Here is a 60,948-nt window from a genome sequence, read left to right on the forward strand (position 1 = left end):
CTTCCAGTAAATGTATAAATAGAGCCAGAGGCATTGATCAAATTCACTCTGGTCACTGTACTCCACAGGCAGGGCTGAGACTTATGACTGCATCACCAACAGATGCTCTGAAGACTGAGTGTCTCTGCTTTTCAAAGTTAACGATTGATGCAATAAAAATTTGTATTCTGAGGCAAACCAAGGATAATTTAAACATAAAAATTTTCTGTGCCCTTTGGCTTCCTCTTTCCCCTCTACTGTGCATTGTATATCTGCATTATGCATCCACCAAAACTCCCCATTGGCAGAAATACCTGCTCAACCATAAAGAGCAACATTCTCCTAGCACCAACAAGAAAACTCCTTAAAAGATAACATGCCTTCTTGATCTTGTAAGGTGTCACGATGACCCACCACTTTGTACTTACAGATCTGGATTGTGCAAACCATCTATGGCATTTAAAGTACAGCCCTCTGTCTATATAATTATAAACCTATATAACTGCTTTGACCTTTAACGACCAGAACAGTTCTTGGAGCTTTCTGAGAGGGTGTTCCCGGATTATAATCCTACTTGGCTTGAATAAAATTTTCCATTTCTTTCTTAGATAGGCCGATTAAATTTTCTTGGACACTTCACACAGTGGGTCCAAAGGTTATTAGGGTTTTTTCATCCAATGTCATTTTTCCCCCACTGGATTTTTATCTGTTGTGTTAGCTGTCCCTTGCAGTTATTTGGCTGAAGCAATTGGTTGGTGATCATTGATTAAATTCATTACTTTATGCGCTGTAGACCAGTCCCTATTCTACCTAATTCTTATCAGGAATTCTGCATATATAAAGAAGAAACTTTCCTAATTTTCTATTTGTTTACCCTAAAGTGCAGTCTGTACAGCAAAGTTAGGAAAATGCTTGATGCCTTCGCTTTCATTAGCCATTCTCAAAATGTCCCTTAGACGTTTTGTACGCAATTTCCCAGAGCATCCTCGCAGTGGATCTTGGCCTTTTCTCCTGGAAATGGGAACTACATGACCCAGAATGCTTTGCGTTGAAGGCAGAGTCCCTGAGCCAATAAAGGCTCAGGAAAAAGGAGTTTCTGTTTGGGCACAAAGGGTCGGGCGGGACTTCCTGTCTCCTCCTCCAGGCGGCCATTTTAATTGCCCTTGGTCTGTTTCAGCTCCGCAACGCTGGGTAGGGACGGAGGTGACGGAACTGAAGAGGTGCGAGAGGAGGGGCTGTCCCTGCGGCATAGAGGCGGGCCTGAGGTTCGGCGACGCCGCTCGGGGTGCCCAGCTTCAGGCCCGGCAGAGGGACCGCCGTGTCCGCGTCCGGCCGCCTCTCCCGCCGCTACCGGCCCCGCCCCGCCCACAGAGTCCGATGGCTGCGGCGGCGCTGAGGGACCCGCCTGAGGTAAACGCTCGTCCTCCGGCCCCTCACCGTCCTCACCCCACCAGACACTAAAGCTCCGAGTGCGGGGCGCCTGCTCACGTACCCGCAGCCCAGGCCTCGGTGTCCTGGACGGTGAGGCGGCCGTGGGTGGGGCCCTGTTTCAGACAGGGTGATGGCGCGTGGGAGAGGTTTCAGGTGGAGGGACCGCAGGTGCAAAGGCTTGGAGGTCGGATTGAGGCGGAAGGATTCGGGAAACCTGGGAACCATGTTCTGTCTGCAGGGAACAAACAACGTGAGGCGAAGGCTGGAATAGCAGGATGAGGATTCTTCATGGTAGAACTCTAGAAGTCATGGGGAGTTTTAAGAAAAAAAATACAGGATCTACGTCAGAGGTTAAAAATTTCCCAAAAGCTAGCTGTTCAAAGGAAAAACAGAGAGGCGTTGAGGACATTGAGGTACTGGGAGGTTGAATCTTTGTTCAGGTCCACGCAGCTGGTAAGGACACTGATCATTGAGATTAGACCATCAGCCTGAGGTCACCTGGCTCCAGGGTCAGGGAAGGGTACAGGGAGGCGATCAGCACATGGGACCCCACCACGGATCCCTTCCTCCGAGGCCTGCCTCTTTGCACAGGTTCCCATGGCTGCAGAAGTGCTTGTGGAATTCGCACAGGTAGGTGGAGCGTGTCCCAGTCCCTCAGGGCCACAAACCCCACTCCTGTGTTCTCTGAATTGTGGTTTCCTGGGACTCTTAATGCTATCCCTCCAATTCTTGAGTCTGGGAACTCTGGAGAAACTCCAAACCCATAGCCCTGAATCCATGTGAGGCTTTATATAGAGGTATTCTCATGATTGACAACCAGTGTAAACAGGCGTGGAGGGTTCTTCCAGGAGCTGGTTCCAAGATTTCCAGATGTTTAGAGGTAAAACTGAGCAGGGATTGTTCAGGAAACCACAGGTCTCCTTTCTTTTAGGTGAGAACAAAGAGCAGGGACAGGAGTCAGTATAGAAATGATTCCCTGAAAAGATGGATGTCTATTCTAGAGGTGAAGGGAGATTTGGATCAGAGGAGGGAGGTGTTCTTACCAGTGTCTATAAACAGGCTCCACTGGGCTGTAAAGTGGAGAACAGACTGAAGTTGAGGGAGGAGGAGGGGAAAATCAGGGTAGAGGCTCCTATCATAGTCCAGGTGAGGGTTAATGGACCATAATGGTGGCTTAGGAAAAGTGGTTGGATTCTGGATGCATGTTTTAAAAAGGGACAACTAGATTTTTTTCTAATGTGAACAGTGAGGGAGTAAAACACAGGAGTCACAGATTACCCCAGGGTTTCCAGCCTTAGCAGCTGTAGGGATGCAAACTCCATCATCTGGGATGAGAAAGACTGTAGTAAGTAATAGTCACTGGGGGTAACAAGAGCTTTGTTTTAGCCATGTTTAAAGTCTGAGGTGTATCAGAGATCACTGAGTGGAGGCGTGAAAGGAACACCTGAACACATAGGTGTGGAAATGTGCGGAGGGGTTCAGGATGGAGACATCCAAAATGTGGTCGGTACTCTGTAGACCATGATGAGTAAGCTTTGGTGACATTAAGGAGGGGCAGTCTTCAGGTTACTGTGTAAAGCTATTAGGCGCCCAGGAAAGGGAGGGTGGGGCTGTGGACTCAATATCTGGCTTGAGTACTTGGGTCATGGTATTGGGCTTCACAAACAAAAGTGAGGAAGGTAAGTGGCCATAAAGGGAGGTTGTGTTGGGGACAACATAGTGTGGCGGATGACTAGACATTCTAAGTGGCCAATGGAAATAAGATGGATGCAGAGGCCTAGAAGTAATTGAGGCAAGATGACAGTCAGGCTGGAGCTGGTGCTTACTTCCCTATGGATGCTCCAGGATTTTTTGATGACTTTGGTATGCTCTGACATGTTTCATTCAGCCTGGAGGATAAGATCGGGGGGAAATGTGGTCATATGTGAGCATCAGTAGGCCTGGGGTGGGCCACCAATGGGCTAGGCTTTGAATGAGGGTTAAGTGGACGGAGGAAAGTTGTGACTGGTAAGGAAACAGCAAGTACAGCATAGAAGTGGAATAGGGCCATGGGTGTCTGAAATGAACAGTCGATTCTGTGTGGCTAAGTCTGAGGTAAGGAATGGAGCCTGTCAGGGCGGCCATTATGGAAGATTTTGGCACTGCCACTGCTAGTGGGAGCCATGGAGGTCTAGAGAATTACTGGATCCTTTATGAATTTGCCAAGCATACTCTGGATGCTGTCAGCTAAGTTGTGGTGTCAGGTCTAAAATTAACTCCCAGTATTATATGCTTCCTTGACATGTGTTGAAACTGGCAGGACCTCAAATGGCCTGAGCAGCAGTTCCCCACCTTGCTCTGCTCCAGTGGATAAGGTCTCCTAACCAAACAACCCTTTTTATAAAGGGGACCAGGTATAATTCCTGCTTATCCCTTTGTAGTGAGTTTCAATTCCCTGTCAGCCCTTTGGAGTTATTCAGAAAAGGAAATTGCATCCTTCCATGGAAACCAGGGGCACCTTACCCTCTTGATACTACAAAGCTTGCATACCACAGCTCTTGGTTGTTCACTGTTTTCCAGAGTGTAACTCCATGTAGCCCTGTGTGGAATGTAGTGTCCTCCTATTCCAGGCTGTGGATATATATGATTAATAAGATGCTGCTGATAACATCTGTCCAGTGTCAGGTGCCCTAACCCTAGGCAGAAATGCCACCCTCACCAGTGGAGGGAAAAGGAGGTGATCAGGGCTTCCCTGGTGGCGCAGTAGTTAAGAATCCGCCTGCCAATGCAGGGGACATGGGTTCGAGCCCTGGTCTGGGAAGATCCCACATGCCACGGAGCAACTAAGCCCGCGAGCCACAACCACTGAGCCCTTGTGCCACAACTAGTGAAGCCCGCGTGCCTAGAGCCCGTGCTCAATAAGAGAAGCCACTGCAATGAGAAGCCTGTGCACCGCAACAAAGAGTAGCCCCCGCTCGCCTCAACCAGAGAAAAGCCTGCGCGCAGCAACAAAGATCCAACACAGCCAAAAATAAAAAGTAAATAAAAATTTAAAAAAAAAACTTTATAAAAAAAAGGAGGTGATAAAAATACTTCAACGTGTGGGGAGGTCAGGGAGATGCTTATAGAGTGGGATGGTGAGGTGGTGGTGGCCATGGGCATGTCTAGATATGAGGGATGTGCAGTCTCGAGAGTGATATGTACATGGAGAGGGAGTATGTCTGATGGTCCCAGGTCCCTGGTATTGGGACTTACATGACCTTGATCACACCAGGGGTATTGCCTGGCAGGAGGGTTGGATGCCTCTATGTCAGGCCCACAGTTTAAATATCTGTTTGTGCACCTGTCTCTTGTTGCTGACGGCTGGACCCAGTAGTCGTTGGGCCCATAGGGAGACAATAGCACCAATGGCGCCAGGGCCTAGTTTCTCCTCTGACTGGGGAGATTGGGAGGAGGATAGACATAGAATAGATAAATAGGGGAATTGATTGTAGGTCCTCTTGAGAGAGGCTTGTTTGTGATTTCATCTGTCCCAATCAAGACAGGGCAGTGTGACTTTTGAAGATGTGGCCGTGAACTTTTCCTTGGAGGAATGGGGTCTCCCTGATGAAGCTCAGAGATGCCTGTACCATGATGTGATGCTGGAGAACTTGGCACTTACAACCTCCCTGGGTAAGGCCCTCAAACCCACCCCTGTGCCCTGAGCTAGTCTCTGCCCTTTCTTTTTATCCATTGGCAAGTCTCCCCTTCTCACATCAGGACCCTGGGCGCTGCTTTCTTCCCCAGTTCCCGGAGTAGGTGTTGTGGTTGGTAGGGCTGAGGTGTAAGCACTGCTGTCTCTTCTCTTTGACAGATCCAGCACCTGCTACCCCTTGCCTTGCAGGGATGGATCCAGAGTCAGGAGTCTTGTAGGCATGAATCCCACTTTGTTTACCCTCTCCATAACCAGGTGAATTTTCCAGATCCAAGGCACCTGTGTACCCCAGGTTCTACTTCCTTCACCTAGCTAACATTTCCTCATTCTTGCTTGTGCCAGAAATTGCTGTTACTGACCTGGTCACTGTTATTATATGGACCATGGGCTATTCTTGCAAGATATTCCTCTGAAGTTCTTTTTGTAAGATTTAATTTTATTTCTTGTGCTCTATCTTTTTGGCCAGTGCTAGCTGCTTATCTGTCCTGTCTTTACTTTAGTACTTGAATCATCCAGGTTCTGCGTAGCTGCTCATCAAGGGGGTGATGTGGAGAGGTTCACAGAATAGAAAGGACTCCAGCTACAGCAAGGACTCACACATAGTCTGGCCCTGATAAGTGGCACCTGGGGGAGGGCGTGATGTCAGGGCCGTATACAAATCATGCCAGAAAGCTATTCTCTGACTAGCCTTTTGGTGCCAATCACATTGGCGGCCACACCTCATTTCTGCCTGTACTTCCCCATTCTTCAGTTAGCCACCTTCTCAACTCTACTACTTGTCACTTTTTATTTCCAACATAGGGCTAATTCTCACCTCCCTGGACTCCATCTCTCAATGCTTTTTCACACTGGTCCATCTGCAGTGCTGTCCAACATGGGCCTATACCATTTATGTCATGAGGTGTGCACATTCTTAATCCTTGAACACCAGCTGCTCTGTTGCAGTTGGATTTTCCTGAGCCTGGATACAGCCTACTACATAGTACTCATGTGTCACCACCAAACAAGGTCTTGCTGAAAGTTGTTTTCAGAATGAGTTGTAGACCCTGCCTCTTCTCTTTGTGTCACTCCACATGGTCATGTCCCTCACCTTGTGAGGCCTCCCCCATTCTGTAATCTTTAAAGGCCCAGTGCTGCTAAGCAGCTGCATCCTCAACTTGAACCCAACCACCTTGTCTTGCAAGCAATCCCATGGACTCATCCTTGGATTTGTGAGACACAGATTTGTATTGGGGATTTCTCCTTGCACAGAGTCAACGTGTACGTCTCCAGCATTTCTCTGCTTTCAGGTTCTTGGCATGGAGGAGAGGATGAGGAGGCACTTTCTGAGCAGAGTATCTCTGATCAAGGAAGCTCACAGATCAGAATTGTTAAGGCAGGTCTGTCTCCCCAGAAGGCCAACCTCTATGAGATGTGTGGCCCAATCTTGAGTGACATTTTTCACTTGGCTGAGTACCAGGTAGCATGCTGTGGGCAGAAACTACACGTGTGGGGCGTGTGAGAAACCATTTTATTTCAGAGCAAACCTCCATCACCAAAAGCAGCACACTGGAGAGAAACCATTGAGAAGCGATGTGAGGAGAACATTGTTTGTGAACAGCTGCAAATTCTGTTTATCAAGGAAGCCCTTTACCTTTGGGGATGTTGGGAAGGACTTCCTGGGCAACTCAGGATTTCTTCACCAACAGGCCACATGCACCTGGGAGAAGTCAAATAGTGGAACTGAGCGTGAGACTCCCTTTCCAAGGGGAAAAAATCATTATAAGTGGGGAGACTGCCCAGAAACTTTCAGTGGCAAACACACTTGTTCAGCACCAGAGAGTCCTCACTAGAGGAAGATGTTACACATGCAGTGAATGTGGGGAATCATTTAGCAAAAGCTCCCATCTCATTAGACATGAGAGAGTTCACACTGGAGAAAGGCCTTATGAGTGCAGTGAATGTGGGAAATCCTTTAGCCAAAGCTCTAACCTCATCACACACCAGAGAGTTCACAGTGAGAAAAGGCCTTACAATTTGGGGAATATGCTGAATTCTTTACCTACAGCTCTAGTCTCTTAAAACAGTAGACTGTTTACACTGGACCTTGTTAATGCAATGAATACGATAAGGCCATTAGCCCAAGGTTTTGACTCTGGAACCACAGGTTTTAGAAGGAAAAAACATCTTACATGTGCAGGGATGTACAATTTCCTTTTTCAGTCTGTCAACACTTGAGATCCCTCCTCGTGGTACCATCTGAATTGAACCTCATACATCCAAACATCTGCAAACATCCCAGGTATGTGGGAGCTGCATTGTACTTTTTAGCCTGCCCAGGTCCCTTGCCAGATTTCTGTCATTGACAGTTTCTGTGGCCAAAGCCATTTCGCCTCTCCCACCTGGCAGGTACTCACAGTGTACAGCATTCACCCACCCCAGTGTGTGCAGGGAAGGAAACCTTGGTTTTTCCCATTCACAGGAGGGATTGTGAGAAGCCTGAGCACTCACTCCTTTCTCATTTCTTTGATGAGTTAAGTCACTGACATGACCCATTTTTGGCCCAAAGGACTCTGCTTGTGACTTGCAAAAATGGACGACCTTATTCAGGGGTATTGTTGGCCTCACATAACTCCTATGATAGGATTTCCTAGCCATCAAGTCACCAATCCAGGAGTAGCTTCCCTCCCATTGCTCTGGTTTGTGCAATTATAAAGGTCTCACTGTTTAAGCCACATTTAATCTTGAGGTTCCATTCACTGTAGGGGATGATTTGAAAACACTTGGGTTCTGCTAACATAAAGGAGTGATCAGCTTTTGTTGGGAATCCCACGCTTTGTGTGCCTTAAACTTAAGGGCACAGTATGATAGCAGATATACCTCTCTCCATTTTGGCCTTGTTTGCATTATTGCCCAAGGCTTCCAAGGAAAGACTACAGAGCTTTCTGGTTCTAATTTGTGGCCTGAGTGCCATATTTTCTTGGTTCAGAGGTCAGCCTGGGGAAGAAGCAATTGTTGTGACAACCGTCCTTGCTTCTGAGAGTAACATGAAATTGTTGTCTTGTTCACAGGGGATATTGCCTTGAGCTCAGCATTAGTGAGGAAAATATTCTCCCAGGTCCTGCAGTAGAGCCGTGTGCCCTTATGTGCAGAATTCTGTAGCGTAGCATCACTGATTGTAAGATTATAGGGGGAATGATAATTGTTACAGAAAACATTGGATTAATAGTGGGAGGAGGACACTATTACAAGCTAGTTGGAATGTGTCTCATTTAAAGGGGCATCCAGGGCTTCCCTGGTGGGGTGTCTCATTTAAAGGGGCATCCAGGGCTTCCCTGGTGGGGCAGTGGTTGAGAGTCTGCCTGCCAATGCAGGGGACACGGGTTCGGGCCCTGGTCTGGGAGGATCCCGCATGCCACGGAGCAACTAGGCCCGTGAGCCACAACTACTGAGCCTGCGCGTCTGGAGCCTGTGTTCCACAACAAGAGAGGCCACGATAGTGAGAGGCCCGCGCACCGCGATGAAGAGTGGCCCCCGCTTGCCGCAACTGGAGAAGGCCCTCGCACAGAAACGAAGACCCAACACAGCCAAAAATAAATAAATTAATTAATTAATTAAAATATTTAAAAAAATAAAAAAGTAAAGGGGCATCCACAATGACAGTGTTCCAGTCACTGTGCCTGTGAAGGATGAGCATGTACAGAAATTCTCAGATCTCCTGAATTATGAAGCTTGTATAGCAGAGGGCATTACAAGAGAAAATAATCTGAAGGTTTTGTGGATTTCTGTAGCCTCTGTGGGCTATCCTCCTCAAGGCCATTTCTGTGCAGACAGAAAAATGAGAATAGAGAGAAGGGATATCTTTTCATCGAGTAATGGACTTTGTGACCCAGACAGTATTCCTGTGGAATCAAGTGGGAATAGTCTTCATTGCTTACTTGTATTTTTGACCACTGAGGCAAGGTGACCCTCCCAAGGCGTGAGGCAGAAAGTGGTGAAGTCAATATAGGGGATTTTACAAAAAGAGTAAGAAATCCAGATTTTTATTTTGGATAATATTTTAAAGCTTTAATAAGGTATAAATACATGCAATAAAATGCACATGGTTGATAAGTTTTGACATTTATATAAATCCATGGAACCACCATCACATACATAATAAACCTATCTACCTTCATATTTACCTTGTTTCCTTTATTGATGTTACTCTTACTTCTAGTCAATCATTGATTTATTATTCTTTACAGTAGATAAGTTTGCATTGTCGAGAATTTTATATGATTAAAGTCATAAAGTGTTTATTCTTTTCCCCTCAGGTGCCCTCATGTGACATATTTATTTTGAGAGTCATCAGTGAGTAGTTCATTCTTTTTATATTGATGAGAAGTATGATGTTCTGAGGATATACCACTATTTGTTTATTCATCTGTTTATCCGTATTTGAGTTGTTTGCAGTTTTTGACTGTTGGAAGTAAAATTGCTGCAGACTTTTGAATATAATTCTATACATGGTTATGTTTCACTTTTCCTGTATTAATACTTTGGGGTGCAGTGCCTGAGTTACAGAGTTAGTGAATGGATGATTTTTAAAGAATTACCTATAGTGTGATCTGAAATGGTTGTTTCCTTTTGTATTCCTACCAGAAGAGTTTGGGACTTCCAGTTATTCCATATCATTGCCAATATGTTTAGACTTTTTAAACTTTTTTTTCTTTTTAATTTGGCTGCCTCGGGTCTTAGTTTGTGGCACATGGGATCTTCATTACGGCATGCGGGATCTTTTGTTGTGGTGTGTGGGCTCTTCGTTGCGGCGTGCGGGCTTCTCTCTAGTTGTGGTGCACAGGCTCCAGAGAGCGTGGGCTCAGCAGTGGTGGCGCCCTGGCACTCTAGTTGTGTCGTGTGGGTGCTCTAGTTGTGGCATGTGGGCTTAGTTGCCCCACAGCACGTGGGATCTTAGTTCCCCAACCAGGGGTCGAACCCATGTCCCCTGCATTGGAAGGCACATTGTTAACCACTGGACTGCCAGGGAAGTCCCAAGTCTTTTAATAGGACTTTTTGACCCTTTTAATAAGTGTGTAGCAGTATCTCACTGTGGTTTTAGTTGCATTTATCAGATGTTTTATGACGTGGAGGATTTTTTTCATTTTTAAAATTTTCCACTTGCGTGTCCTCTTTTCGTAAAATGTCTTTCCATAGCTTTTGTCCATTTTAAAATAATTAATTTTGACTATTTCTCTCTTCATTAATAAATAAGATAATGAAACAGTGAAGACTTGAAACTTCATTCTTTAGTGATGTGCCTCCTAGCCATAAGAAATAATTATTTTTGAATTCTCAAATACTATTTCCTAAATTTTTTTCTGCTGTACACAGTGCAGTGGCCACATACAGCATATACTTTTTAAAGGTTAATCAGCATTACTAACATATTCTCCATAATCAAGCCAAGATTTGTGTTGTTTGCAGTTTCCCTAGTGTGAATATTCCTACTTTCGTCGATTTAAAACTTCCAATGTGATATCACTGAACATGGAGTTTGAAAGTTGACAGTAGCACACCAATATATTCTATTTCCACTGTAGTGATACAGTAGCCACAAGCTTCAAGAACATAGAAGAAAAATGTAATGAAGTGACTAAGAAGTTAGAAGTTTTTATATATATATATATATTTTTTAACACACACACACTGTATTTTATTTTTACAAGAGATAAATAGACTGACACCAAGCATTGTACATGGATGACCACAACAAAAGCAACAATGATTGCAATTACCCAACATGAAACACACTCATACTATGTCATAATATTGACATTCAGTCCAGTAATCCTCCACTGTAACAGCTCCTTTACTTTGCAGTGAAAATTGATTTGTATATTCTTTGCCTTTGAGTCCTTGTGGGATTTTTTTTTTTTAATTCAGACAGAAAGTCACAAAAATTATACTCATCCTCATCAGTTCACTCAGTCCCATGTAATTAATTTTTTTTTCATCTTGACTTTTGTTAGCACTTTTATGAGTTCATCAGTTTTTCATTAGAGTTCTGAAAATGCTTATTCATTCAGTTCAGCAGTACAGTCAGTTACCAGAAACCTGTACTTGTCAGAGTCTTTTCCATGAATTTCTTGAAGATGAAACCCTTTTATAGGAACATATTTGCAAAATCATCAGAGTACATCCAGAACTGTCTGTAAATGACAAAAGACTTAAAAATGACCACGGTTAAAGATTTGATGAAAGTTCATAATAATGCAGTTGACAAGAAAATTAGTTATTTCTGAGATATACATTTTAAAATAATAACTAGGATTATTACTTATAACATACCAGAACATATAAGATTTTTAGAAATTTCATGTAATGTCTGAAACATTTATATTAACATATTTCCATACAAATACAAATATAAGATTTTTAGAAATTTCATGTAATGTCTGAAACATTTATATTAACATATTTCCATACAAATAACCCAATGAAAGTTTAGTATTAGTTGTTTTGTTTGTTTTTTTATACTGCAGGTTCTTATTAGGCATCAATTTTATACACATCACTGTATACATGTCAATCCCAATCGCCCAATTCAGCACACCACCATCCCCACCCCACCGCAGTTTTCCCCCCTTGGTGTCCATATGTCCATTCTCTACATCTGTGTCTCAACTTCTGCCCTGCACACCGGCTCATCTATACCATTTTTCTAGGTTCCACATACATGCATTAATATACGGTATTTGTTTTTCTCTTTCTGACTTACTTCACTCTGTATGACAGTCTCTAGATCCATCCACGTCTCAACAAATGACTCAATTTCGTTCCTTTTTATGGCTGAGTAATATTCCATTGTATATATGTACCACATCTTCTTTATCCATTCGTCTGTTGATGGGCATTTAGGTTGCTTCCATGACCTGGCTATTGTAAATAGTGCTGCAACGAACATTCGGGTGCATGTGTCTTTTTGAATTACGGTTTTCTCTGGGTATATGCCCAGTAGTGGGATTGCTGGGTCATATGGTAATTCTATTTTTAGTTTTTTAAGGAACCTCCATATTGTTCTCCATAGTGGCTGTATCAATTTACATTCCCACCAACAGTGCAAGAGGGTTCCCTTTTCTCCACACCCTCTCCAGCATTTGTTGTTTGTAGATTTTCTGATGATGCCCATTCTAACAGGAGTGAGGTGATACCTCATTGTAGTTTTGATTTGCATTTCTCTGATAATTAGTGATGTTGAGCATCTTTTCATGTGCTTCGTGGCCGTCTGTATGTCTTCTTTGGAGAAATGTCTATTTAGGTCTTCTGCCCATTTTTGGATTGGGGTGTTTGTTTCTTTAATATTGAGCTGAATGAGCTGTTTATATATTTTGGAGATTAATCCTTTGTCCGTTGATTCATTTGCAAATATTTTCTCCCATTCTGAGGGTTGTCTTTTCGTCTTGTTTATGGTTTCCTTTGCTGTGCAAAAGCTTTGAAGTTTCATTAGGTCCCACTTGTTTATTTTTGTTTTTATTTCCATTACTCTAGGAGGTGGATCAAAAAAGATCTTGCTGTGATTTATGTCAAAGAGTGTTCTTCCTATGTTTTCCTCTAAGAGTTTTATAGTGTCCAGTCTTATATTTAGGTCTCTAATCCATTTTGAGTTTATTTTTGTGTATGGTGTTAGGGAGTATTCTAATTTCATTCTTTTACATGTAGCTGTCCAGTTTTCCCAGCACCACTTATTGAAGAGACTGTCTTTTCTCCATTGTATATCTTTGCCTCCTTTGTCATAGATTAGTTGACCATAGGTGCGTGGGTTAATCTCTGGGCTTTCTATCTTGTTCCATTGATCTGTGTTTCTGTTTTTGTGCCAGTACCATATTGTCTTGATTACTGTAGCTTTGTAGTATAGTCTGAAGTCAGGGAGTCTGATTCCTCCAGCTCCATTTTTTTCTCTCAAGACTGCTTTGGCTATTCGGGGTCTTTTGTGTCTCCATACAAATTTTAAGATGATTTGTTCTAGCTCCGTAAAAAATGCCATTGGTAATTTGATAGGGATTGCATTGAATCTGTAGATTGCTTTGGGTAGTATACTCATTTTCACAATGTTGATTCTTCCAATCCAAGAACATGGTATATCTCTCCATCTGTTGCTATCATCTGTAATTTCTTTCATCAGTGTCTTATAGTTTTCTGCATACAGGTCTTTTGTCTCCATAGGTAGGTTTATTCCTAGGTATTTTATTCTTTTTGTTGCAATGGTAAATGGGAGTGTTTCCATAATTTCTCTTTCAGATTTTTCATCATTAGTGTATAGGAATGCAAGAGATTTCTGTGCATTAATTTTGTATCCTGCAACTTTACCATATTCATTAATTAGCTCTAGCAGTTTTCTGGTGGCAGTTTTAGGATTCTCTATGTATAGTATCATGTCATCCGCAAACAGTGACAGTTTTACTTCTTTTCCAATTTGTATTCCTTTTCTTTCTTTTTCTTCTCTGATTGCCGTGGCTAGGACTTCCAGAACTATGTTGAATAATAGTGGTGAGAGTGGACATCTTTGTCTCGTTCCTGATCTTAGAGGAAATGCTTTCAGTTTTTCACCATTGAGAATGATGTTTGCTGTGGGTTTGTCATATATGGCCTTTATTATGTTGAGGTAGGTTCCCTCTATGCCCACTTTCTGGAGAGTTTTTATCAGAAATGGGTGTTGAATTTTGTCAAAAGCTTTTTCTGCATCTATTGAGATGATCATATGGTTTTTATTCTTCAGTTTGTTAATATGGTGTATCACATTGATTGATTTGCGTATATTGAAGAACCCTTGCATCCCTGGGATAAATCCCACTTGATCGTGGTGTATGATCCTTTTAATGTGTTGTTGGATTCTGTTTGCTAGTATTTTGTTGAGGATTTTTGCATCTATATTCATCAGTGATATTGGTCTGTAATTTTCTTTTTTTGTAGTGTCTTTGTCTGGTTTTGGTATCAGGGTGATGGTGGCCTCATAGAATGAGTTTGGGAGTGTTCCTTCCTCTGCAATTTTTTGGAAGAGTTTGAGAAGGATAGGTGTTAGCTCTTCTCTAAATGTTTGATAGAATTCACCTGTGAAGCCATCTGGTCCTGGACTTTTGTTTGTTGGAAGATTTTTAATCACAGTTTCAATTTCATTACTTGTGATTGGTCTGTTCATATTTTCTGTTTCTTCCTGGTTCAGTCTTGGAAGGTTATACCTTTCTAAGAATTTGTGCATTTCTTCCAGGTTGTCCATTTTATTGGCATAAAGTTGCTTGTAGTAGTCTCTTAGGATGCTTTGTATTTCTGCGGTGTCTGTTGTAACTTCTCCTTTTTCATTTCTGATTTTATTGATTTGAGTCCTCTCCCTCTTTTTCTTGATGAGTCTGGCTAATGGCTTATCAATTTTGTTTATCTTCTCAAAGAACCAACTTTTAGTTTTATTGATCTTTGCTATTGTTTTCTTTGTTTCTATTTCATTTATTTCTGCTCTGATCTTTATGATTTCTTTCCTTCTGCTAACTTTGGGTTTTGTTTGTTCTTCTTTCTCTAGTTTCTTTAGGTGTAAGGTTAGATTGTTTACTTGAGATTTTTCTTGTTTCTTGAGGTAGGCTTGTATAGCTATAAACTTCCCTCTTAGAACTGCTTTTGCTGCATCCCATAGGTTTTGGGTCGTCGTGTTTTCATTGTCATTTGTCTCTAGGTATTTTTTGATTTCCTCTTTGATTTCTTCAGTGATCTCTTGGTTATTTAGTAACGTATTGTTTAGCCTCCATGTGTTTGTCTTTTTTACGTTTTTTTCCCTGTAATTCATTTCTAATCTCATAGCGTTGTGGTCAGAAAAGATGCTTGATATGATTTCAATTTTCTTAAATTTACTGAGGCTTGATTTGTGACCCAAGATGTGATCTATCCTGGAGAATGTTCCGTGCGCACTTGAGAAGAACGTGTAATCTGCTGTTTTTGGATGGAATGTCCTATATACATCAATTAAATCTATCTGGTCTATTGTGTCATTTAAAGCTTCTGTTTCCTTATTTATTTTCATTTTGGATGATCTGTCCATTGGTGTAAGTGAGGTGTTAAAGTCCCCCACTATTATTGTGTTACTGTCGATTTCCTCTTTTATAGCTGTTAGCAGTTGCCTTATGTATTGAGGTGCTCCTATGTTGGGTGCATATATATTTATAATTGTTATGTCTTCTTCTTGGATTGATCCCTTGATCATTATGTAGTGTCCTTCCTTGTCTCTTGTAACATTCTTTATTTTAAAGTCTATTTTATCTGATATGAGTATAGCTACTCCAGCTTTCTTTTGATTTCCATTTGCATGGAATATCTTTTTCCATCCCCTCACTTTCAGTCTGTATGTGTCCCTAGGTCTAAAGTGGGTCTCTTGTAGACAGCATATATATGGGTCTTGTTTTTGTATCCATTCAGCCAGTCTGTGTCTTTTGGTTGGGGCATTTAATCCATTCACGTTTAAGGTAATTATCGATATGTATGTTCCTATGACCATTTTCTTAATTGTTTTGGGTTTGTTTTTGTAGGTCCTTTTCTTCTCTTGTGTTTCCCACTTAGAGAAGTTCCTTTAGCATTTGTCGTAGAGCTGGTTTGGTGGTGCTGAATTCTCTTAGCTTTTGCTTGTCTGTAAAGCTTTTGATTTCTCCATCAAATCTAAATGAGATCCTTGCCGGGTAGAGTAATCTTGGTTGTAGGTTCTTCCCTTTCATCACTTTAAGTATATCATGCCACTCCCTTCTGGCTTGCAGAGTTTCTGCTGAGAAATCAGCTGTTAACCTTATGGGAGTTCCCTTGTATGTTATTTGTCGTTTTTCCCTTGCTGCTTTCAATAATTTTTCTTTGTCTTTAATTTTTGCCACTTTGATTACTATGTGTCTCGGCGTGTTTCTCCTTGGGTTTATTCTGTATGGGACTCTCTGTGTTTCCTGGATTTGGGTGGCTATTTCCTTTCCCATGTTAGGGAAGTTTTCGACTATAATCTCTTCAAATATTTTCTCTGGTCCTTTCTCTCTCTCTTCCCCTTTCTCTCTCTCTTCCCCTTCTGGGACCCCTATAATGCGAATGTTGTTGCGTTTAATGTTGTCCCAGAGGTCTCTTAGGCTGTCTTCATTTCTTTTCATTCTTTTTTCTTTAGTCTGTTCCGCAGCAGTGAATTCCACCATTCTGTCTTCCAGGTCACTTATCCGTTCTTCTGCCTCAGTTATTCTGCTATTGATTCCTTCTAGTGTAGTTTTCATTTCAGTTATTGTATTGGTCATCTCTGTTTGTTTGTTCTTTAATTCTTCTAGGTCTTTGTTAATCATTTCTTGCATCTTCTCAATCTTTGCCTCCATTCTTTTTCCGAGGTCCTGGATCATCTTCACTATCATTATTCTGAATTCTTTTTCTGGAAGGTTGCCTATCTCCACTTCATTTAGTTGTTTTTCTGGGGTTTTTTCTTGTTCCTTCATCTGGTACATAGCCCTCTGCCTTTTCATCTTGTCTGTCTTTCTGTAACTGTGGCTTTTGGTCCACAGGCTGCAGGATTGTAGTTTTTCTTGCTTCTGCTGTCTGCCCTCTGGTGGTTGAGGCTATCTAAGAGGCTTGATGGGAGGCTCTGGTGGTGGGTAGAGCTGACTGTTGCTGTGGCGGTCAGAGCTCAGTAAAACCTTAATCCACTTGACTGTTGATGGGTGGGGCTGGGTTCCCTCCCTGTTGGTTGTTTTGCCTGAGGCAACCCAACACTGGAGCCTACCTGGGCTCTTTGGTGGGGTTAATGGCAGACTCTGGGAGGGCTCACGCCAAGGAGCACTTCCCAGAACCTCGGCTGCCAGTGTCCTTGTCCCCACGGTGAAACAGAGCCACACCCCGCCTCTGCAGGAGACCCCCCAACACCAGCAGGTAGGTCTGGTTCAGTCTCCCCCAGGGTCACTGCTCCTTCCCCTGGGTCCCGATGCGCACACTACTTTGTGTGTGCCCTCCAAGGGTGGGGTCTCTGTTTCCCCCAGTCCTGTCAAAGTCCTACAATCAATTCTCACTAGGCTTCAAAGTCTGATTCTCTAGGAATTCCTCCTCCCGTTGCCGGACCCCCAGGTTGGGAAGCCTGACGTGGGGCTCAGAACCTTCACTCCAGTGGGTGGACTTCTGTGGTATAAGTGTTCGCCAGTCTGTGAGTCACCCACCCAGCAGTTATGGGATTTGATTTTACTCTGATTGCGCCCCTCATACCGTCTCACTGTGGCTTCTCCTCTGTCCTTGGACGTGGGGTATCCTCCTTGGTGAAGTCCAGGGTCTTCCTGTCAATGATTGTACAGCAGCCAGTTGTGATTCTGGTGCTCTCACAAGAGGGAGTGAGAGCACATCCTTCTACTCCGCCATCTTGGTTAATCCTCTAGAAGTTTTTTTATATTTTTAAACAGTTCAATTGTGGTAAAATTACATAAAGTAAACTGCACATATTTTTAATGTACATTTTAATGGTTTGACACGTGCTTACAACTGAAACCAAAATTTTCCTGCTACCCATTTTAACTCAGCCTTCTCCACATATAAAATTACTGATACAATGACATATCATTTGTTATTTCTAATATACACAAAAATGGAAAAGATTGTATTAGGAAGCTGGATGAACCCCTTTCCAATCTGCCACCATTATTTATCATTTCTTGGCCATTGTTTCATTCATCCTCGTATATGCTAGTGGATTATTCTACTTTTAATCCCAGACATAACATGATGCACAACCTCTTCAGGATGCATTTTTAGAAATTGAGTGCTCCTTCATAACTCTAATAACTATCACATAAAATGAAAACACTTAAGAATTTGGAAGTATGCTCAGTTTTCTCAACTGTCTCAAAAATGTATTTAAGGCAGATTAATTACGGTCAGGATCCAAAATGTATTCTTAGGGTTTTTGGTAGCTGTGTCGCACTAAGTCTCTTAACCTTTAAGTCTCAGTTGCCATTTTTATTCTTATTTGTTGATCAGAATTAGGCAGATTATAGATGTGGTTTATTGAATCTCTGATACTGTTTAACTGATCACCCTTTCCCCATAATCCTGTGCAGTAGATATTAATGAGGTAGGTGATTGAAGTTTGGTCCCAGCAAAGTGTGTGATGGTGACTATTGGGTAAATAAAAATAAAATCTCTGGACTCAGAAATCCTCTCCTCAAAGGTGGTAGTGACAGAAAACACTTTTATTTTTGAGTAAGCATTAAACCAGAGTTTGATGTGTATCACAGGTCATATGCTAAGAAATTGCAAAGGCTGAAAAAAAACTCCACCTTATGTAGCTAAGCAGATACAACTCATTACATACATGTTTTGACGATAATAACTAGTCACCTAGCTCTAGTACCTGTGCCATGCTCAGTCACTGGCTGAGAACAGCTTGCTGAGAATGGCTTTTGGAATGCTGTGGTGGCTTCCATGGCAGCACAGCTGGCGGCTGTTGGCCAGCTACACTCCTCAGAGCAGGATACATTGTAAAGGAAGAACTGAGCAGCGTACTCTCATGGCTGCCCAGAACTGAAACTATATGGATAATATTTGATTAATTTTAAATATGGTTTGGTCAGAGCAAAGAGGCAACAGAATAATCCTTTGGCAGGTCTCTCTCAAATTCTTAAACTTCCATCTGATTCCTTATCTTAAAACCATCAAAGTAGGTCTACTCTAAAAGTAAGAAATAGGCCCAGAAAACAAACAAAAAAGTAGTCAAGAGAATTTGACAGTACCACTCGTCACACATGGTTCTTCTTCTAAATTTATCTGGCAATTGGGGTGACTATTGTGAAAGGAAAGTAAAAATGGAGTCGATATTGCTCAGGGCTGTCTAAAATGGAGCCGGGAATCTATTAAGGAAGTGTGACTTATGCACCTCTCAGCCTGGATGGAGTCTGATCTTTTGACTACTTATTGTCCTAATGAGGCCATCCAGAACATCTGCCAGAACGTCAAGATTCTTATCAAACCCTCATCCTCAAATAACTCATGACAGCCTGTCTACTTATCAGACCCAAACCGTAAAATAACTCCTGATTGCTTAAGGACAAATAGTTCCTAAATTGCATCAGACTCAATCACAATTCTCAAGAGGCAGCTTTAACAAACTCAGAGCTCTTTGTCTTTGTAAGCCCCTTACTCTCTTCTCCTGGAACATCTTTTGGGGTTACCTGAATCTGTGTCTCCTGAATTGCAGACTCCAAATAAACTCTTTTCTTTTTTTAATAACGGGTTTTTTTGTTTGTTTGGTTTGGGTTTTTTTGGCCATGTTGGGTTTTCATTGCTGCGCGCAGGCTTTCTCTGGTTGTGGCAAGTGGGGGCTATTCTTCACTGCGGTGTGTGGGCTTCTCGTAGTAGCTTGTCTTGTTGCAGAGCATGGGCTGTAGGCACGCGGACTTCAGTAGCTGTGGCTTGCAGGCTCTAGAGTGCAGGCTCAGTAGTTGTGGCGCATGGACTTAGTTGCTTCGTGGCTTGTGGGATCTTCCCGGACCAGGGCTTGAACCCACGTCCCCTGCATTGGCAGGTGGATTCTTAACCACTGCGCCACCAGGGAGGTCCCTAAACTCTTCTTATTTGCAGCCTCCTATATTGTTTTTTGGTTGGCATTACATGGTGTCAGAAGTGGGATACAGAGCGACCTGCAAAAGCCCTCACCAACTCTTATCTAACACTGCCTTGGATTCAGTTAAGGTGCCTGCAAGAGCCTGTTATGCTTTATCATCTCCTTGGTGATCCCAGATCGTGGTGGTGAGTCCTCCTGTACCTAAGCCACCCATGTTGGTAGAAGTTCTAGTTTATTTGGGTGTCCTCTGTTGCTGGCTTCTGTCCTCTAGGATTTTGTTTCCTGTTTTGAGTGGCCTCCAGCATTTTGCTTCCTGTTTGTTTTTTGGGTTTTTTTTATTTTATTGAAATATAGTTGATTTACAGTGTTGTGTTAATTTCTTCTGTGCAGCAAAGTGACTCAGTTATATATGTATATGTATAATCTTATTCATATTCCTTTCTATTGTGGTTTGTCACAGGACATTGAGTATAGTTCCCTGTGCTATATAATAGGACCTTGTTGTTTATCCATCCTTTATAATAGTTTGCCTCTGCTTATCCCATACCCCCAATCCTTCCCTCTACTACCCACCCTCCGCCTTGGCAACCACACGTCTATTCTCTATGTCTGTGAGTCTGTTTTTCTTTTGTAGCATACCCATTCCACAGGCAGGGAAACTGAGTCTCCAGAACCAGGGGACAGTCCTGCTGCTAGGAAGAGGCAGATCAGAGACCTGAACCCCTTTGGCAGAAGTATCTCAGGGTGCCTCCTATGTATACAGGTGCCCTGAGCAGTTCCCTGCTGGCTGAAGACACAGGTGCAGCCTCCAGGTAGGACCCCAAGTAGGGATCAGAGCTACTCTGGGAAGAGCCCCCTGATGGGCCAGGGCCCCTCAGCCCCTGGAACTCTCTCCTGTTGTTGCAGCCTCCCCAAGGGCACTGCCACCACTCTCCAGGGCATCAGGACTCCAACAGCTACCTCCTTGGGGGCCTTACTATGGGCCCGGCCCTATGCATCCTCCCAGAGCCCCTGAGGCAGCTCCATCATTAGCCCCGTTTTGCACTGGGGGAAACTGAGGATGTGTGGGACTGGAGGGGGTATCTCTTACTGTAACCCCGGCAGAGGTGGGGATGCAAAAATCAATCGCAGCCTCACCCACTGTGTCCCCCCTTCCCTCTGGCGTGGTTCCCCCCCAAGAAACCTCTCCTTATTCCCTCGGGCTCCTCTTAGGAGCCTTCTCAACCTCTTCCCTGTTGCCCTGCAGGTCCTCTCCCAGATGCTGATGGTCCCTGTGTTAATTTGCTAAGGTTGACAAAACATGGCACCATAGTCTGGGTGCTTTAAACAACAGAAAATTATTTCCTCACAATACCAGGGGGTAGAAGTCTGGGATCAAGAGGTTAACAGTGGTTTCTTCGGAGGCTTGTAAATAGCTGTCCTCTTCCTCTGTCTTTACATGGTCTTCCCTCTGACATGGCTCCCCACCCCTGCAGGCATGCAGCACCTTCCCCAGGTGTCACCCCAAACACATGACTGGCCCTTGCTGCCACATGTGAGTCATCCCAAGGCTGTTGGTCTTCCTACTAACATCACCTCAGGGCATCTTCTCCAATCAGTGCCCCATTACTCAGCTGTCACTGTTGTGGACATTGGAAGAGATGCTAAGGACTAAGAATGTCTACTGTAACCCTCCCCAGTCCCTGTCCCCATGGTTCTTCCTCTCACTCCCTCCAGCTGGTGAATTTGGTCCTCCCGAACACTCTAGGTAAAAAGCAAACCAGTGACTGCTAATCCCTAAGAATATTCCTGCTCCCTCCTGGGGAACTAAACTTGACCACCATTCCCTGAATGGGCTAGATGAAGTCTGGCCTGTCTTGTAAATCCTGCATCATTCACATATGACAGGATGACAGTGTCCCACACTTGTTACACTGTGTCCCCAGATGTATATAGGCAGGTCATATCCAATACCTGAAACGGTTTGTTTCCAGACTGTGTTATGGTGTGGTAGCAAAACACAGTCACACTATTTGTGTTTCTAGGTGTGTCACATACAAATTATTTTATTTGACAAATACACACGTAAAAAACAAAAGATTTACTTCTCCCTGTTGAAAATGGGGAAAGAGATTTCCTTCCTCTCCCTCAGACCATTTACCTTAGAAAACTTGTAGGAACTGTCTCATCTCTTTTAAAATGCATGTCTTTGAAGACTAGAGAGGCCTTTTTTCAGCTCGTCTTTTTTTTTCTTCCAGTTTTAGGACTCAGAAATGTCTTTCTCAAGAACCTGCTTTCTCCTCAAACTGCAGACAGCAGGGAGTTAGCTCATTTATCAGTTCTTGTGCAAGGATAGGAGTCTCATCTTAGTGGATGCTGTGCTCCAACTTAAAAAACTACCTCCTATTACAAAGATGAGAAGTTTGTGTTTCCTGTGGCTAAAACCAATAAGCAAACACAGATAGTCACCCCAATTACCAGGTAAAATTACGACTCTGTGTGACAAATGGTACTGTCAACTCCTCTTACTTGAGGACTAGTTATTGTTTATCTTGAATATACACGTGCAGTGGGTTGTATCTGTTTGGATAAATAGGGAGTTAGGTTTTTTCTGTCTTTGCAGTTTCCTAGTGGATTGCCTGTGATGCACGAGTAGTTTGCTTTAATGCTTATTCAATAATAAAAGTGGTTTTCTGTCTCTACTACCATTGTGGAAAGGGTTACCAGGTTGGGAGAAATTTTTGTTTTTACTTCCCTAACAGTCATCATCAGGCACCTGTCTGCAGGGATCAAACCTCATCACCCATCTCATCAACATCTAGTATACAGGATATATGGGGGGAGGGTGACCAGTTGAACAGTATTAGAGACTCATTAAGACCCATCTTGAATGTGCCAAATTCTGATGAACCAATGACAGCAAATTATGAGAAACAAATAAGAATTTTAAAAGATAAGTGGACCCCACATGTTAAGAGATGTGAGACACAGCTACTGAACCCTGTAAGGATATATTTTGGATTCTGATTGCAACTAAAATGACTTAAGAAACAAACACGTTTTTGAGACAATTCAGCATTGATACAATATTTATATTTTTTTGGTAACTATTGTGTTATGAAAAATCTATTCTGAAGAGATTATGCATTAAATGATACCATGTCTAGAATTAGTACAGTAGTTCCCCCTTACCTGCAGCAGATGTGTTCCAAGACCTCCAAGTAGATGTCTGAAACTACAGATAGTACTGAACCCTATATGTACTGTTTTTTCCTAAATATACATACCTGTGATAAAGATTATAACAATAGCTGTAATAAAAGTTAAGTGAATGTGGTACCTCTCTCTCTCAAAATAGTTTATTGTACTGTAGTCGCCCTTTTTGTGATGATGTGAGATGATACAATGCCTATGTGGATTCACTGGACAAAGGGATGATTCATGCTGTGGGTGGGACGAAGAGGGCAGTGAGAGATTGCAGCATACAGAAAGACACGCAATTTAAAACTCAAGACTTGTTTATTTCTGGAGTTCTCCATTTAATATTTTCAGACCTTAGTTGACCTTGGGTCACTGAAACCCCAAAAAGCAAATCTGTGAATAAGGGAGAGACTGTGGTAAACTAATGCACTGGTGTAAACGGGGATAGATGAAATAAGAATGGCCATGAAATGATGGAAGATGGGGATGGATTCATCTGGTTTCATAACAGTCTCTTTTTTTTTCATAACAGTTTTTTTCATAACAAAAATATATATGTCCTTCTATCAGTAATTTTATATGCTGAGAAGGATAAATTTTAAAAGGCAGGAGGAAACTTGGTTTCAGGGTTGTAAGCATGCATCAATAGATCAAAAGGTAGATTTTAAGTATGTGTGGTTTAAACTGTTTTCAATGTATAGTATGTCATCTGCAAACAAACACTGACAGTTTTACTTCTTCCTTTCCATTTGGATTCCTTTTATTTCGTTTTCTTTGATTGCTGTGGCAAGAACTTCCAATACTATGTTAAACAAAAGTGACAAGAGTGGGCATCCTTGTCTTGTTCTTCATATTAGAGGAAATGCTTTTAGCTTTTCACCATTGAGTATGATGTTATCTGTGGGCTTATATATGGCCTTTATTATGTTGAGGTATGTTCCCTTTATGCCCATTTTCTGGAGAGTTTTTATCATAAATGGATGTCAAATTTTGTCAAAAGCTTTCTCTGCATCTATTAAAATGAAATGTTTTTATTCTTTAATTGTTATTGTGGTGTATCACATTGATTTGTGGATATTGAAAAATCCTTCCATCCCTGGGATAAATTCCATTTGATCATGGTGTATGATCCTTTTGATGTACTGTTGGATTCAACTTGCTAATATTTTGTTGAGGATTTTTGCATCTATGTTCATCAGTGATATTGACCTGTAATTTTCCTTTTTTGTAATACCTTTGGTTTTGCTAGCAGGGTGATGCTTGCCTGGTAGAATGAGTTTGGAAGCATTCTTTCCTCTGCAGTTTTTTGGGAATAGTTTGAGAAGGATAGGTGTTAACTCTTCTCTAAATTTTTGGTAGAATTCACCTGTGAAGCCATCTGGTCTTGGACTTTGGTTTGCTGGGTGTTTTAAAACTAGTGATTGAATTTCCTTACTGGTAACTGCTCTGTTCACATTTTCTATTTCTTCCTGGTTCTTGGGAGATTGTAACTTTCTAAGAATTTGTCCATTTCTTCTATGTTGTCCATTTTATTGACATATAGTTGTTTATAGTAGCCTCTTATGATCCTTTGTATTTTCATGGTGTCAGTTTAACTTCTCCTTTTTCATTTCTGATTGTATTGATTTGGGCCCTCTCGCCTTTTTTCTTGATGAGTTTGGCTAAAGGTTTATATATTTTATTTATCTTTTCAAAGAACCAGCTTTTGGTTTCATTGATCTTTTCTATTTTTTATTTTTTTGTCTCTATTTCATGTCTTTCTGCTCTGATCTTTATGATTTCTTTTCCTTCTACTAACTTTTCGTTTTGTCCTTTCTCTAATTCCATTAGGTATAAGGTTAGATTATTTGAGATTTTTCTTGTTTCCAGAGGTAAGATTGTATTGTTATAAACTTCCCTCTTAGAATTGCTTTTGCTGCATCCCATATGTTTTGGATCTTCGTGCTTTCGTTCTTTCTTTTTCATTTCTGCCTAGTTTTTTTTTGTTTGTTTCTTTCTTTGCTGCACTGTGCGGCTTGTGGGATCTTAGTTCACTGACCAGGGATCGAACCCAGGCCCTTGACAGTGAAAGCGTGGAGTCCTAACCACTGGGCCACCAGGGAATTCTCTGTCTCTAGGTATTTTTTGATTTCCTCTTTGATTTCTTCAGTGATCCATTGGTTGTTTAGTAGCATATTGTTTAGCTTCCACGTGTTTGTGTTTTTTACAGTTATTTTCTTGTAGTGGATTTCTAATCTCATAAGGTCGTGATTGGAAAAGATGCTTGATATGATTTCAGTTTTCTTAAATTTACCAAGGCTTGCTTTGTGGCCCACCATATTATTAATCCTGGAGAATGTTCCATGTGCATTTGAAAAGAATGTGTATTCTGCTGCTTGTGGTTGGAATGCTTTATAAATATCAGTTAAGTCCATCTGGTCTAATGTGTCATTTAAGGCCTGTGTTTCCTTACTGATTTACTTTATGGGTGATCTGTCCATTGATGAAAGTGGGGTGTTAAAGTCCCCCACTATTGTGTTACTGTTGATTTCTCCTTTTATGGCTGTTAGTATTTTCCTTATATATTGAGGTGCTCCTATGTTGAGTGCATATATATTTGCAGTTGTTATATCTTTTTCTTGATTGATCCCTTGATCATTATGTGGTGTCCTTCTTTGACTCTTATAACAGTCTTTATTTTAACGTCTGTTTTGTCTGATATGAGTATTGCTATTCCAGCTTTCTTTTGATTTCCATTTGCATGGAATACCTTTTTCAGTCTCCTCACTTTCAGTCTGTATGTGTCCCTAGATCTGAAGTGGCTCTCTTGTAGACAGCATATATACTGGTCTTGTTTTTGTATCCATTCAGCCAGTCTATGTCTTTTGGTTGGAGCATTTAATCCGTTTACGTTTAAGGTAATTATCAATATGTATGTTCTTATTGCTGTTTTGTTAATTGTTTGGATTTGTTTTTGTAGGTCTTTTTTCTCCCCTTCCTCTTTTGTTCTCTTCTCTTGTGATTTACTGAGACATCTTTTTTTTTGGCAGTCCTGTGTGGCTTGCAGGATCTTAGTTCACTGACCAGAGATTGAACCTGGGCCCACATCAGTGAAAGCGCTGAGTCCTAACCACTGGATAGCCAGGGAACTCCCTCTTCTCTTGTGATCTGATGACTAACTTTAATGTTGTGTTTGGATTCCTTTTTTTTTTTTGGTGTGTGTATCTATTGTAGATTTTTGGTTTGTGATTACCATGAGATTTGATATAGCGGTCTATATATAAACAAGATTGTTTTGTTGCTGCTCTTTTTTTTTTTTTTTTTCCAGTATTAAGTAGTGTTTATTCAGTGAATGCAAGATTGGTTTAACAGTTGACAGTCAATTAATGTAATTCGCTGCATTAACAGAATGAGGGAAGAATCATAAGATTGTTTCAATGTGGTAGAAAAAAATGATAAAGTTTTACTCCCATTTGTTATAAGCTTATGTCATAAAATTGGTATGGAACTTCTTTAATTGGATATTTAAGAATAAACTAGCACATAGGTATTTAAAAATAAACTAGCACAAATATCAGACTTACTATTGAAAAATTGAAAATTTAGCAAATTAGAAATGAGTCAAGGATATCTTCTATCACCATTTATTTTCAATGTTAAAAGCTCTGTCTAGGGTCAGGAAGAAAGAAAAATAAATAAAAGTTATAAAGATGGGAAACCAAAAATAAATTTTCATTTTTTTCATAGGCAACTCAAGTTTTACCTAGAAAATCCAAAAGAACCCAGTGATTAGTTATTAGAATGAGTTTAGCTATCTTCTGGATACAAGATATTTTTTTTATTATAGTTACTTCTGTGATTATTTATAGAATGTCTTTTTTTTTAAATTATATCTCAAAGCTCTTAATTTTTATTTTTATTTATATATATATTTTTTGGCTGTGTTGGGTCTTCGTTTCTGTGTGAGGGCTTTCTCTAGTTGTGGCAAGCGGGGGCCACTCTTCATCATGGTGCGCAGGCCTCTCACTGTCGCAGCCTCTCTTTGTTGCGGAGCACAAGCTCCAGACGCGCAGGCTCAGCGGTTGTGGCTCACGGGTCCAGTTGCTCCGCGGCATGTGGGATCTTCCCAGACCAGGGCTCGAACCCATGTCCCCTGCATTGGCAGGCAGATTCTCAACCGCTACGCCACCAGGGAAGCCCTGTTGCTGCTCTTTTAATTTCAAATGCATCTCCAGTATCCTGCGTTTGTACTCTCCTCATGATTGCTCGTTTTGATATCATATTTGTGTTTGGTTGCTTTCCTACTTTTTCTTTATGTTTGCCTTTACCAGTGAGTTTTTCCATTCATAATTTTCTTGTTTCTAGTTGTGGCCTTTTTCTTTTCTTTTCTTTTTTTCCCCACCTAGAGAAGTTCCTTTAGCATTTGTTGCAAAGCTGGTCCGGTGCTGCTGAATTCTCTTAGCTTTTGCTTGTCTGTAAAGCTTTTGAATTCTCCTTCGAATCTGAATGAGATTGCTGGGTAGAGTATTCTTGGTTGTAGGTTCTTCCCTTTCATCACTTTCAGTATATGGTTCCACTACCTTCTGGCCTGCAGAGTTTCCATTGAAAAACTAGCTGATACCTTATGGCAATTCCATTGTATGTTATTTGTTGCTTTTCCCTTGTTGCTTTTAATTTTTTATCTTTGTCTTTAATTTTTGTCACTTTGACTGCTATGTGTCTCAGCATGCTCCTCCTTCGGTTTATCTTGACTGGGGCTCTCTGCACTTCCTGGACTTGGGTGACTGCTTCCTTTCCCATGTTAGGGAAGTTTTCAGCTATTATCTTTTCAAATATTTTCTCAGGTCCTTTCTCTCTTCTCCTTCTGGGAACCCTACAATGTGAATGTTGGTGTGTTTAATGTTGTCCCAGAGGTCTTTTATACTGTCCTCATTTCTTTTCATTCTTTTTTCTTTATTCTGTTCCATGGCAGGGATTTCCACCATTCTGTCTTCCAACTCACGTAGCCTTTCTTCTGACTCATTTATTCTGCTGTCAATTCTGTCTAGTGTATTTTTCATTTTAGTTATCTTATTGTTCATCTCTGTTTTAGATCTTCTAGCTCTTTGTTAATCATTTCTTTTGTCTTCTCAGTCTGTGCCTCCATTCTTTTTGTAAGATCTTGGATCATCTTTACTGTCTTTACTCTGAATACTTTTTTTTTTAAAAATTTATTTATTTTATTTATTTTTGGCTGTGTTGGGTCTTCGTTTCTGTGCGAGGGCTTTCTCTAGTTGCAGCAAGCGGGGGCCACTCTTCATCGCGGTGCATGGGCCTCTCACTGTCGTGGCCTCTCTTGTTGCGGAGCACAGTCTCCAGACGCACAGGCTCAGTAATTGTGGCTCACGGGCCCAGTTGCTCCGTGGCATGTGGGATCTTCCCGGACCAGGGCTCGAACCCGTATCCCCTCCATTGGCAGGCAGACTCTCAACCACTGCGCCACCAGGGAAACCCTACTCTGAATACTTTTTCGGGTAGATCGACTATCTCCACTTCACTTAGTTGCTCTTCTGGGGCTTTATCTTGTTCCTTCGTTTGGGATATATTCCTCTGACATCTCATTTTGTCTAACTTTCTGTGATTGCGGTTTCCGTTCTACAGGCTGCATGGTTGTAGTTCTTCTTGCTTCTCGTGTCTACCCCTTAGAGGATGAGGCTGGTCTAAGAAGCTTGTGCAGGCTTTCTGGTGGGAGGAACTGGTTCGTGCCCACTGGTGGATGGATCTGGGTCTTGTCCCTCTGGTGGCCAGGGCTGTGTCAAGGGGTGTGTTTAGTGGGAAGCAGTGAGCTCAGGAAGACTTTAGGCAGCCTGTCTGCTGATGGGTGCAGATGTGTTCCTGCCCTGTTGGTTTGGTCTGAGGAGTCCCAGCACTGGAGCCTATAGGTTGGGTAGGGCCAGGTCTTGGTGAGAAAACGGTGGCCTCCAGGAGGGCTCACGCCAATGATAATCCCCCAGAACTACCACCACCCGTGTCTTTGTCCCTGCATTGAGCCACAGTCACCCCCCACCTCTACAGGAGACTCTCCAATACCACCAGGTAGGTCTGGCCTGGGCTCCTATGAGATCACTGCTTTGTCCCCCGGGTCCTGATGCACACAAGACCTTGTATGCTCTCTCCAAGAGTGGAGTTTCTGTTTCCCAAAGTCCTGTGGAGTTCCTGTGATCAAACCCCACTGGTCTTTAAAGCCAGATACTCTGGGGGCTCCTCCTCCCGATGCCACACCTCCAGGCTGGGGAGCCTGATGTGGGGCTCAGAACTTTCACTGCTGTGGGGTAACCTCTACGATATTATTATTTTCCAGTTTGTGCATTGCCCACCTGGTGGGTATGGGATTGGATTTTATCACAATTGTGCCCCTCCTACCATCTCATTGTGGTTTCTTCTGTGTCTTTGGATGTAGGATAATTTTTCTGGTAGGTTCCATTGTTTTTTTGTTGTGATTTGCTGTGTTGTGATCACAGCAGTTAGTTGTGATTTTGGTGTTGTTGTGAGAGGAGGTGAGCTGACGTCCTTCTCTGGCACCGTTATTTTTAATAAGAGTCTGTGCCTAACAATTTAAAGACCTCTGGCCACATGTATTTGTAGAACAAGAGTTTCCTGAATCTGGTCCTTTTGCTTATTATTTCTCTGTTTCTCCCTCAGGTGCAGCCTTTAAGTAGTCAAAATAAACCAGGTAAAGGCATCTCGGGGTGTGGGGTACAAGCGGCCAGCAGCACCTCTTCCTGCTATTCTCTTGGTGTTGGTAGTGGTGGTATTTTTAGGCTGAGTGGTAAACTTCAGGCTCATTTTTCTGTTAATGAAAAGAAATTGGCTGTGGAAACAGAGACGTATAAGGAATAATATAACAAATAGTAATGTACCACCTCCCCCCACTTCTGACTTAAGATATTTTTCTTTAAACTGACACATAGGAACCATATTTTTCTGCCTTCAGTGTCCAGGATTTCATTAAGAAAATGGGATTCATGCTCCCAGGAATTTGTGTGAGAATTAAATGAGAGCATATAAAGAAAGCATGGCACATGGCAGGTTCTCAAAAATTGTACCTGTTAGTATGAACACTTCCATACTTATTGCTATTCTTGTTTTATTTATTTATTTATTAATATTTATTTTTGGCTGTGTTTGGTCTTCGTTGCTGCACACAGGCTTTCTCTAGTTGCGGCGAGCAGGGGCTACTCTTTGTTGCGGTGCGTGGACTTCTCATTGTGGTGGCTTCTCTTGTTGTGGAGCACAGGCTCTAGGCACGTGGGCTTCAGTAGTTGTAGCATGCAGGCTCAGTAGTTGTGGCTCATGGGCTCTAGAGTGCAGGCTGAGTAGCTGTGGCGCATGGGCTTAGTTGCTCCGTGGCATTTGGGATCTTCCTGGACCAGGGCTTGAACCCATGTCCCCTGAATTGGCAGGTGGATTCTTAACCACTGTGCCACCAGGGAAGTCCTATTGCTATTCTTATTAGCCCCAAGTAGAGCCTGGTAACAGAAGCTGGAAAAGGTCAGAGCTGTGGAAAGGAAAGGGGTGACTTGGCATTCAGTGATGGGTGGGGAGATGCAAAGTTTCAGAAGAGAGTTGAAGTAAAGCCCTTGGGGTTTCAGATGCTGACGTCTTGGAGCCCTTGTTTTGCTACTGTGTGGAGGAGGCAGGCAGCCACATGGTCTGCATTATGAACCCCAATGTGGAAGGACTCACTACTTTCAGCGAGTCAGAGGCTCTGCTTCCTGCATGTGGCAGCAGCCTGGCTTCACCCAAAATGAGTGTGGACCCAGCTGTGTGCTGTGCCACAGAACAGTCTACAAAGCATACAGGCTGTTCTTTCAGAATGTTTTGTTTGTCCCAGGAGATGTTTGTTCAGTTCTTCAGTGAAGATGTATGAAGACCTTGAATAGTATCACTAAGATATTAATGGGCCTTGTCTTTCATCATATTCTTTTTGGGAAGAGCAGCAATGAAGCTCTTAAGTCCCCACCAAATCCACTCTTTTTAAAAGATGCCATCCTGAGACCTCCAAGCCACACCCATCTGTGCTATCTGAAAGTAAATTTATTCCTGTTATTTTTTTTTCCTAGATTATTCTGTCTCCTGGTTTGGGTTTTAGTTCTTAGGATTGGGAGCTTCTGGAAGCTTGTTTGTCCTTCTGTGGTTTTTGTTTTTATTTTGGCTGTGCCAAAAGTCTTCTGGGATCTTAGTTCCCCGACCACGGATTGAACCCGGGCCACAGCAGTGAAAGTGTGAAAAGGCCAACTCTTAACCACTGGACCATCAGGGAATTCCCATTCTGTTGTTTTTATTTGAGCTGTAAACACAGTCAACCGATAACCCCTCCTGTGGGAGAGAAGGGCCTTCTGAGGATTCTTTCCAATAATCGATCCCAGGCGTGGATTTTGTCTTTTTACAGAAATTGTCCTGTCCTACGAGCTTTATTTTGAAAGGGTACTTCAGATCTTTTTGGAACACGGTAAAATTTAGGACATAAGGAGAGACATTCATGTATTATTTTCTTCTGAGTTTGATAGACATTATTGTATTTCACCAAAGCCAAGATTTCGTCCATTGTAAGAAGAACCACTATTTTATGTACCTCTAAAAAAGTACACTGCCCACTAAACCATGTCACACAGTCATTTAAAAAATCCTGATTTCAGAGAAGCGAAAAAGGATGTGTGTTTTAAAACTGACGAGGTGTGATGTACAAAACTGGGCAGGCAGAATGAACCAGGAGTCAGAGTCCAGACGAGCACACCTTTATTCCACTGGGGCTTTCACAACGTGTCTGACACCCATCACTGAACTGCTCATCGTCTGTCTGCACCTGCTTCGTGGCCCATCTACTTCCAATGTGCCAGTTGGTGCAGTGTTAAGTCCAGTTGTTTGAGCCAGAAATCTGAGTATAGACGGGACTCCTGCCTTGCCTTCCCTCCTACAGCTAACTCCTGGTACTTGATTCTGCCACTTGAATATCTGTACTGCCTCTTCCCAATGACCCAGCCTCACAACCATTGCCCTGGCACAGGACTCAACTTTTTCTTACAGGAATGTCCCAGGAGTTTCCCAACAGGACCCTCTACATCCAGGCTCACCACCTCCAATTGAATCACTCACTGCATGGCCGACCACTGAAACATATCCCTGCCTAGCAAGTGCCCATCTGTGCTCTTAACTGTCCTGGAAAGATGTCCACGTAATCGGGGAGTCCACTGAATTTATTTCAATCCATGGCATCAATGCCCCAGACTCTTTCGCACATTCCGGCCCTGTCTGGCAGCTTTGTCACTATCTTCAGCACAGGAGCACACAGTCGAAAAGCAGACACTCTTTGGCCCTTTCCCCAGATCTGCAGGTGTTGCCCATCCTGTCTATTCAGATGTTTGTGTATTTTGAGTGTAGTTGATGCTCTTCTAGTTCTATGTCTTACGTGAGTAAATATTCTTTATCCCATGTGTATTCAGCAAATACTTCTCTCTGCCAGTTTCAAGGTTTTCTTTTGTTGTTGTTGTATTCATTACCTCCATTTTTTTGTGGCTGCACTTTTGGCTTTCAGATTAAGGTATGTCAGTGAGGAGAAATGTTCATTTAATAAAGTACATGTTGTTGCTTTTTGTTTCCTCTTGTGTGAGGGCTCTTCAGGGTGTGTGTTGAAAATCACAGCTCGTGATTGACGTGACCAGACACATGGCCGTGTCGATTTTCTTCGGGAAAATGTGGAGCTGCATCCACATGGAGGGTAGCTAAGTTTCCTCTGGACCTGCTGGGAGGTGCTGGCCTGGTAGGGAAAGGTGAGGAAATGAGGAGAAGATGTTTCCTGACGGGGGCTGCTGGTTGGGGGTACCGGGGGCAGGGAGGTCCATCTCAGAGGTCCCAGCAGAGGAATAAATGGGGGAGGAAAATTGTGAATTTTAGTCAGTCTTGTGTGGGGTGGGGAAGGAGTCTGGTGTCCTCTTTTAGGGTCATGATGTTCCATATTCTAGGTCTTTTTATTTTCTTAGCATGACCGTCCTTTCACTGCTCTAGGTCCCTGGCAGCATTGTCTTCAGCTAACACACCAGGGACGACGTGTGTGTTCTTCCTGGGGTCTCTTGACTCTTCCCCACAGACCGATGGACTTATTTCTGGGATCACCTTTCAATTCCATTCATCTCAGTATATATCCTCATGCCAGTTTCACCATGTTTCACTTCCCAGGGGCTGTGTTCAGAACATTTGAAAGTTGTAGGTCTGAGCCTTCAATCTTGTTTTTTTTTTTGTTTTTGTTTTTTTAATAACTCAGGTAGAGCTGTGGGGTCTGTTGACATTCCATATTTCAGGGTGTTCTTTTTTGCTCCCCTTTGCTGATATGTACACCCCCCTCCCCTTTGCTGAGGCACACATGTATTGAAGACCTCTTGATTCCTTTAAGGTGTAGACAGCATGAGTGGAGCTTCCAAGCAAAACATCGTTTTTGTTTTTGTTTGTATACAGGTTTTCAAACCAACTGTGTGAATGCTTGGAGGCCTGCCAGGTGGTCTACAGGTGTTAGACTATTTTGGCTTTGGCCCATGGTGCCCAATGGTGTCTCCAGGGACCATTATCTGCATTTCATCAGCAAGAAAGGAGAGTTGCTGTTGTTCCTCATCCTCCAGTGATGGGTATCATCATTTCGGGAGGTTAGCAGGACTCAGAGGTGTGTAGTGCTGTCTTGTGGTTGTAATTTTGCATTCCTCATAACTCTGATCTGGATCATATTTCTGTCCACTTACGTATTATCTGTATATCTTTGTAGGCCAAGTGTCTCTTCAGATCTTGACTTACCTTGAATGGAGCTTTTGTTTTCAAGTTCTTTGTCTACTCTGAGGAAAAATTCTTTATCTGATCTGTGTTTGGCAAATATGTTTTTTCTTCCAGTTTGTGGCTTGTTTTCTGGCTTTCGGCATAAGTTATTTCAGCATGGAGAAATTTTCATTTAATAAAGTAATTGTTGTTACTTTTTGTTTCCTCTTGTGTGAGGGCTCTTCATGATGTGTGTTGAAAATCACAGCTCGTGATGGACGTGACGAGACCCATGGCCGTGTCAATGTTCTTCTCTGTGATCCTCTGTAATTTTTTATGGTTTCGTATGTTTTCAATTTGCCTGCAGACAATTTGGAGTGACTTTTAGTGCAAGTCGTAAAGTCTGTGCCTACATTCGTTTCGTGGCACGTGGTTCCTAACTGTCCTATGATTAGGGTTCCAGAAGTCCTGGGATATTGGCCTCCGTCCCTTGGAACTTGGAGAGTGTGTTGCATTGAGTGGGGCTACCCGCAAAAAATTCAGCCTCCACTGTAGTGGGAGTGGGTGCCCCCTGCATTTTCCCAGTTGGCCAGCGGAGGGTCACAAACCAGTCTCTCTCACCAGTGCGGGATCTTCCTCTTCTGCCCACAGGCTTGGCCTTGTGCACAGCTGACAGGCGTTAGGTCTCTCCAGGACAGGCCAGGGCTTTGGCTTCGGGAAAATGCAGTGCTGCATCCACATGGAGGGTAGCTAGGTTTTCTCTAGACCTGCTGGGATGTCTGGCCTGGTAGGGGAAGGTGAGGAAATGGCGGGGCAGGGGGATGTTTTCCTGACGGGTTGCTGGTTGGGGTTACTGGGGGCAGGGAGGTCTGTCTCAGAGGCCCCAGCAGAGGAAAAATGGGGAGGAATATTGTGACTTCTAGTCTTGTGTGGGGTGGGGAAGGAGTCCAGTGTCCTCTTTTAGGGTCATGATGTTCCATATTCTAGGTCTTTTTGTTGTTGTTGTTAGGGTGACTGTCCTTTCACTGCTCTAGGTCCCTGGCAGCTTTTGTCTTCAGCTAAGACACCAGAGATGTGTGTGTTCTTGCTGGGGTCTCTCGACTATTCCTTACAGACCGATGGGTTTATTTCTGGGAGATCCTTTGATTTCCATTCATCTCAATATACATCCTTATGCCAGATTCACCGTGTTTCATTTCTTGGGGTTCTGTTCAGAACATTTGAAAGTGGGAGGTCTGAGCCTTCTATCTTGAGTTTTCTCCTTATTAAATAATTATGTTAAGCTGTGGGATCTGTTGACATTCCATATTTCGGGGTGTCCTGTTCTGCTCCCCTTTGCTGAGGCACACATGTATTGAAGACCTCTTGATTCCTTTAAGGTGTAGACAGTATGAGTGGAGCTTCTGTGCAAAACATTGTTTTTGTTTTTGTTTGTATACAGGTTTTCAAACCAACTGCGTGAATGCTTGGAGGCCTGCCAGGTGGTCTGCAGGTGTTAGACTATTTTGGCTTTGGCCCATGGTGCCCAATGGTGTCTCCAGGGACCATTATCTGCATTTCATCAGCAAGAAAGGAGAGTTGCTGTTGTTCCTCATCCTCCAGTGATGGGTATCGTCATTTCGGGAGGTTAGCAGGACTCAGAGGTGTGTAGTGCTATCTTGTGGTTATAATTTTGCATTCCTCATAAGGTCCAATCTGGATCATATTTCTGTCCACTTATGTATTATCTGTATATCTTCGTAGGCCTGGTGTCTCTTCAGATCTTGACTTATCTTGAATGGAGCTGTCTGTTTTCTAGTGCTTTGTCTACTCTGAGGAAAAATTCTTTATCCGATCTGTGTTTGGCAGATACGTTTTTTCTTCCAGTTTGCGGCTTGTCTTCTGGCTTTCGGCATAAGGTATTTCAGCATGGAGAAATTTTCATTTAGTAAAGTAATTGTTGTTACATTTTGTTTCCTTTTGTGTGAAGGCTCTTCATGATGTGTGTTGAAAATCACAGCTCATGATGGACGTGATGAGACCCATGGCCGTGTCAATATTCTTCTCTGTGATCCTCTGTAATTTTTTATGGTTTCGTATATTTTCAATTTGCCTGCAGAGAATTTGGAGTGACTTTTAGTGCGAGTCGTAAAGTCTGTGCCTACATTCGTTTCATGGCATGTGGTTCCTAATTGTCCTATAATTAGGGTTCCAGAAGTCCTGGGATATTGGCCTCCATCCCTTGGAATTTGCAGAGTGTAGTGCATTGAGCAGGACTGCCTGCAGAAAACTCAGCCCTCACTGAAGTGGGAGTGGGTGCCCCCTGCATTTTCCCAGTTGGCCAGTGGAGGGCGACAAACCAGCCTCTCACCAATGTGGTACCTGCCTCTTGTGCCCACAGGCTTGGCCCTGTGCACAGCTGACAGGCGTTAGGTCTCTCCAGGACAGGCCAGGGCTTTGGCTTCGGGAAAATGCAGAGCTGCATCCACAGGGAGGGTAGCTAGGTTTCCTCTGGACCTGCTGGGAGGTGCTGGCCTGGTAGAGAAAGGTGAGGAAATGGGGTGGGAGGATGTTTCCTGACAGGGACTGCTGGTTGGGGTTACTGGGGGCAGGGAGGTCTGTCTCAGAGGCCCCAGCAGAGGAAAAATGGGTGAGGAGTCTTGTGTGGGGTGGGGAAGGAGTCTGGTGTTCTCTTTTAGGGTCATGCATGATGTTCTGTATTCTAGGTCTTTTTGTTGTTGTTGTTAGGGTGACTGTCCTTTCACTGCTCTAGGTCCCTGGTAGTTTTGTCTTTGGGTAACACACCAGAGATGTGTGTCTTCTTCCTGGGGTCTCTCAACTCTTTCTCACAGACGACTGATGAGTATTTCTTGGACCTCCTTTCAATTCTATTCATCTCAGTATATATCCTCATGTCAGTTTCACTGTGTTTCATTTCCTGGGGTTGTGTTCAGAACATTTGAAAGTGGGAGGTGTGAGCCTTCAAATTTGAGGGTTTTTTTAAAAAAAATAATTGTGTTAGAGCTATGGGGTCATTGAAATTCCATATTTTGGTGTGTCCTTTTCTGCTCCCCTTCACTGAGATGTACATCCCCCTCCCCTTTGCTGAGGCACACATGTATTGAAGATCTCTTGATTCCTTTAAGGTGTAGACAGTATGAGGGCAGCCATGGGTCTGGTCACATAGCTCACGAAGCAGGATTTGGAACAAAAAGCCCTCACACAAGAGGAAACAAACAGCAGTAACACCTGATGCATGTGTTATTCTCCTCTGTGAATTACTTTCCTCTCTAAGCAAAAAGAGAAGCCACACACTGAGAGAAATATATATTTATTTCCCAAACATATATCAGATAAAGAAATTTTACTCAGTTTGTGAAAAGAACGAGAAACCAAACAGCTACATTCACAATGGGTAAAGATCTGAACAGACACTGGGCCTGAGATGATATACAGATAATAAAGTAGTGCAGACAAAAATATGACTTGGGAGAGGAGTCAAGATTTCAGACTAGGTTGATGCAGAATTCGCATCTCTGCACAAGATGGGGGACCTCGGACACCTAAAGGGATGAGAAGAACCCCCAGTGACGGGGTAGGACGTGGGGCATGGCAGGGGAGTGAGGGGTGAGGAGAAGAGGAGGTGGGACTGTACTGGCGACCCTGAGGGGTGGCTGGGGGAGAAGGGATCCTATGCCCAATGGGGGAAATTGGGGGACCATTGGGAGGGCAGAGGATCAAAAGGGAGCATGGCCAGGTGTCCCCTGCCCTCTTGGGCCCCCGGGAGCCTGCTGAGTTCCCAGTCCTGATCCTCTGCTCACGGAGGCCCCCTCCAGCCATGCAGGTCCTAAGGGAGTGGGAGGGAGGGAAGGGGGAGCAAAAGTAAAGGCTGGACCTACAGAGCTGGCACCCCTGTGGGGTGGTTGGGGGAGGGGAGGAGTTCCTACACCCACGGTTGGGGTCCAGCAGGAATGGGGGAGACCCTGGGGGAGACATGGGGGGATGCAGAGGAATGGAAGGGAACACGGGCAGCGATTTCTCTGTCCACTTAGGCACTGGGGAGCCTGTTGGGCTCCCAGGCCTAATCCTCTGCCCTCGGATCCTCCCTACTGCCCACAGACCGAAGCCCCGCCCCTACACACCCACCCAGGGCCCTACCTCTATACTCGGAGATCCCCTCCAACACACTGGGCCTAAACCCCACCCACACATCCTCGCTGAGGGCCTTACCTCCAAACTCCAGAACTCCACACTCCATAGGCAGCCCTTTGGATGTGCTACCTCTCCACTTCTGGGCAGGTCCTAAGCAGAGGCCCCGCCCCATGCTTGAATGTCGCCCTGCCTGGGCTCTGTCCCCAAGGCCTTTTCTGGCTGCCTGGGTCCTGAGCCTAGGCTCCGCCTCACACTCAAACGTCACCCAACCCACCCACCTAGGTCCTGCCCCACCCTAAACCCTGCCCCTGCCTGAGTTCCACCTCTGCCTACACTCCACACTGCCCCCCACCACCACCCTGTAGCCAAGGTTTTGTTTTTTTTTTTTCCTCTTAGATTGGGGTTCTGTTTTACCTTGTTGTTGATTCACTGATGTTGATTCCTTTATATATTTTTTTCTAATCTTTTATTTTTCTAATTTTATTTTTTATACTTTGTTATTGTCCTGCGGCTTTTGGCTTTTTTTCTGTTGTGGTTTTGTTTTACCTTATTGCAGTTGTTTCAATTATATTATTACTTTTCCCAATATATTTTTTAATCTTTCTAATTTTATTTTGTTTTTAATTTTTTGTGATTGTATTTTTGGTTTTTTGCTTCACCACGTGGCTTGCAGGATTTTTGTTCCCAGGCCAGAGGTCAGACCCAAGCTCCTGTGGTGGGAGCTCCGACTCCAAACCACTGGACTAGCAGAGAACGTCAGCCCCCAGGGAATATTAATCAGAGTGAGGCCTCCTGGAGGTCCTCATCTTGGCATCGAGACCCAGCTCTATCCAACTGCCTGCAAACTCCAGTGCTGGACACCTCAGGCCAAACAACCAGTAAGACAGGAATACAGCCCCACCCATCAAAAAAAAAAAAAAAAAAAGAAACAACAAAAAAATATGTGGCAGACGAAAGAGCAAGGTAAAAACCTATGAGACCAAATAAATGAAGACAGAATAGGCAGCCTACCTGAAAAAGAATTCAGAGTACTGACAGTAAAGATAATCCAAAATCTCGGAAACAGAATGGAGAAAATACAAGAAACATGTAACAAGGATCTAGAAGAATTAAAGAGCAAACAAACAGTGATAACACAATAACTGAAATTTAAAATACTCTAGAAGGAATCAATAGTAGAATAACTGAGGCACAAGAACGGATAAGTGACCTGTAAGATAAGATAGTGGAAATAACTGCCCCAGAGCAGAATAAAGAAAAAAGAATGAAAAGAATTGAGGACAGTCTCAGAGACCACTGGGACAACATTAAACTCACCAACATTCGAATTATAATGGTCCCAGAAGAGGAAGAGAAAAAGAAAGGGTCTGAGGAAATATTTGAAGAGATTATAGTTGAAAACTTCCCTAACATGGAAAAGAAAATAGTCATTCAAGTCCAGGAAGTGCAGAGAGTCCCATACAGGATAAACCCAAAGAGAAACATGCCAAGACACATATTAATCAAACTATCAAAAATTAAATACAAAGAAAAAATATTAAAAGCAGCAAGGGAAAAGCAACAAATAACATACCAGGGAATCCCCAATAAGGTTAACAGCTGATCTTTCAGCAGAAACTCTGCAAGCCAGAAGGGAGGGGCAGGACATATTTTAAATGATGAAAGGGAAAAACCTGTAACCGAGATTACTCTACCCAGCAAGGATCTCATTCAGATTCCATGGAGAAATCAAAAGCTTTACAGACAAGCAAAAGCCATGAGAATTCAGCACCACCAAACCAGCTTCACAACAAATGCTAAAGGAACTTCTCTAAGCAGGAAACACAAGAGAAGAAAAAGACCCACAAGAACAAACTCAAATCAATTAAAATGGTAATAGGAACATACATATCAGTAATTACCTTGAATATAAGTGGATTAAATGCTCCAACCAAAAGACACAGACTAGCTGAATGTATACAAAAACAAGACCCTTATATATGCTGTCTATAAGAAACCCACTTCAGACCTAGGGATACATACAGACTGAAAGTGAGAGGACGGAAAAAGATATTCCATGCAAACGGAAATCACAAGAAAGCTGGAGTAGCAATACTCATAGAAGATAAAATAGACTTTAAAGACTGTTACAAGAGATAAGGAAGGACACTACATAATGATCAAGGGATCAATCCAAGAAGATATAACAATTATAAATATTTTTGCACCCAACATAGGAGCACCTCAATACATGACAAATGCTAATAGCCAAAAAAGGAGAAATCGACAGTAACACAATAGTAGTGGGGGACTTTAACACCCCACTTACACCAATAGATCATCCAGACGGGAAATAAATAAGGAAACACAAGCTTTAAATGACACAGTAGACCAGGTAGACTTAATTGGTATTTTCAGTACATTCCACCCGAAAGCAGAAGAATACACTTTCTTCTCAAGTGCACGTGGAACGTTCTCCAGAATAGATCAAATCTTGGGTCACAAATCAAATCTTGGAAAAAGTAAGAAAATTGAAATCATATTAAGTAACTTTTCTGACCACAACACTATGAGATTAGAAATCACAGGAAAAAACCCAGCAAAAAACACAAATACATGAAGGTTAAACAGTGCGCTGCTAAATAATCAAGAGATCACTGAAGAAATCAAAGAGAAAATTAAAAAGTACCTAGAAACAAATGACAATGAAAACGCAATGATCCAAAACCTATGGTATGCAGCAAAAGCAGTTCTAAGAAGGAATTTCATAGCAATTCAAGATCACCTCAAGAAACAAGAAAAATCTCAAACAATCTAACCTTACAGCTAAAGCAACTAGAAAAAGAATAACAAAGGAAACCCAAAGTTAGTAGAAGGAAAGAAATCAAAGATCAGAGCAAAAATAAATGAAATGGAAACAGAAAACAATAGCAAAGATCAATAAAACTAAAAGCTGGTTCTTTGAGAAGATAAACAAAATTGATAAAACTTTAGCCAGACTCATCAAGAAAAAAAGGAAGAGAGCTCAATTCAATAAAATTAGCAATGAAAAAGGAGAGATTACAACTGACACCACAAAAATACAAAAGATCATAAGAGACTACTACAAGCAACTCTATGCCAATAAAATGGACAACCTGGAAGAAATGGACAAATTCTTGGAAAAGTACAACCTTCCAAGATTGAACCAGGAAGAATTAGAAAATATAAACAGACCATTCACAAGTAATGAAATGGAAGATTTTTAACTACAGTTTCAAAGAAAAGTCCAGGATCAGATGGCTTCACAGGCAAATTCTATAAAACACTTAGAGAAGAGTTAACACCTATCCTTCTCAAAATCTTCCAAAAACTTGCAGAGGGAGGAACACTCCCAAACTCGTTCTATGAGGCCACCATCACCCTAATGCCAAAACCAAAGATATCAGAAAAAAAATTATAGACCAATATCGAACATAGATGCAAAAATCCTCAACAAAATACTAGCAAAGAGAATCCAACAACATATTAAAAGGATAATGCACCATGATCAAGTGGGATTTATCCCAGGGATGCAAGGATTCTTCAGTATATGCAAAACAGTCTGTGTGATACACCATATTAACAAATTAAAGAATAAAAACCATATGATCATCTCAATAGATGTAGAAAAAGCTTTTGACAAAATTCAACACCCATTTATGATAAAAACTCTCCAGAAAGTGGGCATAGAGAGAACCTACCTCAACATAATAAAGGCCATATACGACAAACCCATAGCAAACATCATTCTCAATGGTAAAAAACTGAAGGCATTTTCTCTAAGATCAGGAACAAGACATGGATGTCCACCCTCGCCACTATTATTCAACGTCCTAGCCGCGGCAATCAGAGAAGAAAAAGAAATAAAAGGAACCCAAATTGGAAAAGAAGAATTAAAACTTGTCTCTGTTTGCAGATGACATGATACTATACATAGAGAATCCTAAAGATGCCACTAGAAAATTACTAGAACTAATCACTGAATATGGTAAGGTTGCAGGATACAAAATTAATGCACAGAAATCTCTGGCATTCCTATACACTAACAACGAAACATGAGAAAGAGAAATTAAGGAAACAATCCCATTTACCATCGCAACAAAAAGAATAAAATACCTAAGAATAAAACTACCTAAGGAGGCAAAAGACCTGTACTCAGGAAACTATAAAACACTGATGAAAGTAATCAAAGATAACATAAACAGATGCAGAGATATACCATGCTCCTGGATTGGAAGAATCAATATTGTGAAAATGACTGTACTGTCGAAAGCAATCTACAGGTTCAGTGCAATCCCTATCAAATTACCAATGGCATTTTTCACAGAACTAGAACAAAAAATTGCACAATTTGTATGGAACCACGGAAGACCCCGAATAACCAAAGCAATCTTGAGAAAGAAAAACGGAGCTGGAGGAATCAGGCTTCCAGACTTCAAACGATTCTACAAACCTACAGTAATCAAGACAGTATGGTACTGGCACAAAAACAGAAATACAGATCAATGGAACAGGATAGAAAGCCCAGAGGTAAGCCCACGTACATATGGTCACCTTATCTTTGACAAAGGAAGCAAGAATATATAATAAAGACAACCTCTTCAATACGTGGTGCTGGGAAAACTGGACAGCTACATGTAAAAGAATGAAATTAGAACAGTTCCTAACACCATACACAAAAATAAACTCAAAATGGATTAAAGACCTAAATGTAAGGCCAGACACTCTAAAACTCTTAGAAGAAAACATAAGAAGAACACTCTGACATAAATCATAGCAAGATCCTTTTTCACCCACCTCCTAGAGTAAAGGAAATAACAAAAATAAACAAATGGGACCTAATGAAACTTAAAAGGTATTGCACAACAAAGGAAACCATAAACAACAAAAAGACAACGATCAGAATGGGAGAAAATATTTGCAAATGAAGCAACTGACAAAGGATTAATCTCTAAAATATACAAGCAGCTCAATATCTCAAAAACAACCCAATCCAAAAATGCGGAAGACCTAAAAAGACATTTCTCCAAAGAGGACATACAGATGGCCAACAAATACATGAAAAGATGCTCAACATCACTAATCATTAGAAAAATGCAAATCAAAACCACAATGAGATATCACCTCACACCGGTCAGAACGGCCATCATCAAAAAATCTACAAACAATAAATGCTAGAGAGGGTGTGGAGAAAAGGGAACCCTCCTGTACTGTTGGTGGGAATGTAAATTGTTACAGCCACTGTGGAAAACAGTATGGAGGTTCCTTGAAAACCTAAAAATAGAATTACCATACGACCCAGCAATCCCAATACTGGGCATATACCCTCAGAAAACCATAATTCAAAAAGAGTCATGCACTCCAATGTTCATTGCAGCACTACTTAACAATAGCCAGGATATGGAAGCAATCTAAATGTCCATCAACAAATGAATGGATAAAGAAGATGTGGCAATACAATGGAATATTACTCGGCCATAAAAAGGAATGAAATTGAATTATTTGTAATGAGGTAGATGGACCTAGAATCTCCTTCCTTGCTGATGGAACACACTGAAGGCCCCTCGAGACACCCTTTGGAAACATGTTCCAAAGCCAATCAAATCCAACACTGAAGACCATCCTTCAAGCTTCCAAAGAGTCATGGAATTGTTTTCAGAAACTATCCAGACAAAAGGAAGGACCCTTTTTTACATGGAAGCTCTGTTCATACTGTTGACACCTTAAAACAATCAGGAGGTCATAGGGACGTGAGGTCATAAGCAAAGAGGGAAGGGGTACATTCAGGCAATGGGGAAACAGAAACGGAACCCACAAAATATATAATATTCAGACACCCCACAGGTCTAAAAAAATTTTTTTCACGAGGAAAATCTAATTTGAAGGCTCACACTTCCCAATTGCATATGTACTTACACAGCCACAATGAGGGAAACACTGTGATACTGGCTTGAAGATATACAATGAAATGAATGGAATTGAATGGAGATCCCAGAAATAAACTCAGCAGTCTGTGAGGAAGAGTCGAGAGAGCCTATGAACAGACCCACACATATGTGGTTTGTTAGTGTGAGACAAAGCTGCCCGGACCCTACATCAGTGAAAGCACAATCAGCCGAATCAGTGGCCTGGAAAACTGATCAGGGCCCCCTAAAAGGATGCAGGGCTCCTCCTGCACCACACACATGACTAAGTAAAATATTCTTCCCCAAGCTTTTCCTCTGATGGGTCTTCTCAAGATGGACCCCCCCTACCCTCATCCCTCAGCCCCCAGCAGGAAGCATCCCCCCACATCTTCCTCACCTATCCCTCCAAGGGTGGAACCTCCCAACAACTCTTGAGGAAAACTGCTCCTCTAGTGTGGATGCAGGTCCACATATTCCCGAAGCCAGACCTGGCTGGTCCTGTGTAGACCTAATGCCTGTTAGGTGTGCACAGGGCCAAGCCTGTGGGCAGAAGACAGGGCCTGCACTGGCATGAGAGACAGGCTGGTCGCCCTCCGCTGGCCACCTGGGAAAATACAGGTCGCACCCACTCACACTTCAGTGGAGGCTGAGTTCCATGGGGGCAGTCCTGCTGAATTCACAACACTGTGGAAACTCAAACGCATGGGGGCAAATATCCCAAGACTTCTGGAATGCTAGTTGTTTCAGGACAATGAGGAAACACATGCCCCAAAATGAGTGTAGCCACAGACTTTACAACTCACACCAAAAGTCACTCCAAGTTCTCCACAGGCAAATTTAATATATAAAATATTATAAAACCACTTAAACTTTAAGAATTATTAAAACCAGTTACATTGATATTGAGAGGTAATAGGCCCTTATACTTTTTATTTTTTGTGTGTGTGTTTTAGACAGATGTAGAAAACAAAATAATGAAAAATTTTTAAAAATCTGGGAAACAAGATGAATTTTTTTTGGTTGGGTAGGTGATTATATAACTGGAAAATTTAGGCAATTTGTTTAAAAACAGATTTGGTACATTGCATTGATAAATCCACAATGAGTTTCTGGGGGAAAATTATTCACAGTAATGATCAAGAACTAGAAAATACTTAGTAATAAATTTAACAAGAAAAGTATATGACCTTAATGAGAAAACTGCACAATTTCACTGATGGGCATAGAATAAAACCTGCAGAAATAGAAAATATAATCATGTTCTCTAGGTGGGAAGGCATAATACCATAAAGCGAAAATCATTTCTCTCCTAATAACATATAATTCAATTTTATATCATACCTCTTATGTTGTTTTAGATTTAAAAGCTAAAAGCTTATATAAAACGAAGAATGCCGAAGAGAACCTAGAAAAAGAGGTGTCACAATGTATGACAAAGGCACTATTAAAAAATCAATATGGGGACTTCCCTGGTGGCAGAGTGGTTAAGAACCCGCCTGCCAATGCAGGGGACACGGGTTCGAGCCCTGGTCCGGGAAGATCCCACATGCCGCAGAGCAACTAAGCCCATGCGCCACAACTACTGAGCCTGCACTCTAGAGCCTGTGAGCCACAACTACTGAGCCCACGTGCCACAACTACAGAAGCCTGCACACCTAGAGCCCATGCATCGCAACGAAGAGTAGCACCTGCTTGCTGCAACTAGAGAAAGCCTGCATGCACCAATGAAGACCCAACGCAACCAAAAATTAAAAAATTAAAAAATCATACGTTCCTCTATTGAAAAAAAAATCAATATGGAATCTGGGGAAGAAGAGTGATTAAAATGAGGCGTGTTCAAAGAAACAGACTGATGCAGGGGGAGACAGAAGAGACCACATGTAAAAGAGACACCAACAACACCCAAAGGGTGTAAAGAACATAGCAAATACTGAAGTGAGCCAGTCATCATTGTTGTCACCACTCTACCTGCTGTTCATTCAGGCTCTGGGCTTTAGAATAAACTGCTGCTCTCATTGGTGTGTTTGAAGTACTAATTGACATAACAACAGTCCTTCAGTTGTTTCTTAAATCATTAGAGACTTGGCTATAAATAGGACAGTCACAGGACTCCTGGGGAGAAATTATTCTCTAAACACAGCGTGAGTCATGATTTCCTCAAGTTGCCAAGTTACCCACAAAGCTCAGGGCAAGACTCGATTCATGGACTGGGGAGACTATCCTTTCTGAGACAGGCAATGCCTGACAGCCAATGCAGGGGATATGGGTTCGAGCCCTGGTCCAGGAAGATCCCACATACCACAAAGCAACTAAGCCTGTGCACCACAACTGCTGAGCCTGTGCTCTAGAACCCACGAGCCACAACTACTGAGCCCACGTGCTTCAACTACTGAAACCCACGCACGTAGGTCCCATGCTTCACAACAAGGGAAACCACCTTAATGAGAGGCCTGCGCACCACCATGAAGAGTAGCCCCCACTCACCACAACTAAGAAGAAAGCCCACGTGCAGCAACGAAGACCCAACACAGCCAAAAATAAATTTATTTTTAAAAATAGTATAATAAAAATGCTCCTTAAAAGCCACTACATACATATTATCATCCACAGTTTGAATAACACCAAGGTTTTAACCTGATATGCTTTGTAAGATTTAAATACACAAGAGTAAACTTTTATTGAGTGACAACTTGGATATATTTATATACACTGCTGCATAAATTATGAAAAATGTTTTTTGAATTCTCAAATTTTGGTTTAAAAATGTATCACTTATTTGAAAATGATATTGAACTTTGGAATTTTGGGGGGTATATATTGAGGCAGACTGTTTTCTAATTCCTTTTATCATTGTTATTGGCACAATCATATTGGCATGGCCAATACACTTCTCTACAGACATTTAATTTTTTAAAAAAACAAAATATACAAGGAATTTGATAAATATATACAAATGACAAACATGTGAAAAGATTTTCAACCTTATTAGTAATCAGAATACAAATTTAAACCACAGTGATACTGGCAGATCAGTCTGATGTATTCCTGGTAGTAATATGGAAAAAAGAATTATATATTTCTTTTAGGAATATGTATTCAAACAAGCACTGGGTAAACATTTTGGCATTTTCTAGGAAACCTGAATATTTATATAATCTAGTAAGCAGCAATTCTGCTCCCAGATTTATACTGTAGAAAAAATTTTTATATAAAAATAGACTTGGAAACATGTAAATAATACTTATGACAGCAACAGTCATAATAGCGTAGACAGGGAAAAGCCCAAATGTTCATTGACAGTAGAATGGATAAATAAACTATGGTTCATTCATACAAAGTTATTTTACACAATGGTGAGAAAGAATGAATTCCATCCACATGTAACAACATGGATGAATCCTGAAAACAATATTGTGAGCTGAAAACAAGCAACAGAAGAATTTATAGTGTAAGATATTATTGGGGACTTCCCTGGTGGCGCAGTGGTTAAGAATCCACCTGCCAATACAGGGGACACGGGGACGAGCCCTGGCGCGGGAAGATCCCACATCCCGTGGGGCAACTAAGACCGTGAGTCACAACTACTGAGCCTGTGCCCTAGAGCCTGCAAGCCAAAACTACTGAAGCCTGCATGCCTAGAGCCCGTGCTACACAAGAAGAGAAGCCACAGCAATGAGAAGCCCATGCACTGCAACAAAGAGTAGCCCCCACTCGCCGCAACTAAAGAAAGCCTGCGCGCAGCAACAAAGACCCAACGCAGCCAAAAATAAATAAATACACTTAAAATAAATATACTATTGATTCCATGTTCAAAAATATTCAAGCTAGAAATTATATTAGGTAGGGATTCATACATATGAAAACATATAGAAAAGTCAGAAAAGACTAAACTAGAAACTCATGTTAGTACATACCTCTTGGGGGGAAAGTGGAAGTAGTGTTTGCAGTGGGATACACAAGGTACAGACATTTGTTTCATTTTTTTTTATTTTTTATTTTTTGCATTTTCAATTCAATTAGGACCTTTAATAATATCACAAAGATGAAGCTTGATATGAAAAATTTTTTAACATCTTTATTGGAGTATAATTGCTTTACAATGGTGTGTTAGTTTCTGCTGTATAACAAAGTGAATCAGCTATATGGATACGTATATCCTCACTGTCTGGTGTCTCCCTCCCACCCTCCCTATCCCACCCCTCTAGGTGGTCAGAAAGCACCGAGCTGATCTCCCTGTGCTATGCGGCTGCTTCCCACTAGCTATCTGTTTTACATTTGGTAGTGTATATATCTCAATGTTAACTCTCTTCGTCCTAGCTTACCCTTCCCCCTCCCCATGTCCTTAAGTCCATTCTCTACATCTGCATCTTTATTCCTGTCCTTCCCCTAGGTTCATCAAAACCATTTGGGTTTTTTTTTAGATTCCATATATATGCGTTAGCATATGGTATTTGTTTTCTTCTTTCTGATTTACTTCACTCTGTATGACAGACTCTAGGTCCATCCACCTCACTACAAATAACTCAATTTCGTCTCTTTTTATGGCTGAGTAATATTCCATTGTGTATATATGCCACATCTTCTTTATCCTTTCATCTGTCAGTGGACACCTACGTTGCTTCCACGTCCTGGCTGCTGTAAATAGAGCTGCAATGAACATTGTGGTACATGACTCTTTTTGAATTATGGTTTTCTCAGGGTATATGCCCAGTAGTGGGATTGCTGGGTTGTATGGTAGTTCTATTTTTAGTTTTTTAAGGAACCTCCATACTGTTCTCCATAGTAGCTGTATCAGTTTACATCCCCACCAACACTGCAAGAGGGTTCCCTTTTCTCCACACCCTCTCCAGCATTTATTGTTTGTAGATTTTTTGATGATGGCCATTCTGACCTGTGTGCGGTGATACCTCATTGTAGTTTTGATTTGCATTTCTCTAATAATTAGTGATGTCAAGCATCCTTTCATGTGTTTGTTGGCCATCTGTGTATCTTCTTTGGAGAAATGTCTATTTAGATCTTCTGCCCACTTTTGGATTGGGTTGTTTGTTTTTTTTGATATTGAGCTGCATGAGCTGCTTGTATATTTTGGAGATTAATCCTTTGTCAGTTGCTTCATTTACAAATATTTTCTCCCATTCTGAGGGTTGTCTTTACATCTTGTTTATAGTTTCCTTTGCTGTGCAAAAGCTTTTAAGTTTCATTAGCTCCCATTTTTTTATTTTTGTTTTTATTTCCTTTACTCTAGGAGGTGGGTCAAAAAGGATCTTGCTGTGAGTTATGTCAAAGAGTGTTCTTCCAATGTTTTCCTCCAAGAGTTTTAGAGTGTCTGGCCTTACATTTAGGTCTTTAATCCATTTTGAGTTTATTTTTGTGCATGGTGTCAGGAAGTGTTCTAATTTCATTCTTTTACATGTAGCTGTCCAGTTTTCCCAGCACCACGTATTGAAGGGGCTGTCTTTTCTCCACTGTATATTCTTGCCTCCTTTATCAAAGATAAGGTGACCATATATGTGTGGGTTTCTCTCTGGACTTTCTATCCTGTTCCATCGATCTATATTTCTGTTTTTGTGCCAGTACCATACTGTCTTGATTACTGTAGCTTTGTAGTATAGTCTGAAGTCCGGGAGCCTGATTCCTCCAGCTCCGTTTTTCTTTCTCAAGATTGCTTTGGCTATTTGGGACCTTTTGTGTTTCCATACAAATTGTGAAATTTTTTGTTCTAATTCTGTGAAAAATGCCATTGGTAGTTTGATAGGGATTGCACTGAATCTGTAGACTGCTTTGGGTAGTACAGTCATTTTCACAATGTTGATTCTTCCAATCCAAGAACATGGTATCTGTCTCCATCTGTTTGTATCATTTTTAATTTCTTTCATCAGTGTCTTATAGTTTTCTGCATACAGGTCTCTGTCTCCTTAAGTAGGTTTATTCCTAAGTATTTTATTCTTTTTGTTGCAGTGGTAAATGGGAGTGTTTCCTTAATTTCTCTTTCAGATTTTTCATCATTAGTGTATAGGAATGTCAGAGATTTCTGTGCATTAATTTTGTATCCTGCTACTTTACCAAATTCATTGATTAGCTCTAGTAGTTTTCTGGTAGCATCTTTAGGATTCTCTATGTATAGTATCACGTCATCTGCAAACAGTGACAGTTTTACTTCTTTTCCAATTTGGATTCCTTTTATTTCTTTTTCTTCTCTGATTGCTGTGGCTAAAACTTCCAAAACTACGTTGAATAATAGTGGTGAGAGTGGGCATCCTTGTCTTGTTCCTGATGTCAAAGGAAATGGTTTCAGTTTTTCACCATTGAGAATGACGTTGGCTGTGGGTTTGTCACAGACATTTGTTTTAAAATGTCCAAAAGCAAAATTAAAAATTTGAATTGTACCCAGAAACGACCCCTGCAGTGGAAGCACGGCCTCCTAACCACTAGGCCTCCAGGGAATTACCAGACATTTTTATAAATTTGCTTGAGTTAATTAACTTAGCCTGGTGATCTTCAGTTGTTAATAAATATGCAAATATAATATTGATTTCATCTCAGGAATACATATTACTTTTTTAGAAAGACTTAAGTGTTCTCACAGCAATTTTAAAAAAAAGACTCTTGGGCTTCCCTGGTGGCGCAGTGGTTGAGAATCTGCCTGCCAATGCAGGGGACACGGGTTCGAGCCCTGGTCTGGGAAGATCCCACATGCCGCAGAGCAACTAGGCCCATGAGCCACAATTGCTGAGCCTGCGCGTCTGGAGCCTGTGCTCCGCAATGGGAGAGGCCGCGATAGTGAGAGGCCCGCGCACCGTGATGAAGAGTGGTCCCCACTTGCCACAGCTAGAGAGAGCCCTCACACAGAAACGAAGACCCAACACAGCCATAAATAAATAAATAAATAAAATTAAAAAAAAAAAAAAGACTCATGAATCATGCCTTTCATTTCAATCTGACTCTTCTAGCTAAAAATGCAGAAAACTAATACTGAAAATGTCTCTGAGTATTTTTTCTTTTCTTTTTCTTTGATTTATTTATTTTATGTTTTGGCCATGAGGCATGGAGGATCTTACTTCCCTGACCAAGGATGGAAACCATTCCCCTGCATTGGAAGTTTGGAGTCTTAAACACTGGACCACCAGAGAGGTCCCTTTTTTTGTTTGTTTTTTAAAAAAATATAAGCTTCTATTTTAAGTATTACATACTTACAGAAAAAGTACACAGGTCTTGAATGAATGAATGTATAGCTCAAAGAATTACCACCAAGGGAATTATCGCCAAGTGAACCTGTGTGTTAGTGAGAAGTAAAGATCAAACTATCCCACTAAATAAATTTGAAGTAGGTCATAATCAAAATCATAGAAGCAAAAACAATCGAACACATCCAAGAAAACAGGATAAAATATGCCCAACGTGTGTCCATCTATGTGTGGGGGAGAGATACGTATCTCTCAAAGGACTTATATCCAGAATATAAGAGCTCTTATATCCAGAGCTGTGATCACAATAGGACAAATAAGCCCCCAACATGAGCAAAAAACTTGAAGACACGTCACAAAAAATAGACAGTTGACCAATGAGCACAGGAATTATGTTCAACATTACTAGTCATCAGGGAAATTCAAATTAAAGTCAGCATGAGATACCACTGAAGACACACATAAATAAATAAAATTAGAAAGATGGACATAGCAAATGTTGGTGAGGCCTTGGAGCAACTGGGAATCTCATCTACTGCTGATGGGAATGTTATCAACACTTTGGAAACCAGTTGGGCAGTTTCTTAACAAAGTTAATACAATGTGACCTAGTAATTCTACTTATAGGATTTTTTGCCAAAGGGAATGAAAAATACGTGTGCAAAGACTTGCATGTGAATATTTACAACAGTTTTTGTCAAAATAGCCCAAACTTGGAAAACATCCAAATATCCAACAGCTGAACAACACGTGTATACAATGTAATCTTAGCTTTATAAAGAAATGAACTGCTGATACACACAATACCCAAGAATATCAAAAACCTTATGCTGAACAAAAGCAGCCAGACACAGGAATATACATGATTCGGTATGTATGAAATTCTAGAAAAGTAGATCTAATCTCTGAAGACTAGTAGATCATTGGTTGCCTTGTGCTGATGGAAATGGTTAGGAAGGGGACAAGGGAATATTTTGGGGTGATGGAAATATTCTGTATCTCGATTGTGGTGGTTGTTACATGGGTATATATATTTGTCAGAAGTCATGAAGCTCTACCCTTAAGTTTTATTGCATGTAGATTATATTAAGCTCATGAAAAGGTACTTCACACCAGTAGTCATTTGAGAAAAGCACATCAAACCCACAATGAGAAACTACCTCACATCTAAGATAGCTACAATTTAAAAAGCAGCAACAACAGAAAATAAGAATGGAGAGAATTAACAAGTGTTGGGAGGAGAATGTGGAGATATTGGAACCCTGTACTTGGCTGGCGAGAATGTAAAATGATGCAACCACTGTGGAAAACGATTTTGTCGTTCCTCTAAGTGTTTTTTGTATGTATGTATGTATTTATTTATGGCTGCATTTGGACTTCGTTGCTATGGGCAGGCTTTCTTTAGTTGCGGCCAGCAGGGGCTGCTCTTTATTGTGGTGCACAGGCTTCTCATTGCAGTGGCTTCTCTTGTTGCAGAGCATGGCCTCTAGGCGCGCGGGCTTCAGTTGTGGCACGTGGGCTCAGTAGTTGTGGCATGCAGGCTCAGTAGTTGTGGCTCATGGGCTCTAGAGCACAGGCTCAGTAGTTGTGGCACATGGGCTTAGTTGCACCGTGGCGTGTGGGATCTTCCCGGACCAGGGCTCGAACCCATGTCCCCTGCATTGGCGGGTGGATTCTTAACCACTGCGCCACCAGGGAAGCCCTCATATGGTAATTTTAACTCTTAGAGGAGGGACTTCCCTGGTGGCACAGTGGTTAAGAATCCACCCGCCAATGCAGGGGACATGGGTTCGAGCCCTGGTCCGGGAAGATCCCACATGCTGGTGCAACTAAGCCCATGTGCCACAACTACTGAGCCTGCGCTCTAGAGCCCGCGAGCCACAACTACTGAAGCCCACGTGTCTAGAGCCCCTGCCCTACAAGGGAAGCCACTGCAATGAGAAGCCCACACACTGCAACGAAGAGCAGCCCCCGCTCGCTGCAACTAGAGAAAGCCCACGTGCAGCAACGAAGACCCAACGCAGCCAAAAATAAGTTTTAAAAAAATTACCATATGACCTGACAAATCTACTCCTAGGTCTATACCCAAAAGAACTGCAAACAGGGATTCCAACAGATACTTGTACATGAATGTTCACAGCAGCATTATCCACAACAGCCAAAAGGTAGAAACAGCCCAACTGTTCATTGGCAGATGAATGGATACACAATCGTGTTAGACAGTTGGCCCTCAAACATCACGGGTTTGAACAGCAGGGGTCCACTTATACTCGGATTTTTCCCAATAAATATGTACTACTACACTATCCATGGTTGTTGCATCCACGGATGTGAAACTGAGGATACAGAGGGCTGACTGGAAAGTGTACACAGATTTCTGACTACATGGAGGGTCAGCGCTTCTCACTCCTGTATTGTTCAAAGGTCAACTGTACATACAGTGGAATGTCTTTCAGCCATAAAATGTAATGAAGTTACGATACATGCTACAACATGCATAAACTTTAGAAACATTATGCTCATTGAAAGAAGTTGGATGCAAAAGGACAAATATCTAGAAAAGACTAATTCTGAGAGACAGAAAGATTTGTGGTTACAAGGAACTAGGAGGAGGGAAGAAATGGAATGATTGGGTACAGAGTTTTGTTTGGGGTGATGAAAAAAATTTGGAAATGGGGTGATGGTTGCAAACATTCTGAATGTAATTAATGCCATAGAATTATACTCTTAGAAATTATACACTTTAAAAAAGTGTAAAATTATACACTTAAAATTACCAATTCTCAAAGAAATAAAAAGAAACAGTAATGGCAGTTTTTAATTTCAGCAAAAGAACTGAAAGCAAAAAAGCATGAAGATTGGGACTTCCCTCACAGTCCAATGGTTAAGACTTCGCCTTCCAATGCAGGGGGTGAGGGTTCGATCCCTGGTCAAGGAGCTAAGAACCCACATCCCTCACGGCCCAAAAAACAAAACATAAAACAGAAGCAATACTGTAACAAATTTAATAACAACTTTAAAAATGGTCCACATCAAAAAAATCTTTTAAAAAAAGTATTAAGATTTAAATTTTGTAAAGGTAATGGTTCTCAGAGATGTAATTTGATACTTTCATCTCCACCTGCCTATCCTACATCTTCACTTTGATGTCTAAGAACTGCCTCAACCTCACCCTCGTCCAAAACTATGACTTTCCACCCCCACTCTGTTCCTCCAGGTGCCTCCCCCATATTTGACACCTCTTCTTGTTTCTCAGGCCCAACCAACAGGGTCATTCTTTGCTCCTTCCTTTTCCACAAACTCCAGATCTGAATTGAAAAATAAAGCTGATTCTGATTTTGAAATACATCTATACCTACCCATATATGAGCACTTGCTTTATTACGATATGAGTACTGGTGAGCAGTGAAGCAGATTCTCAGTAAATGGTGCTTCATCAACTGACCATCTAGATGGAATAAAATTCATCAAGAGTCAATTCCAAGTGAATAGTGGATCTAAATGGGAAAGGTAAGAAAAACCAGAAGATGACGTAGGAGAATGTCTTCATGATCTCATGTAGGCAAAAATCTAAGGGCAGGAATTTGTGTCTGTGATGTCTAATGCTGCATCTCCAATGTAGATGCCCAGTATTTACAGAATGAACGTAAAGGAAACTTCCACACTCTCTGGAGGGATATACACACATACAAGTACTTGGGTCATTGTGAAGACACATAATGTTCTTAGTGGTCAGACTGAATGTCATATAAATGTCACTTATTAGTCTATCATCTAATGCAATCCTAATTAAAAAACCATTCAGATTTATTTTCAGAATAATCTGATTCTAAATTTCATACAGAAAAATGAGCAAGAATACCTAGGAAAACCCTGAGGGGGAAAAAGGTGGGCCCAAGTAATGAGGTGTGATAAGGCCTACCAGGAGGTAAAACGTATTTTACAGCCACAATTATTACCATCTTGTTGAATCTAGGACACTGTACTATAAGGTGCATCACTGGTTCACGTGCCACTAAGAAAAACACTGGCTATTAGGCTATGACTTGTTAGATGCCTCCTGATTCAAAGATCTCACAAGTGTGAAAAGATATCTGCCTTGGAATGGCATTGATGCATGGATTCTCAGACAGATGAACAAAACAATAAAAATGCCAGACATAGACCCAAAATCATACGTGACTTTAGTAGAAAATAAATATTGCAGATAGTTGGGAAAAGAGGGGTCTTTCATTGACTGGTATTGAGAAAATTAGCTAGTCATTTAGGAAAAAAGCCTCCTATTTCACACCTGATAGACACACACACATACACACACACTCCAGCTGGACCAAAGATGTGAAACCAGAAACCAAAAAACAGAAGAACAGTAGTAGAAGAACTCGAGGAATAATAATTTTTATATTATCAGAATAGGGAAGGTCTTTCCAAGTATGTCATAAGTGGAGAAGCCACATAGAAAGTCTGATTATCTGACTGCTTCAAAACAAACAAAACCCAGTGGTGAGGCCAACGCTGCCCCAACATCGAAGTGAAAAACCGAATGGCAAGCTGGGAGGTAGCCTGGCCACTCACCCTACCCCATCCAGGGTGTTTTCAGGGTCCTCAATCTCCCCAGACCCCCACCCCCATGGCTGCTGCCACTGCCAGTCTATGTGGGACCTCAGTCACCTCCTAAAATGAGAGGGTTATTTTACACAAAGATAGTGGGTTGAATGGTGGCCCCAAAAGATGTGTCCCTCAGAACGTGTGAAGGGACCCTGTCTGGGAAAAAGGTCTTTGCAGGATTAGTGAAGGATCTGAGATGAGGATATCCTGGATGAGGGTGGCTCTAAATCCAATAACAGTGTCTTTATATGAGACGGAAGAGGAGAGGCACGGGAAAGCCACGTGAAGACGGAGGCAGAGATGGGAGAAAGGCGGCCACAAACCCAGGGATGCCTGGAGCCCCCAGAATCCAGGAGAGGCAGGAAGAACACTCCCCTGGAGCCTCCAGAGGGAGCATGGCCCGGCCCACACCTTGATTCATACATCTGGTCTCCAGGACTGGGGGAGGATGAATTCCTGTTGTTTTAAACCACCCCACCCAGCTTGTGGTCATTTGTTACAGAAGCCACAGAACAGTCACACAGACCCTGCTCTGTAGGATCCTGGAAGTGTGGGTCTCACTAAAGGCAGATAGAGGTTGGATTACAGAACCCTTAGAGTCAGCACTGGGCCCCAGAAATCCTAAAGCAGTGGCTGGACACCAGAACGTTGAGGGGTCAGTCGGAAGCCCATCCCTAAGGGTGCCGGCTGCACACGGCCTCCCCAGGTTTTCACGTCTGTGCATGTTGGGGATAAGTATTTCAATCCTGACTCAGGACCTTTGATGTCACCGTTCACATTGCTAATTAAGAACCCATCAGTTATACAGATGAAAACCCTATCAGGACACTTGCTGCAGTGGTAAACAATTCTGAAGTTGGTCACAGGTGGGGAATCGTCTCCCATGCAGCCAGCAGCCCCCCCACCAGGACCGTCCTCATTGCAAAGCTGGGGGACCATGAGGAGGCGTCTTTGAGTAAACGTGAGCTGAGCCCCAGGCCAGCTGCTGCTGAACTTTTCCCACCCTTCCCAGGTAAAACACCTGAATATGTACAAAGACTTTAAAGCCTAGAGGAAAGGTCTTGGAGTCACACCAGCGACAGCACGCAGGCCGAGCTGGTGCCTGCAGGCCAGCCAGGATGGTCCTGGCCCCGGGCGCTCTTCTGGAAGCTTTCCATTTCCCTGCCTGAGGTACCCCTCCTGTCCCGGCCCCCACTGCTTTTTTCCTTCCTCACCTCTGCCCGGGGAGAAATTCCAACGACAGGTATGGGTGACACATCCTCTTCTTTAGCAGGTGGCAGCCCAGCAACTCCTGCGGAAAGTCCAACAGAGGCCCACTCACACTGGGCCACCCACAAAGCCGTGGGCCCTACTCCCTCCCACCAGCCCGGCCCCGAGACTGCTGACGGGGCAGAGACTATGGCGTCAGGCACAGCTGCAGGTACTCTTGCCTGGAGGGGGTATTTATATTGACCTCAACCCAGGCACACCTGGGGAGGGCTGGCCGTCCGGGTCAGCCAATTCTCGCCCCTCAGGGGCTCAGAGTTACTCAAAATGGGCCTTGCTGCACCGGCCAGGTCCAAGGAACAGGTGTGGGGTCCTGAGGGTCAGGATAGACAAGGGGCTGCAGCTCTGGCTTGTTTTCTAATCATTTTATACGGTCCATGAGTGGGAGACAACTTCAAGAAGACCCTCTCCTAATGAGAGGAACCCAGGAGTCAGGGAGAGGAGGGGTGGTGGGTGGAGACAGAGGTCTGGTGCCCCGGCTGCAGTGGAAGTCTCTGGAAGACCCCGTGGAGGGAGACGTGATAAGCCCCCTGGGCTGCCCAGGTGAGTCCCATGTTCTGGAAGGTGTCTGCCCACCTTAGCCCCGTGGGCTGCTGGGTGCCTGCTCAGGTGAGCTCCATATCCTGGGAGGGGCCTGTGTAAAAGAGACCTTGCAGTGGGAGGGGCTGCGGAACGAGCATCCTCTTTGCCACCAGCACACAGTTGCTTCCTCACCCTTGGGCAGTGCTGGGGTGAGATGAGAACCAGGAGACACTGTGGGCTCCTGAAACCCTGCGTGGGCTCACGTAGAGCAAGGAGGTCAGCAGGTGGGCGCTGGCTCCTGTGCTGCAGACTCGCTTTGAATGTAGCTATTTGTTTTATAGCACTTCATATTATGTGAGTATAAATTCTTTATCACGTATGTATTTTGCAAATATTTTTCTCCCAGTTTCTGGCTTGTCTTTTGGCTTTCAGAATAAGGTATTTCACCAAGTACAATTTTCAGTTTTATAAAGTACGTTATTAATTTTTTCCCTTTTGTGTGAGGGCTTCTCACGTGGTGTTAGACATCAAAGCTCGTGATCTATGTGACCAAAACCATGGCCATGTCAATTTTCTTCTATATGATCTTCTATAATTTTTAAAGTTTTATATTTTAAATTTGCCTGTGGACAATTTGGAGTGACTTTTGGTGCGAGTTGTAAAGCCTGTGCCTACATTTGTTTCGTGGCACGTGGTTCCTAATTCTCCTGTAATTAGGTTCCAGAAGTCCTGGGATATTGGCCTCTGTCCCTTGGAATCTGCAGAGTGTAGTGCATTGAGCGGGGCTGCCCACAGGGAACTCAGCCTCCCCTGAAGTGGGAGTGGGTGCTGCTTGCATGTTCCCAGGTGGCCAGCGGAGGGCGACAAGCCGGCCTCTCTCACCAGCGCGGGACCTGCCTCTTCTGCACACAGGCTTGGCCCTGTGCACAGCTGACAGGGGTTAGGTCTCCGCAGGACCGGCCAGGGCTTTGGCTTCGGAAAATGCAGACCTGCATCCACATGAAGGGTAGCTCGGTTTCCCCAAGAACTGCCGGGAGGTTCCACCCTGGGAGGGAAAGGTGAGGGAAAAAAACGTGGTGGGATGCTTCCTGCTGGGGGGATAGGACACCTGGAGATGCAGAGCTGCCTGCAGATGCTGCTACAGAAACCCCTGATTCTTTCCTGAGAATATTGGTGGAGGGGGGGGCATTCAGGCAACAGGGCAAACAGCTTGCTCTGGGGGCTGTTGTGGGGAAGTGGGGGCATAGCAACAGGGGCTCAGCCCACAAAACCCCAGAACTGCTCCCATATCAGCTCTAGAACTGCTCCCAGAATGGCAAGAAGTGGGTCTTCCACCTACTAGACGTGGAGGAAAGGGGTGGGGTCTGCAGGGCCTCCCTCACCTTCGGGGACTTGCTGGGAGGTCACGGGGCTCAGCACATGCTGTGTGCTCAAGGCTAAGATGGGTCAGGACATGCAGTAGGGATGCAAAGGGGGATCCCTGTGCCAGCTTCTTCGTGACCCCTCCTTTCCTCAAGGGTCTCGAGAACGTCTCTTACCCCAGTGACAAAGGATAAAACCATGACATTTCCCCCAGGGAAGCTCATTAGAGACTTGGCACTCAGCTGGGGGCTGGTCACGTGATTTCCACCCTCACCCTCCCAAATGCCAGGGCCCAGAAGGGGAGCCTTGTTCAGCACGAACCACATGGTTTGTGCAGACAGTGTAGGTGCAGGGGGCTGCCCCTAATGGGAGGGAGGTTTAGATAAGGGCGGGGTGATTTTCCAACTCTCCCCCACCCCCTCGGCCCCCAGGGCTTTTGTAAAATGCCAAGAAGGAGAGGGAGCAGGCCTCTTCCTGATCCACGGGCCTAGGATGCCCCATATGGCAAGGGCACTAGACTCAGGGGTCTCCTACACCGTGCCTGGTAGAGGGGCCCTGCAAGTTCTAGGGCTCTGAGACCACCCCACTTCTGACCCCAACTGCAAGACTGGGAGCCCCTAGACCACCCCAGGTTTTTTTCTTAGAGGCTCCCAGGACTCACTGAAGCTTTATACTCAGGCTCAGGATTTGTTATGGTGAAAGAAATCAGATAACATCAGCTGAGAGCAGAGGTCAGGAGGAGAGTTGGGGGTCCATCAGGTGTGGCCACCTAGGGAAGCGACCTGAGTCCTGGGGTGCAGGGTGTCACTGAGGTCCGCCACGTTGACGTGGGGAACCCCGTGTGGCTGGAGTTCGACTCCAGCGCCTGTGAGGGGCTCAGGAAGCCCCACCATGCGTCACGCCGTCAGCACAGACCAGACCAGTGTGAAGACCACGGAGCACAGACACTCCCGTCTGATGCAAGGTGACCACCCGGAGCCAGGAGCAGAGGCCTGGCCTCTCTGTGGGCAGGTTTGCGGGTCTTTCACTTCTTGGGTTACATTTATTCCTAGGGGTTATGTCCTTCTGATGCTATTGTAAATGGGATGGTTTTCTTCATTTCTCTCTCTGATGTTTCATTATTAGTGTATAGGAACACTGGGCTTCCCTGGTGGCGCAGTGGTTGAGAATCTGCCTGCCAATGCAGGGGACACGGGTTCAAGCCCTGGTTTGGGAAGATCCCACATGCCGCGGAGCAACTAGGCCCGTGAGCCACAACTACTGAGCCTGCGCGTCTGGAGCCTGTGCTCCGCAACAAGAGAGGCCGCGATGGTGAGAGGCCCACGCACCGCGATGAAGAGTGGCCCCCACTTGCCGCAACTAGAGAAAGCCCTCGCACAGAAACGAAGACCCAACGCAACCAAAAATAAAAAATAAATAAATAAAACTATTAAAAAAAAAAAAACCTACGTAGAAATACCACTGTTTCTACAACATCCAGGTCATCCAGAACACCAAGACATGGTGGCTACTAACATAATCTTCCCGCCGTGCCCCTCCAACCTCTGCCATCCTACAGTGGTGAACTGAATCATCACTTTGGGGAGCAGGATCTGGGTAGGGCTTGGCCTCCATAACAAACTATGACATCTTCTCTACTTTTCTGTCCCTTCATTGACATGGTTGTTTTGAAAAGTAATTGACTCTGCAATAATTTCCAAAGTCTAGAAAATTGTCCCTAACAGTAGAAAAGACTCACATTTGCCATTTCACACTGAATTCTATATTGTGTTTTATGCAAAGCAGAAATCCTCTTCCAGGGAAGCAGCACGTGACCTCCAAGTGAGGACATTTTTATGGTTTCCACATTATAATCCAATCCACAGGCCCACGTCCACTTTCACCAGGTTCCCCAACGCTAGGGAAATGTCTTTTTCCATTCTGATCCAGGTTTCTTTTTCTGAAACATTAACAGATCCTTTCCCTCCTTTTCACAACCTTGATGGATTGAGAGCACACAACATGAGTATGATCTGGGTGGCCTTTTCTGTATGGTAACACAGATCAGTACTTCATTCATTGTTTGTTGTGACTAAATGGGCATCACATTTAGCATCTGAACCATTTTCAGTACACAGTCCTATGGCATTAACCACAGGCACGTTGTTGTACAAATATCCTCACCATCCACGTCCAGATCTTTTCCACTTTCACCAGTGAAACGCTGTACTTTGATTGAACACTGATTCCCCTCAGTCCCTGGCACCCACATTCTACTTTATGCCTTTGAATTGTACTTCTCTGGATACCTCCTGTATGTGGTAACTCATCATGTGTGTCCTTTTAAAGTGACAGGGCTATTTCACTGATCATCATGCCTTTGAGGTTCGTATATGCTGTAGGAGTTGTCAG

General features: G+C 42.8%; 1 long non-coding RNA gene across 4 annotated transcripts; it reads left to right on the forward strand.

Annotated features, from left to right (window-relative positions):
- The first annotated feature begins 1,141 nt into the window (after nt 1-1,141).
- LOC137752597 (uncharacterized) lies at nt 1,142-45,630 on the forward strand. Of its 4 annotated transcripts, none has more exons than XR_011071207.1 (6): nt 1,142-1,389; nt 4,931-5,061; nt 9,379-9,415; nt 33,291-33,492; nt 35,020-35,221; nt 44,974-45,630. It is a non-coding gene; the product is annotated as an uncharacterized lncRNA (long non-coding RNA). The 4 variants fall into 4 exon arrangements; XR_011071208.1 differs by lacking the exon at nt 9,379-9,415 and adding an exon at nt 32,460-32,608; XR_011071206.1 differs by lacking the exon at nt 9,379-9,415.
- Nucleotides 45,631-60,948: the final 15,318 nt, after the last annotated feature.

The sequence above is a fragment of the Eschrichtius robustus genome, chromosome 19 (genome assembly GCF_028021215.1).
Source record: "Eschrichtius robustus isolate mEscRob2 chromosome 19, mEscRob2.pri, whole genome shotgun sequence".
NCBI lineage: Eukaryota > Metazoa > Chordata > Mammalia > Artiodactyla > Eschrichtiidae > Eschrichtius > Eschrichtius robustus.